At 36.0% G+C, this 72,089-nt stretch overlaps 5 protein-coding genes across 6 annotated transcripts; all 5 read right to left on the bottom strand.

The window, feature by feature from the left end:
• Window positions 1-20,577: 20,577 nt before the first annotated feature.
• On the bottom strand, window positions 20,578-21,984 carry LOC133831360 (thaumatin-like protein 1b). The gene is made up of 2 exons (XM_062261619.1): window positions 21,827-21,984; window positions 20,578-21,532 (listed from the first exon to the last, which is right to left on the bottom strand). The coding sequence occupies exons 1-2, from the start codon at window positions 21,879-21,881 to the stop codon at window positions 20,856-20,858; spliced, it is 732 nt and encodes a 243-aa protein (XP_062117603.1). The 5' UTR covers window positions 21,882-21,984; the 3' UTR covers window positions 20,578-20,855.
• A 16,271-nt stretch (window positions 21,985-38,255) lies between these two features.
• Window positions 38,256-39,038, bottom strand: LOC133829461 (sterol carrier protein 2-like). The gene is made up of 3 exons (XM_062259190.1): window positions 38,913-39,038; window positions 38,745-38,805; window positions 38,256-38,425 (listed from the first exon to the last, which is right to left on the bottom strand). The coding sequence occupies exons 1-3, from the start codon at window positions 39,036-39,038 to the stop codon at window positions 38,301-38,303; spliced, it is 312 nt and encodes a 103-aa protein (XP_062115174.1). The 3' UTR covers window positions 38,256-38,300.
• A 2,950-nt stretch (window positions 39,039-41,988) lies between these two features.
• Window positions 41,989-42,696, bottom strand: LOC133833026 (thaumatin-like protein 1b). Its single transcript, XM_062263290.1, has one exon. It carries the CDS (start codon window positions 42,694-42,696, stop codon window positions 41,989-41,991), a length of 708 nt encoding a protein of 235 aa, XP_062119274.1.
• Window positions 42,697-59,786: 17,090 nt separating this feature from the next.
• On the bottom strand, window positions 59,787-61,550 carry LOC133833025 (protein FAR1-RELATED SEQUENCE 5-like). Its single transcript, XM_062263289.1, has one exon. It carries the CDS (start codon window positions 61,548-61,550, stop codon window positions 59,787-59,789), a length of 1,764 nt encoding a protein of 587 aa, XP_062119273.1.
• Window positions 61,551-69,114: 7,564 nt separating this feature from the next.
• Window positions 69,115-70,996, bottom strand: LOC133829460 (uncharacterized). Of its 2 annotated transcripts, XM_062259189.1 has the most exons (4): window positions 70,793-70,996; window positions 70,536-70,683; window positions 69,618-69,676; window positions 69,115-69,377 (listed from the first exon to the last, which is right to left on the bottom strand). In XM_062259189.1, the coding sequence occupies exons 1-4, from the start codon at window positions 70,949-70,951 to the stop codon at window positions 69,273-69,275; spliced, it is 471 nt and encodes a 156-aa protein (XP_062115173.1). In that variant the 5' UTR covers window positions 70,952-70,996; the 3' UTR covers window positions 69,115-69,272. The 2 variants fall into 2 exon arrangements, with proteins under 2 accessions (XP_062115173.1, XP_062115172.1); XM_062259188.1 differs by having other exon boundaries at window positions 69,115-69,676.
• Between the last annotated feature and the right edge of the window lie 1,093 nt (window positions 70,997-72,089).

The raw sequence follows: 72,089 nt of genomic DNA, 5'->3' as shown, positions 1-72,089 counted from the left end.
CATATACAGAGGCACAAATTGATGAGTTGCGACAAGAATGGGCGACATATATGTTGCCGATAATCCAAAGTTACCGACCTCGTTGTTAGGTTTTTTTTAAAAAATTTTTAACTCTTTCTTCATACACAATGCAATATTTGTTCATTTTGAATATTTCTAACAAATATTGTATTTCTTGTATATATCTAACAAATATATTTTTTTCTTTCAATTTAATTGATTATTAAAATAATTTAAATTTAGATTAAAATAATTTAAATTTAGATTAAAATAATTTAAATTAATATTATTTCAATTTAATTGATTATTAAATTAATTTAAATTTAGATTAAAATAATTTCAATTTAAATTAATATTATTTCAATTTAATTAATTATTAAATCAAATTAAAATAATATTAATTATAAATTAATTTAATTTATTTTTTTTAAATGTGGGAGACTTTCAATGTCTCTCATTGGGAGACGTGGGAAGTGACTCACCTCTCCCAATGGGAGACGTGGGATGTCTCCTAGGGACTTCCCACGTCTCCCATTGGGAGAGGTGAGTCACTTCCCACGTCTCCCAATGGGAGAGGTGGAAAGTCAACGTTTGACTTTCCACCTCTCCCAGTGGGAGACGTGGGAAGTGAGGCACGTCTCCCCATGGGAGACGTGGGATATATACCTACAATGACCCTAGCAACAACGTCTCACTAAGTGGGAGACATTGTAGACTTCCAATGTCTCCCAAGTAAAGTCATAAAACCTCTATTTTGTTGTACTGTTGGCATATAATGAAAAAGATACTTGAGAAGTTAAGTGGTTATCAATCTTATAAGCCAATTAAAAAGGCCTTGAAAAAGTGTGTTTATAATTCTTTGACAAATGAAGAATTTGAGAAAACTTGGGGTCTTTTCATCAGTGATTTCAATTTGCAGGACAATGGTTGGTTAAATAGCTTATATGAAGAAAGTTGTCGTTTAGTTCCTGCATTTGTCAAAGATACATTTTGGGCTGGAATGTCAACTACTCAGCGTAGTGAAAGCATGAATGCATTTTGTTATACCCAGATTTCGAGCCATGGTAAATGTGACCTCGAAAGTTGGATTCGCAACAAATGGTCTCGTAAGGATTAGAGTATGCTCCAGGATTGTATATCGAACCTGCAAAGTACGGTATATGACCTCGCATATGGTGACCTCGAAACGATCGCGATCTCGAAAGGTAGCTCCAAGAACACACTCATCTTCAGGGACGACTTCGGATCAGGGGTCTCGAGCTCGATGTACGTACGATCTCGAGAGCCACGTGAACTCGGGAGATGTCATTAGCTCGGACGACGACGGGAAACCTGGGAAGCTAAAGCCTTAGAGATACGCGATAACCACCTTGAATATCTACAAGTATTATAAATATGAGATGTAATCCTCATTTATTAATGTAAATCCCCTAGAATCATGGGATATTATTTGGTCAGTTATGCGTTTCCTGGTCTTCAGGGACGTTTCCTTTTATATCTGATTATAGGCATTTAAAGCCATTTATTTTATTTACACAAAAAGAGTAACTACCCAAAATATGTGGGATAGTATTCTGCAGCCTTCTCTATAAATATATAAGCCATGCACCATTGTAAGGGACCGAAATTCTAATCCTTGAGAGAAAACTCTGAAGAATTCATGCTTAAGAATTTTCAGAGATAATCTTGAGATTAATAACAGAGACTCGTGGACTAGGCAGATTTAACTGCTGAACCACGTAAAAATCGTGTGTTTGATTTGTTTTATTTCATCTGGCCATTGTCATTCATTGTTTATGTGCTCTTCTTTCACTGTTTGACGAAAAACGGCGTCAACACATTTTTTGATGGATATGTTAACTCAAAGACAACACTTAAGGAATTCGTTGAGCAATATGATAGTGCTTTAAGAGACAAAATTGAGAAGGAGAATCAAGCTGATTTTCAATCTTTTAGCACTTTAATTCCTTGTGTGACTCATTTTGCAATAGAAAAGCAATTTTAGGCTGCCTACACTAATGCAAAGTTTAAAGAGTTCCAAAAAGAGTTGACTGGGAAGATTTATTGTGAGGTTTCTTGTGTTGATGAAAGTTCTGGATTATTTGATGTATGTGAGGTCTTATTCTTTGATGAAGGAAGCAAGGAAGTTCATTTGACAGTTCATTTCAACAAAGAAAATAATGAGGTTCAATGTTCTTGCCGACTGTTTGAATTTAAGGGAATTTTATGCAAGCACGCTATATCAATTCTCATTAGAATGGGAGTTTCGAATGTTCCAATGAAATACATTTTGTCACGATGGAGAAAGAATTTGAGAAGGTGTCATACAAAGATTAAACTTGCTTATGATGATTTACATAGCAATCCTGAAGCACAACGATATCACGAGTTCCAAAGGAAATTTGACAAAGCGGCTGATTGGGCTATTGTCTCTGATGAAAAGTTCGAATTGTTTTGGAATGTGATGCATGAATTTGAAATAAACTTAGCTAAAGATGAAGTTAATTGGGTAGTAGATTTGACCAAGTCTCAAATTTCTCATTCTAAGAATTCTCATGATGAAATGATTAGTGAGAGTAATGAACCTCGCTCTCCTATTGTTGTTCGAAGACATGGGCTTCCACCTACGAATAGGAAAGTTCCAATGGTTGAAAAACTAACAACTATGAAAAAGAAAGGGAGTAAAAGAATCAAAAAAGGAAGAAAGAATGTGAATGTAAGGATTCTAAGTTGTTGTATACTGTTTTATTCTAATATTGATTTTCATTTAAAAAAAATTATGTATGTATTTTATGTTTTTACAGGACACAAACAATGAGGAAGGGGGCATACATAATGAGAAATTTGTTGGTACATTAGACCAGATAAAATTAGCTGCTGCTTTTTTTTTAATGGATTATCTAAAAATTTGTATAATTTTTTCTATTTATCTTTTCAGATTAAGGAAGCACAAGCAAAAGTGTCCATGCCATATAATCAACCTAGAGAGCAAATTTTAGGTTTCCAACCTAATTTTCAAACCTTACCTATGTCCTACTTCCATTATCCACCACCATATAATTTGAATCCTTTTATCTATGCTAGTAGCATACACAATGCTCAAGGTAAAAATAAAACTGCTTGCAAGAATTATTAGTTTCATGTGTGTATATATGAATATATTTATATTGTTTATATCACTGTTAACTTATTAGCTTATTAGTTTTTTTGAATTTACAGCCAATGATTATGAAGAAATTCCATGATTATGAAGAAGTCCAATATGAAATATATAATTGTGAGTATAGTTTATTTTGGTTTATTGGGAAGTCACAAGTTCATTTGCAGTTTAGTTTGTTTTGGTTTATTGGGAAGTGTCTCTTTTGTAAACAGTTATGCTCTTTTGTTGTGAGAGGTATGAATGAAAGAATGCTGTAATGAAAATTGATAAACTGGTATTAGTTTTGAATTATTTATGAGAAAGTTTGTAAGTTTAGTTTGTTTTGGTTTATTGAGAAGTGTCTCTTTTGTAAACAGTTATGCCTTTTTGTTGTGAGAAGTATGAATATGCCCTTTCATATTCTTCCTCGTATAAATTCTTCTCCTACAAATTACATTCATAATTTATTTTATTTATTTTTATTTTAAAATAAAGGTAGAGTCATTTCCTTGCATTCCGGCAAGGGAGTAGAATGAAAGTTTAAAATATATTTTTTTAAATGTGGAAATTCCTCCCTTATGAATCCTATTCACAAGTAAAGCTCTATACTACGAGACATCCTAAAAGCTACTCATTGTCCGCACAAGGGGATGAGGATGTCACATGATGGTGAGGGAATTGAGCTAAGAGGGCCACCCTCGCTATGCGAGGGCCCTCGGCCGCTTGCCAATCTGAACGTCACCCTCGCTATACGAGGGTCCCAGGTTGGCCATCTGCGTGCGCCCCGTTCCATCAAGCATCGAGCCTCGCCTGCACTTAGGAGAAGAAAGCCAGCCTCGCTACGCGAGATACCCTCGCTATGCGAGGATGGAGGCCTTGTTGTGGCGTTCGTGCCCGAGCCTCGCCACACCTGCACTCGGGAGAAGAAGGTCAACCCCGCTACGTGAGACACCCTCGCTATGCGAGGGTGAGGCCTTGTTGTGGCGTCCGTGCTCTGAGCCTCGCCACGCCTGCACCCGGGGGGAAGAGGGGCAGCCTCGCTATGCGAGGGACAATCGCTATGCAAGGGTACTGCCCTGTTGCGCCGCCCGTGTCTTCAGCCTCGATTTCACGTGACCTGCGTAGACCAGCCTCGGCTCCTAGCGTATCGGCCACACATGACGCATACAAGATGAAGCCTCCTTGGCATTAGCATGAGGGGTACTTAGAGACACTTAGTGGGAATGCCAAGCCAGCATTAGGTACCAAACGTGTATTGATGAGGACAACCGGGTACAAGACACGCGTACTGACACGGGGCGTACGGTTGTGGAGAGAACAAAGGTACGGCCCCGTGACCTGCATCTGAGGAGTAGTGGCGGTACGGACCTGTACGAAGAGTAGTGGTACCACTTGGCCACCCCCAACCACACGCCAGAGCCGACAGTACTATGTCCTAGGCCACGACTCTGGCATCATCAGGGTAGACACCACTACGCCCTGAGCCACTACACTATCAGAGTACCTGTGTACGACCTTGTCTTCTGGGACTTGTCTGTATCCAGGGCCAATAGAGCCCCCCTATAAATAGGCCCCAACCCCTCAGGTTAAGGGGTTGGAAAACTGAGTGTATGAGGGGACATTTTAGAAATACATGATCTTTGTTCCATTGTTGCTCTGGTTTTTTCTATTGATTGAAGTTCTTTCCTCTTGATTCTAAGCTACCCTTACTATAAAAATCTTAGTTTTCTAACCTTTAATCGTTGACGAGATTTCACCGTCAACAGTTTGGCGCCGTTTGTGGGAACGTAAGCACCAAGCTACTGTTCTACCATTACTTCCGGCAAGAAGAAATGCCAAGACGTTCGAAGCGACTCAGGGAGCCACGAGAGGTGGAGGTCCACCTAAACGGAGTCCAGCTGAAGGCCTCCATGAAGGATCTATCTCCACCCCGAGACGTGGAGCCCCCAAGGGACCCTGAGGTTCACGAGAATGACAGGGAGGCCTCGTCACCGGCCATCTCGTCCGGTGATAATCCTCCAAGGACAACTACCGCACCACCAGGGAATGCCAACGAGTTCCCTCCTCCCAAACCACCGCAGGTACTGAACTCCGGCCGGCAGGATCCGGGCCCCTCGACGCGTAGACATGACAAACAACCCCGGGTCTATTCCGTGAGCTCGAGTTCTAAATCTCGTTTCTATGAAGAGGAGATTCGTGAGCTGCACCGTAAAAACCAAAGACTGGAGACCACCATGGAGAACATGCAGGAGGTGCTGAATGGCCTGTTGCAAGGTAAGTCGAACGTGACCCTGCCCAAGAGGAAAGAGAAGGGTCAGGAAACCACTGTCCCGGTAAACGACGGGAGGACCAGAAACTCCACCAGTAACACCCCCAGGGAGAAGCCACATGAGCATCCCGGACCATCGAGGCCACCTCAGGGGCCAAGGCAAGGGAACAATGTTGGCTCTCACAACGACATCGAGGTCACCTCAAAGAGGACGCCCTCAGGTCTCGAGAAGAGCTCAACAAGGGAGGGGCAGACAAGAGAACTACACCTCCTACTATCCCCCGAGACGACAAAGGAAAGGAAGGTGTCAAGCCCTCCATGTTGAGAGACTCCCTGAAGGAGAGGAGGCCAGGCCTCGATGCAGAGACGAGGAGCCTGCGAAGCAAGATTTTCATCGCACCCGGAGGACAAACCATCGAGGATGAGTTCGATCATGAATCGCCCTTCACTAAAGAGATTCAAGCCATCCGACTCCCAGCCAACTTCAAGGAGCCGCATATGACCCCTTATGAGAGGAGCACAGACCCCAAGTACCATCTGGACGCATTCAATGACTTGATGAAGTTAAGAGGGATCAGCAGCGGGGCTAGATGCCACTGTTTCGTGGTCACATTGAAAGGACTTGCGTACAAATGGTTCAAAAGACTTCACCCAGGATCCATCAGGTCTTGGAAGCAGCTTTCGGATGAGTTTCTCCGACAGCATCACGCCGTGTGTGATTATACAATGCCAGGCACCAGCCTCGCCAATGTAAAACAAGGAGAAAACGAAAGTCTGAAGGGTTACATCCACAGGTTTAACATGGAGGCAGCCAAAGTGGGGAGCTTGACCCGCAGGGAATTAAAAATGGCCATCACAGTCGGAGTGCGTCCAGGAAGCAAATTGTGGGATAACATGCTTAAGAGGGAAGTCACTGACCTAGATGACTTCTACGAGAGGGCGCAAAAGTATATTCGCGTGGAGGATGGCCATGCAAACTTAAAGGCAGGAAACAACGAGTCCCATGTAAAGTCGCCAGCCAATGAGGGGTCGAATAGAGCACACAAGTGCATACGTGTGGAAGAGGGCCATAACGACTCGCATGTTGAAGAAAGCGAACCTTCCTCCAGTCACCCTACTGCTAATACGTCTGAAGAGTCAATATAGAAGGGGACGTCATGCTAGAAGGGTCTCTGGCGAAGTTTAAAATTGGACGAGGACCATCTAGCCATATAAGTCTCGACATGAGGGGAGATCACCTCAAAAATTGCAAAAAGGGTCTCAAAGTAGACGCTCGCAAAAAGGGTCTCAACGTAGACGTTCGCAAAAAGGGTCTCAAAGTAGACGCTTGCAAAAAGGGTCTCAACGTAGACGCTCGCAAAAAAGGTCTCAAAGTATACGCTTGTAAAAAGGGTCTCAAAGAAGACGCTTGCAAAAAGGGTCTCAAAGAAGACGCTTGCTAAAATAGTACTATGCCTAATGACGAGAGGGACGCTTCTCGCAAAAAAATAATAAAAAGCGCGCACAAAGAATATAAAAGGACCTCAACAGCCCAACGGGTTAACGTGTCCTTACAAGTATAATCAAGGTGCACCAGAAAGATTATCGCCATCAGATCAGAGAAAAATATGTAATCCACGAACATCAGTAATAAGAGGGACTTACCAGAGCCCCTTAAGTTTGATAAAAAAAAAAAAAAAAAGAGGAGAAAAAGAGAAGAAGTGGCTTCAAGCCTTGGGGGTATTCATAGGGAAAGTCAATGCTCCCTAGCCATTGGATCTATCTCCCTATGAATGGAGGAGATCAAGAGTATGGGTAACCTTGGGATCTGCGATTGAGGATGATTGGTCCTTATGCAATCTTAGGAATTTTCATGGATCCCCCAAGTGTTAGGTGGCTGTTGTGTTTCTTTGGATACTATACAGAAACACAACTCCAAGCCTCACTTCGTATTTCTTCGAGTGACGTTGTGAAACTTTCCAAGGCTAAGTCCCCCAAGGTTGGCCGTACATGTCAGGCAAGAGAAATAGAAAGAGTCTACAAACACACTTAAAAGTGTACTTATAGACTCGGGGGGAAGTGTAAATGTGGAAATTCCTCCCTTATGAATCCTATTCACAAGTGAGGCTCTATACTACGAGACATCCTAAAAGCTACTCATTGTCAGCACAAGGGGATGAGGACATCACATGATGGTAAGGGAATTGAGCTAAGAGGGCCACTCTCGCTATGCGAGGGCCCTCAGCCGCTTGCCAATCTGAACGTCACCCTCGCTATGCGAAGGTCCCGGGTTGGCCATCTGCGTGCGCCCCGTTCCATCAAGCATTGATCCTCGCCTGCACTTAGGAGAAGAAAGCCAGCCTCGCTACGTGAGATACCCTCGCTATGCGAGGATGGAGGCCTTGTTGTGGCGTCCGTGCCCCGAGCCTCGCCACACCTGCACTCGGGAGAAGAAGGTCAACCCCGCTACGCGAGACACCCTCGCTATGCGAGGGTGAGGCCTTGTTGTGGCGTCCGTGCTCTGAGCCTCGCCACGCCTGCACCCAGGGGGAAGAGGGGCAGCCTCGCTATGCGAGGGTGCTGCCCTGTTGCGCTGCCCATGTCTTCAGCCTCGATTTCACGTGACCTGTGTAGACCAGCCTCGGCTCCTAGCGTATCGGCCACACATGACGCATACAAGATGAAGCCTCCTTGGCATTAGCATGAGGGGCACTTAGAGACACTTAGTGGGAATGCCAAGCCAGCATTGGGTACCAAACGTGTATTGATGAGGACAACCGGGTACAAGACACGCGTACTGACACAAGGCGTACGGTTGCGGAGAGAACAAAGGTACGGCCCCGTGACCTGCATCTGAGGAGTAGTGGCGGTACGGACCTGTACGAAGAGTAGTGGTACCACTTGGCCACCCCCAACCACACGCCAGAGCCGACAGTACTATGTCCTAGGCCACGACTCTGGCATCATCAGGGTAGACACCACTACGCCCTGAGCCACTACACTATCAGAGTACCTGTGTACGACCCTGTCTTCTGGGACTTGTCTGTATCTAGGGCCAATAGAGCCCCCCTATAAATAGGCCCCAACCCCTCAGGTTAAGGGGTTGGAAAACTGAGTGTATGAGGGGACATTTTAGAAATACATGATCTTTGTTCCATTGTTGCTCTGGTTTTTTCTATTGATTGAAGTTCTTTCCTCTTGATTCTAAGCTACCCTTACTATAAAAATCTTAGTTTTCTAACCTTTAATCGTTGACGAGATTTCACCGTCAACAATTTTTTTTAATAAAAAAACTATATATGAAGATAGAAGAAGAAATAGGGGTCAAACCATATATACACATATATAGACAGAGAAAGATCCGAACTTGTAGAAATAGAGGATAGCAATCAATCACCAAGTCTCTTTCCACTATTTCCACATCTTCTTCCTCTTAGCCACAAACCCAGAAAAAAAAGAGGGTTTTCGTTGCAACTAATCCTTAAATTCAGTTGTTTTTTTCTTTTTCTTTAACTTGAAAAATGAGAAAATTTGTAGATGATTATAACATATGAAGGTTTTGGAATATAGAATTGGAGCTAAAGAGAGACGGTAAAAGTAGGGAAAAAGAAGATGAAAGAAGAAAATAATTTTTTGTTTTTTATTTTTCATTTAAATCAAAGCCAAATAATAAAGAAATTGAAAAGTAGGTAATAAGTAGGCCAAGTATATAGTTGTATTATGCTTACTTATTACCTACAAATTACATTCATGATTTATTTTATTTATTTTTATTTTTAAATAAAAGTAGATTCATTTCTTTACATTCCAACCAGAGAATAGAATGAAAGTTCAAAATAATTATTTTATTTTATAAAAAAGTATATATGAAGACAGAAGAAGAAATAAGGGCCAAGCCATATATATATATATATATATAGAAAGAAAGATACGAACCTATATAAATAGACAATATCATTCAATCACCGAGCTTTTTCCACTATTTCCACATTTTTTTCCTCTTAGCTACCAAACCAGAAAAAAAAGAAGAAGAGGGTTTTCGTAAAAGAAAAAGACAGTAAAGGTAGTGAAGAAAAAGACAAAGTAAAGGTAGTGGATATATAACGTGACTAATATATATCCACCCCAGCAAACAATGGTAGCTATTATATATCCATGTTATATATAACGTTATATATATAATAGCTACCATTGTTTGCTGGGTGGATATATAACGTGACTAATATATATATAACGTGACTAATAAGCAAAAGATAAAGGAAGCTTTTGTGATATAAAAAATATTGCTTTATCTTCAAGAAAATCACTAATACATAAATATGTATGTATAAGATGAGCATGAACGTTCAAGCTAAATATGGCCACTCTTTTTTTATCTTTTGTATTTATTTATTTAGTTTTTGTATATATCATTTTAATTAGTATTTATTTTGTATAACTTAATTATTATGATTTTAACTACACTACAAAAAATGAGACTTTTGCCGGCGCAAATTTGCGCCGGCAAAAGTATGGTTTTGCGCCGGCAAAAACTATGGAGTTTTTGCCGACGCAATTTTGCGCCGGCAAAGAATTGCGTCGTATCTCCGTCGCTAATGTCACTTTTGCCGACGCAAATATAATGCGCCGGCAATGGACTTTTTTGGCGACGAAAAAATACGCCGGTGAAAATATAAATGCGCCGGTAAAAAAATCTGTCACGATATTGTGGAAAACACTTTTAGCGGCGCAATAATGCGCCGGCAATAGTTTAATTTTTTAGTGGCGCATTTTTGCGCCGGTAAAAGTGTATATGTGAAGGTAAGATTGATACTCTTTGCCGACGTAATTTTGCGCCGGTAAAAGTATTTTTAAAATAATAATTTTTATTAAATTATTAATATTATTTTCAATATATTAATATTAATTAATAATTTTCAATTTTAATATATTAATAATTATTTAATTTTTTAGTAATATTATTTAATTAGAAATAAAAATAAAATTAAAATTTTATAAATAAATAAACAAAAAATTACAACTATTAATATTTATTGTCTCCACCAAACATGAAAATATAAAAGTAATTTAGTAAAATAAATGTCTCATAAATTAAATTTTAAATAAATAGAAAAAAAGTTCTACAAATGAGTACTGGCCGCCTCATCATTCCCGCCCCCATCAGCATCATCGTCCTCGTCCGAATCCTGGTCTGGTAAGTCAACAGTAAAACCAGGAGCCAATTGACCAACCTGTTTCAACAAAGCACTGAGCAGGAGATCTTGACGCCGTTGACGACTCTCAAGTTTAGTCGTATGCTTCTTTAGGTTCTGATTTTCTAGCATAATGTCCTGATTTTGCTGCAAAATGGTGTCCACTTCAGGTGGCAATTGCCCGGACATTTGAGAAGTTGACGAAGATGCTGCCCTCTTTGCGCCAATTGCCTTCAACCTAGGCAACCCCCCAAACCCTTTCTTATAACGCGAGCGGGGTCCAAGGACATCCGTGACAATATCCATATCAGGCGGGAAATGACCGTCGACATTATCGCCGACACAAGAAGCAGCAGATGATGCAGGGGCCGTACTCTGCGATGCTCGACGTTCGGTCATCTCATTCTGCACAATAAAAAGCACGTATTTCGAATTCCAATATAACATTATTTGAAAACCTAACTTATAAATTTTTAATATAACAACATATAAAATATAATTTTATTATCTATCTGCCAACATCCTATCATTAATGACTGCAGACCAGTGATTGAAAAAGAATGTAATTAATTTTGTTCCCGTATCAGGGAGCAAGTGGGCTAAAGTAAATTTGGTCATGAAAATCCATTTCTGATTGAAAATCATGAAAATGTTGTTGATATATACGGTAGGTACATTTAATTCCATTAATGGGGAATTTACGTCTCCAAACATATACATCAACTACATTTGCATGTTTTTCAGTCAGAAATGGATTTTCATGACCAAATTTACTTTAGCCCGCAAGCTCCCTGATACGGGGACAACATTAGTTACATTCTTTTTTTTTATCTTAGTCCACAATCATTAATCATAAAAATATTGGCACATAGATTATAAAGATTTCATTGTTAAAAATTTAATTAATAATTAATAAATAATTACTAATTGACAACAACAATTAATAATTAATATTTATTAATTATTTACTAAACTTTTTTAAAGTTAAATGATCATAAATTAGTTAAGGTTATGCAACTTACATGTTTTGTCGCCGCTGCATCACTAATCCACTTATCCTTCTTCTTGTGCAGGTGCTCGAATGTGTCGATCATGCTCGGGAGCTGGCCAGTAGATGGGTCCATCTAAAAAAGCAAATTATTTAAACATTGTGACATTTATAATATTTTCGTAAATGTAAGGATATAAGTTATTATAATTTACGTGATCATAAACATGGGCAACGATGGATTTGGAACCGTGTCCTCCTGGTATGGTCATTTTAGCTCGAGCTTCTTTATTTTTCTTCGATATACGCTTCAAAAAGAAAACAGTACTCATTAATCTAAATTGTAATTTTATAATTAAAAATTAATGTAAAATGTACGGCATACCTGGTGAGAATCAGAAACCCAAAAATCACACAGAACTGCCCAATCAGAAGAAGTGATCGACACAAAAGGTTTTGACTTCGCTCTCTCATTGTCCACCTCTCCTCCAACATCTACCCAGTGTTTCTTCATCGTGTGGCGCCAATCAGTCAGATGTTTTTGCATTTGTCTTACCATGGCATCATTGATTACTGGATTGTCTTCTGGATAAATGAATTTTTCCTAAAATCACAATTAAAATTGGAATTTGTTAAAATATTTTGAAGATAGACAAAATATTTAATAATGAGTTATTAAAGGTTTAAAGAATGCTTACAGATAGTCTCTTTCGAATAACTTCGATATCAGCTGGTTTTACTTGTTCCCAAGCTAGTGTAGTTGGGGGTACGGTGCTACGCAAATAACGAGCCATAGAATTGTTGAACCACTTGCCGTACTTTTGAATAGCTTTTCCAGTTTCTTTGTCAAACTCTACTTTCAAATGAGTAACTTTTTTGATGGCCAGCTCCTTCTCGATATTGGCACCGTAATAAGCTCCCCTGCCTCTCTTGGAGCCACCACCTGTGTCATTACTTGTTTCGGCCATTCTACATTAAAATATTCATTAATTAACTAATTCAAATTATGTATGTCTATTGTTTTTTGTTATAAAATTAACATTTATTCATTATGGTATCTCCAAACCTACCCTATTCCGACCTAGTGGATCCCTTGGAGATAGTAAGAAGTCATGTACTTCTCCTCAGTTTTTTAAAATGTTTATCAAACATTTTAAAAAAATGAGGAGCAGTACATGAATACATTGTCTATCCCCAAGACATCCACTAGGTGCATCACTATTATTTTTTGTTATTGAATTAACATTTTATTACTTATTGTCTTTCCTAACCTACCCTATTCCGACCTAGTAGATCCCTTGGAGATAGTAAGCAGACATGTGCGACTACACACTTTTTCAAAATATTTCATCAAACATTTTGAAAAAATGAGTAGCAGTACATGAATACATTGTCTATCCCCAGGGCATCCACTAGGTGCATCACTATTATTTTTTGTTATTGAATTAACATTTTATTACTTATTGTCTTTCCCAACCTACCCTATTCCGACCTAATAGATCCCTTGGAGATAGTAAGCAGACATGTGCGACTACCCATTTTTTCAACATATTTCATCAAATATATTGAAAAAATGAGTAGCAGTACATGAATACATTGTCTATCCCCAAGGCATCCACTAGGTGCATCACTATTATTTTTTGTTATTGAATTAACATTTTATTACTTATTGTCTTTCCCAACCTACCCTATTCCGACCTAATAGATCCCTTGGAGATAGTAAGCAGACATGTGCGACTACCCATTTTTTCAACATATTTCATCAAATATATTGAAAAAATGAGTACCAGTACATGAATACATTGACTATCCCCAAAGCATCCAATAGGTGCATGTGTACCTATATCTGATACTATCATTAATTAATGATAATAAATAAACTTTTCATTGAATTAAATAAAAAGTTACATACACTTGTTTAAATTACATATCACTGTCCTCATCATCACTAACTACAACATCATTACGAACATCACTATCACTATCACTATCGGCTAGAACATTATCGTCATCCTCATCGTCTTCATACTCGACCAACGTGTCGTCTTCAAATTCAACTTCATCATCGACAACAAATTCATCTGAACCTTCGCCAACCAAATCATCAACGTTGTGCACTTCAGTGGCATTGACATCAACCCGATCATACTGAAGATTATCAAAAATTGGAAGTTCTACCCACAACTGAAATGAAGAAGAATTAACTTCTTGCAATATTGGTATATCATTTGTGGTCTCAGTATCATCAACATCGGAATTTGTGAAATCCCATACATTCCTTGGAATGTATTCATTAACGAGCCTCCAATCATCCCCATTTTTCACATCTCGAAGATAATACACCAACTTCGCTTGAGATGCGAGAACGAAAGGATCATCTTTATAACATTCTTCTTTCACATATACGCTCGTAAAATTGGATTCCACTTTAATTCTACTTGTATTGAACCATCTACACTTGAATAGGACAACACTGTAACCCATCAAGTAGGACAATTCAATTACTTCTTCCAAAACTCCATAGTAGTTCACTCCTTCCTCACTTGGCACCATTACACCGCAATTTTGTGTTTTAAGCTTCATATCACGACCACGAGTCACAAATTTCACACCATTCACTATCATCCCTGGATATGAATACACGGTGCCGCTTGATTTGTTTGCGAGAGCATACAATTCATTATTCACTTCAGTAGGTGTTGACTCATGCAAACCGTTCACCTATCAACATTAACATTGAAAGTTAGTTTTGGATTGACTAATTGGGGTTTCAGAAAAGAATTGACTAATATACATACTCTTTCTTTGAACCACTGAGGAAAATCAGTTTTTTGTTGAACTTCAAGATTCAAGCCCCCCCGTCTTCTTAATTCATCCATATGCTCACTACAAATGAACAAAAAAACTATGATTTTGGCATTTACTCGGTATATAAACCAAACATCATTATTGAAAAAATACTAGAAAACACACCTAAGGTACTCCTTAATTTTGGCACAATTGTTCAAGATATACCACTCAGCCTTTTGCTTTAACTGCGGATTGAGGAGCATATTTGATTTCTTACCAAATGGACGACCAACAGCCTTATAAATAGAATATTCCCGATTTGGTTGGGATTCAACGCGATCGTCATTCCTCTCAGGTCGATTGAATCGAGTCTCAACCCCCCGCAGGTACATTGAGCAAAAGGTTAAAGCCTCGTTCACCACGTAAGCTTCTGCGATTGAACCTTCGGGACGTGCACGATTTCTTACATATTGTTTATAAACTCCCATCGAACGTTCAATGGGATACATCCACCTAAAGTGCACGGGACCGCCAAGAATTGCCTCTTTCGGAAGGTGCAAAACCAAATGCACCATAATATCGAAAAATGCTGGAGGAAATATCATTTCCAACTTGCATAAAATGGTGATAATGTCTGTCTCCATCTTCTCAAGGTCTTTCACATTCAAAGTCCGTGCACAAAGTTTTTTGAAAAAACCGCACAACTCAATAATTGGCTTCCGAACTTCCGGAACCAAAAACGACCTAAGTGCGGCGGGCAACAACTGCTGAAACAACACGTGGCAATCATGTGATTTCAACCCAGTTATCTTGCCATCATTGACATTGACATTCTTCGAAAGGTTTGCAGCAAAACCGTCCGGGAATTCAACTGACTTCACAAATTCACAGAAAACTCGACGCTCCGGGACACTGAGGGTGTAACTGGCGTGCGGTTTCTTCCACTTGTTTCCCTCTTTGCGGAGGTGGAGTTTTTCCCTAATTTTCATGTCTGCTAGATCAAGTCTTGCCTTGTCAGTGTCTTTAGATTTTCCCTCTAAGTTCAACAAAGTTCCCAAGACACTGTCGCAAACATTCTTCTCAATGTGCATTACGTCCAAATTATGCCTCAACAATAACTCCTTCCAATAATCAAGCTCGAAAAATATGCTCTTCTTCGACCAATTAAGTTCAATCGGAGCCCTTTTGCGTTTCACACCACCAAATTCTTTGTGTTTCCCAGGATGTCTAATCAGAAAATTCTCTAATTGCTTCAAAACATCATCACCGGAGTAATGTTTCGGTGGTGGCCTGAGTTCCCTGTTACCGTCGAATAGTGCTCGTTTGCTCCTCCATTCATGATCCATATCAAGAAATCTCCTATGGCCAATGTATGCAATTTTACTTCTAATCCCTACAGAGGGAGTTTCTTCATTGCATGTGGGACACGCCTTGTACCCTTTTGTGCTCCACCCAGACATCATAGCATAAGCTGGGTAGTCGTTAATGGTCCACAAGACTGCTGCGCGCATATTGAACAATGTACTATTGTATGCATCTCTTGTCTCGACACCATTCATCCATAACTCCTTCAACTCGTCAACCAAAGGTCTCATATAGACATCGATATCTTTTCCAGGTGAAGAAGGACCTGGAATAAGAATAGACAACATTAATGACTGTGGTTTCATGCACTTCCACGGCGGCAAGTTGTATGGGACAAGTATTACAGGCCACATGCTGTAAGAGTTGCTCATGTTCCCAAAAGGATTGAAACCATCTGTAGCCAACCCAAGCCTAACATTTCGAGGTTCGGCTGCGAAAGATGGGTACAACTCATCAAGGTGCTTCCACGCCTTACTGTCAGCGGGGTGCCTCATCACACCATCTTCCCTTGGCCTTTTAGAATAGTGCCATCTCATATCCTCTGCAGTATATCTGGAACTGTACAGCCTTTTCAATCTCGGCGTCAACGGAAAGTACCGCATGACCTTATGGGCCACTTTCTTCCCGTTCCCACGATTATCTTGCCAGCGACACTCACCACAAACCGGACAGAATTCCAAATTCGCATTCTCCTTCCAAAACAGTGCACAGTCATGCTTGCAAGCATCGATGGACTCATATCCCAATCCAATACTCCGCAACTTTGCCTTCGCCTCATAGTTAGACTTAGGTAAAATTGTTCCGTCAGGCATAGCGTCGACTAACAATTCCAGCAAACCATCAAAGTAATGATTGCTGCACTTGTTAATTACTTTGAGATGCATCAGCTTCACCAAGAAGTTCAACGTGGAATACTTTCGGCAACCCGGGTACAGTTCACTTGACATCTCCTTAAATAAATTGTCATACTTGTCGCGATGTTGAGGATCATCTTGGGGAGGATCATTATAGTTTCCATGGGGAACGTCATCTTCAGCGTAAACATCCTCCAGGATATCCGCTATCTCATCTCTATCATGATCTCGTACCACAGCTGGTGGCGACGGCAGCGCCTCTCCATGGTAATGCCACACTTTGTAGGACTGTACGATGCCATTGTTGAATAAATGCATCGAAATTGCATTTATAGGCTGGAACTTAACATTCCCACATTTCTTGCACGGACAGCGAACCAAACCCCGATCGTTCAACTGATTTTTGGCGATATCGAAGAACTCCTTAACACCATTTCTATACTCCAGAGACCAACGATTCCTCGCACTCATCCAGCTTCTGTCGCTTGCCATCTTTAAGCGAAATAATTAAGAAAATATTAATAATTGTCTTAAAATAAGGGAAATGATAGTCAAAGTATTTCATGACTGTTTGTCTCCCTAATTATCACTAACTGATAATAATATCCTATCTCTGGCAAAAATAATTATTTATAGAGATATTTCCGGCTAAATTACTCAAACTTACAACTTACTAACACTTAAATGACACGTGACACCACATGATTGGTACACATTATTATTATTATTATTTTAAATAATTTTTCATAAAAAAAACATTTTATATTTTTTATTTTTTTAAAAAAATCCAATTTATTGTTTTCCAATTTAAAGGTAACAAAAAATAATTTTTTTTTTCATTTTTTACAAAAAAAAAATCAAATTTGCTGCTTTTAATCAATTATTTAGGATTAAGTAAAAAAAATATTTAATCTTAAATTATTGCTTAGATTTTAAACAAAATTACTTAATCTTTAATTGAAAACAAGTAGACAAAATGATAAATAGGAAGATTTTAATAATAATAAATTAAAAATTTTGAGGATATTAACAATATAAAATTAAATTTAAAAAAAAATGTATTTTTCATACTTAATCTTAAGTTGAAAAAAATTTTGAATTTTTTTTTAAAAAATGTAAATTTTATTTTTTTGTTAAATTAAAAAATATTTTAAGAATAATAACAAATTTTATCAATCATGTACTGCCACGTGTCCGTTGACTAGTCTACTTTAACATTTACTTATTTATTACTTTTAATTTAAAATTAATTTAATTATACATTAATCTCCATTTTGTAATTTTTTATTAAATTCTTTAATTTGTATTGGATTATTTACTTAATCAATAATAATTTTATTATATTTATATTTTATTAAATCATTTATATTTTTAACTTTTTCAATTACAAAACATCTAATATTAATGTTAAAATTAATTATTAATTATTAATTATTATGATTGGTAATTTTATTTTATTTAAATTATAGTTAAAAATTATTTTTTTGATGAATTTTTAATTATACTTAAATATTTATTTAATTAATTATTAAACTTTTATTAATTTTACTAACTCCAACAAAAATTGGGCAGCATAACGACTATATTTCAAACTATCCCAAAAATTTAAAAACCTACAAATTAAACACATATATAACCAGAATAGTCCCAGAGCAATATACAGAACATTCTCATAACATGCACAACATAAACCAAGATTAATAACATATATCAAATCTTTCTATATCAGTAACATCAAAACAATTTATTTAGTAAATATTTATAAACAAATAATATTTAATATAAAAAATATAATATATATATTTTTTAATATACATAATCTAATCTATTTTTTAATATACATATTAAGCATTAAAATTAAAAAAATATACATTCTCAAATCAAATTTTTTTTAATAAATACTAAAATTATATTTTCTTTTTCATTATTAATATCATTTTTTTAAAACTACACATTTATTTATTTTATAAACAGAAAAATATAATTATAATAACAAATATCACACACATACATTTATATTAATCAATTTCTACAAAAATTTAACATTAAATAAACATATATACACACCAATTTACAGAAATACATAAACATATATCCATATACAAACATATATACAGATATATAAAAAAAAAAAAAAAAAATTTAAGTATATATATATATATTCAGATATAACTAATATATATATATTCGGATATAACTAATATATATAAATATATACATATATATAAACTAATATATATAAATATATACATATATATATTCGGATATAACTAATATATATAAATATATACATATATATAAATATATACATATATATATTCGGATATAACTAATATATATAAATATATACATATATATATAATCATATATAAATATATATATATAAACCGAAATATATATAAACATATATAAATATATATATAAACTAACCTTTGCATTTGTTTCACCGAGAGAGTTACAACACACCTGTTCATAGGGAGAGAATAACAAAAAAAAAATACAATTACAAAACATAATATTGAGAAAAAAATCCAAAAATGTTAAAAAATTTCTCATTTTACTAACCTTGAGAGATGCTTCAATATATAACTTGAGCCACGGCGTGGGATTATGGGACACCGGTGGTCGGAGACTATCACAGAGGAGAGAGAGAGAGCTTTGCTTTCACAAACACAGAACAGAAATGGGGAAGAAGGAGGCTGCGGCTGAGATATATCGTTAAGACTTTTGCCGGCGCGTTTCGTTGCGCCGGCAAAAATCTAAAACTGCGCCGGCAAAAGTGTTTAAGTAAACCTTAAAGTAAAACGATGTCGTTTTAATTATCTCGACTTTTGCCGGCGCGTTTGTTCACTTTTGCCGGCGCAACGAAACGCGCCGGCAAAAGTAAGCCCACCTACTTTTTATTTCAAACGTGTAAAAATTTAAAAACACGTTGACTTTTGCCGGCGCGTTAGGTGAAATGCGCCGGCAAAAGTTTGTACGCTTATTTTGAAAAATCTGGCATTACTTTTGCCGGCGCAACCCCGACTTGCGCCGGCAAAAGTCATCTTTTCCGGCGTTAATTGCGCCGGCATAGGGTTTGATTTTCGCCGGCGCAATTCATGAATTGCGCCGGTGAAAGTGATTTTTGCCGGCGCAATTCCGAATTACGCCGGCAAAGAACTGGTTTCTTGTAGTGCTAGAAGAAATCGTGAGTGACTGGAATATGATATAATGGCATAGATAATTTGTTTGTATTCTTTTGCAATAAAATAGGAGCAAAGAAAAGAAAAAATGTTTTCTTCGAAAAAAAATAGAAGAAGGAAAAAAAATTGATTGTTTAATCTTAATATGTTACTTAAGATATTTAAAAAAAATAAGAAAATGTTATTTACGTGTATTCTTCTGCAAAAAAATAGGAGGAAGGAAAAGAAAGAACGTTTTCTTCTGCAAAAAAATAGGAGAAGGAAAAAAAATAATTATTTAATGTTAATGTGAATATGAAAAGTCAGATACTAATGGTAAATTTAATATTAATTTAGGAAAAAGAATTAAAAGCTCCGTTAACTCATTTTAACGTTATCAAGCAAGTTAATTATCTGTTAAATAAATAAATGATATGTCTTAAAATTATTGGTGAGACAGGGAGGAAACAGCAAATTGGGAACAGCTGATTTTTTTTCATGGCATAAAATTCCACCGGGTTATATAGCATTTCTCGCCACCTCGTAGGGTGCCCGGCACTGGTGCCGATTAGCAATACTCTTTTATAAAATATAATAACGAGGGATCTGAGACAAAAGGTAAATATTGACAATTAATTCATTGCTAAAAAAAGGGTTGGAGATTGGTTTCGTTAGTGCAGAGGTGACAGTGCTGTTGCTTGTTTTTGTGTGATTATGGATTTTCTTTAACAGAAAAATATATACATAGTTTTTTTTTTTTAAGCGTTTGCTATAAGATGTTTCAAGCCTAAGGTTTTTTTCATAGAATTTTTCTAAAATTATCTCATGTCTAAAAAATAATCGACAAGGAAAGAGAAATTTTTATTGATAATCCATAGTATATATTATATATGGCTTGATGACAAACAAGTACATACATGTCGATCGATATTGCATGCCAAGCTAGCATAAACAACATCATTATTAATTTATTCTTCTCTTCTCTGTAATATTTCTGTAAGATGTACCAGCATATAAATTAATACTGAAGTATGTATATAAGATTAATACATATGGCTTCTGTTTCTTTATTTTAATTTTTTGTATGTATAATATTTGATGGTGATGGATGGTGATCATGGGCAGAAAGTGATGAGATAGTTAGAACCGGTGCAGGTAAAAGTACTGGTCTTATCATCGTAAGCGTAGCTGTAAGCCTGAGGGCATTTCTGCTCGAAGAAGTTAGAGTAGTCAGTTGGAGGACATGTCTCTGGTTTATCAAAGGCTCCTCTACAGCAGTACCTGTCCTCATTAAACTTGGTGCAAGCGCTCAGGCACCCAACGACATCGTTTCCGGATTTATACTGGAGCTCAGCTAGGCATGCGTCGTTGATGTTGACTGGGCAGCTTGACTGCTGGCACTCGCCGCTACCGCCTTGGGGCGCAACAGAAGCGGGCACGTTGAACCCGTCCACGTTGCTCACGTCGTAGAAATCTTTTCCCCCGTCTCCTCCGATGGTCAGTTCGATCAGAGTGGCCGGCGGGGCTCCGCTTAAACCGTTGCACTCAACCCTACCGGAGCCACAGTCGCCGGTGGCGCACATGAACCTGCCGGATGCATCGGTGGAGCATCGATCTCGGCCCCAGAAGCGGCCGGTCCAAGTGCCCGCTGGGATGTCCACGGACTGGGTAGCTCCAGGTGCTAACTCGAAACCGGTGGTTGAGAGTTGAGGTTTCTGGTCGCCAGTTAAGGTTGCCGGCCAGATGGTTCTTTGACAGTTGTTTTTAATGGTGATTGTAGTCGCATTTGCTCCTGTACGTACGCATAAATTTATTGAATGTATATATAATAATCTTAGATAGATCATTTCGATAACGGATAGTTGAGCCTTAAGATATAGTATAACATAACTTCCATTAATATAAGGTTTAAAATTTCCCGACGATACTAACAATATGTACTTGTAGGGATTATATAACATAATCATCATTACTACGAATAGTACTCGTGCATTTATATTCTGGTAAAATGAATGAAGTGTTCAAGTTAAGAAGAACTAGTATATATTAAATATATATATATATATATAAATATAAATATTATTACCTGCAACAAAGATGAAAACTAAGGCGAGACTAACGAAGAGTATTTGGGAATTCATGGCGCTTGGCCGAACTCTTGACGAATTCTATACGTGATGATATAAGTGAGTGTGAGACTTGAGAACTAGAAAGACTACGCACGTACTACAATTTGTAATTGTTTGAATTGAGATGAGTACACGAAGGTGGTATTTATAGTCTTAACAAGCATTAAGTTAGGTATTTTAGTTTTGTTGTTTTGCATGTAATTGAATATTTGCGGGCCTAAGTGGCCTTCATTGACCAACCGACATCAATAGATCAATCTAGTCAAATATATTAATTAATTATAAATGACTAATCATTTATATAAATTCTAGATACAAACAACATTTTGTTTAATTTTATTTATAAAATTTATTAATTATTTTTATTAAATTTGTATTAATATCATATAAATTTCAAATAAATATCCTATTTTAATTAAATAATTTATTTATTTTTGTTTACGTTTATGTTTGTTCTAGTTTTTGAATTTGAGAGTGATAACAAGAGATTATATATTATATGTTTAATGTAATATTAAATATTGTACGTTTATTTTAAGTTTAAGTTTCTTGATAGTTTTTTTTAATAATTTGTTGTTAATTGCCAGTAGATTATATTATATGTTTAATATGATATTATTCTAATAAGTGAGTTTAAGTTTAATTAAATTTTATTTGAGTTATAAAACGTATGATTTTATTATTTTTAAATAATTATCATTGTTAAATATATCAAAAATATCATATTTTAATTTTTTTTATTATTTATTATTTTTAAATAATTATCATTGTAAAATATTTCAAAAATATCTTATTTTAATTTGTTTAATTATTTATTATTTTTAAATAATTATCATTGTAAAATATCTCAAAATTATCTTATTTTAATTTTTTTAATTATTTATTTTATTTTATTTAAGTTTAAGTGTTTATAAACTACCGTTAAATATAAGAATATTCTGTTAAATATAAGGATATTCCATTAAAGTTAACATTAAAAAAAATAAAAAACTGTTAAAACAAAAAAATTTCATTATCTACACACTTATTATATAGAATAGATATAAAAAATCTTATTTGTCAAAAAATATATATATTTATACATATAATATCTTCACTCTCTAAAATATAAAGTGTGATCAATAAAAATCGTACGTTCATACGCCTTATGATACTCCTGCATCAATTATATTTTTAATCTTATTATCTTTATGTATTAATTCAACTTTTTCTAATTTTGGTCAATGGTGAACCAATTTTACCTCACCTTGGGTAGAAATTTGTATTGATATATATTGAGAAATCTCCTCCATAATCTTAGGGTGAACTATAGGATATTCACACATATTGTCCTGATTACAGGGATTGTATAATATGCTCTTATTGCTTTCCCTTTCTACCACTACTCTATATGTATAAAGCCATGAGATTATATCAATACAACAAAAGTACAATACAAAAATATAATACTTTACATAATATCAAGAGCCAGCAATCTCTCACTAGAGTCTTAATTTTTTTTTTCTCGTAGCTGAATCCAATGTGTCTTCCTCTGACATACAACCAGTCAATGAGACTTCCTCTACCCTACAAATAGTTCCCCCTCTCACAAATCAAACTCTCAATGAAATTATAGTTATAGAAACATCCACTCAACTTCCCTTCAAATTCACCCCCACCAATTTCTCTTCCTGAAAACTCTAATTTGAAACTTTAATGCTAGGCTGTGATCTAGATGGGTACCTAGATGGCTCATTCCCTTGTCCATCACAGTTGATAAAAAAAGACGACAAAGATATCTCCAATCCAGAATATCGTAAGTGGATTCGTCAAGATGCTCTCATCCGACACACCATGTTTTCTTCCTCCACCTTTGATGTCCAGCCTTCTCTCAGTGGTATTGCAACAACAGCTGAAGCCTGGAAAAAACTCAACGGCACCTATGAAAATCGATCCCGAACTATGTATCTCACTCTTCGCGATGTCCTCACAAACATCAGTAAAAAGAAGGTAAATCTGTCTCTGAATATATGCAACTCATCAAAAGTGTTACTAATGATTTGGCTTTGATTGGCTGTCCATTTACTGAGGATGAGAATGTTCACCATGTCTTGAGGGGAATCAACCAGGATTTTAAAGAAATCAGTGTAGGAGTTCGAGCTCGATCTGAACCCATCTCCTTTGAAGAACTTTATGAAAAGCTTGGTGACCATTAAATGTATCTCAAACTTGAAGATGCCAAGAAAAATCCAAACTTGCTCACTGCACAATATACATAAAGAAACACCAATAATTTCAACAATGGAGGCAAAAAATTTAACAATCAACAAAATAATCAGCCAAATTAGTTCAACAAAAACTTTAATTCCGGAGGCCACATTCAACAACCATTTCGCCCTCAACACAACAACAACAACAACAACAACAATTCATATTCTCAAGGCACCCAAAACAATCGTCCGTGGTCAGAACACAACACTAATCGACCCTATCAATCTAAACCAATCTGTCTGATTTGTGACAAACCTGGACACATAGCCAAATTTTGCAGATCTCTTCCACAAGCTCACTTTATTTCCAACACAAAATCATCCTCGAATGAGCCAAGTTGGATTGTACGGGGCCCGCCGCTAATACTTTTGCGGATTAAAACCGCAACGTCTCCTTCTCTGAACTCCCACAAACCCATTTTTCCTCCTCCATCATCGTCTCCATTGTCTTCTTTGTCGTCTCCTCCACATCAGGTTCGTCACAGACTCGGCCTCTCAGTGGCAACGTGGGTAAAGGAAAAGGTGCATTCGGTGGCAACGTGGGCAAGGTCACAGACCCGTACGGCTTTGTCTGGCTCATTTCTTCTCCACCCAAGAAGCAGAGCACTGGGTATTCTACTGATTAGATATTTTACTATTCATATTTATTATTTTTTCTGGGGTTTTTGTTTTTGTTTTGTGGATTATAGAGAATGAAATTTTCTGGGTTTTTTTCTTGTTTGAGAATAGCTTTCGTTTCTGTTGAGAATGATGGGCCCTCTGTTGTTGCCTTTTCACTTTAGTATATATTACATAACAAGAAAAATAGAAGAACTCTTTGGGCTCTTTTTTTTTTTTTTTATCTTTTTTCCCACTAATCAAATTTGAAGATTTTTATTTAAATATTTGTTTATCATATTTGTCAGAGGAAAAATTATATTTGTTTATATCTGCGAGTTTAAAGCACAGCACATTAAAACATTTTTTTTAATCGAAGCATATTATGCACAGATGCAAGATCTTGCTTCCTAATTAACCACATTACCTTTGCCATTGTTTGTATCTTAGTTATTTGATCTTGGACTCAATAGGGAGTAGGGACAGTATGATACTCGATGTCACTGTCAGCCTTGTTGGTTTGCTTTATTTCTCTATTATTTTCTCGTAACATTAGAATTATTGTAGTTGATATTGGAATTGGGATGTTTTTAATTTGCTTTGTCAAAATTTAGTCTGAGTCCTAATTAAGAAGTGTTTAAATTGTGGGTTAGAATAGTATTATTCAGTACTGGCTGATTTTAGTCTTAAGTTCTTTAGTCTATTCCAATATAGAGTATAGAACTATATTGTGTAATTATTTTTTGTGGTTAATGAAGAAATAGCCTTTTTTTATACCTGATTTTGTGCCGTGGTATATCTAATTGCACCATTTGTTTTTGCTTGCTCTAAACAATATTGTATTGCTATTGCTATTTCAAGATCTCCTATACTTTTTATGTAATGATCATAGAATGTATCATATAATCATTCCTTCTAAAATTCAATAATTTTATGTGTTTTAATTTGAAATACCCGAGCCACCCTTGAAGAATAAATTTAGTGAGACCTTTGTTGTGACTTTTGTTTCATGATTCGTATCCATGATGTTATATTTGGTTCTTTCGGCTATCAGTATTTGGTTTAACTTTTATTTAATTTTTTTTTCATTTTCATATTAATTCTAATGTTTGTAATGGGTCTCAGGTAATCCATCGACGGTGAGCATCGACAGTTCTCTCCATCGACAGTGAACAAGGAAGGAGTTTTCTTTCATTACAATATGTTTTTTTTTTCCATTACAGTATTTTTTTTTCCATTATTTTTTGGTGTGTGATTTCTGGGTTTGCATATATTTATTACACATGAGTTGTTGTTTAATTTTGTTCTTTGAGTTGTTTTTCATGGCTGATTTATATTGTGTTTTTTTTTTCTTTTTTCTAAACTAATTAATTATTTTATTGCTATCTTTAATTGTTCCAAATTTTTGATAATCGGGTAAGTTACTTAATACTAAAATTAGTGATTGTCTAATTTTATAGAATGTTGAAAATTATTTGTTTATTTTTATTGTTATTATTAACTTTGGGTGACTAGAGTTTGAACATGGAATCAAGAAGACAGATATTTAAAAAAAAAATCACTTTATCATTAAAATGTTCAAAGACTTTTATTGACTTAACTGTACATTTTGATTTTTTTACTTTAGTAAACCATCTAATTTGGTATCTTAGCATAGTTTTAGCCCGAAACTTAGCAAACTAACTAACCAGGCTCTTGTATTAGGATATAACTAACCCGCCAAATCCTTCTAGGGTACCACCACCTTGCGAGTCAGGTTAAATATTGCATATCAAAATTATATTGTTAGATAAATATAACATCAATACTAATAATGATTATTGTTAATAAATTTTAAAGCCCCGCCGACGAGAAGAAAAGGTCGTGGCCTTGCTAGTAATAATGTTCTTGAAGAACGAAGGAAAAAAGTTGGGAAACCATTGGATCTAGAGCTTGATCCTGTGACCAACAAAGTGGTTGGGCAGGAGGATCAAGATTTTATTCGCATGTTGGGCACTCTAGTTACCATTTTGTGTCCGGGGCATTATTTGGATTTTGCTGATGTACCTCAACAGTTTAAGGATCAAGTGCTTGATCATATGAGGGTAAAAAAAATTACAAATCTTTTACTTTCATTATTTACAAAGTTATCTAATTTTTTTTTCTTAATGTAGTATTACTATAATATAGACGGTCATCCACAACGTGAGTCAGTTCTGGCAACTGTCAATAAGGAGATGGGCGAAAGATATTGCGAGAGAAAGAACAATAGACATAGACACTTTAAAAGTCATTATGTTGGACCAGAAGATTTGGAGAATGTCCTCTCTAAGCCACCTGACCATTGCACTAAGGAGGCTTGGCAGAATATTTGTGAAATGTTTTTGAGCGAAAGATTTTTGGCTCGTTCCGCTAAAAATCAAGCAAACAGAAAACAAATGAAGTATGTAACAACACAAGGCACAAAGTCGTTGGCAGCTAAGCGTCACCAATATGTAAGTGAAGATGTTAATTTAATTTTATAAAATAACACATTCTAAAACATTTTGTTTACATTTGTATAGGAGAACCCAGATGCGCATGTTGTTGATACTTGGAGGGATGCTCATATGAGAAAATCGACAAAATCTTTTGTCAATGAGGCAACTCAACAAGATTATGTAAGTGAATAATATTGTTTTCTTGTTTCTAATTTTTGTTTATAATGTTATCTTTATACAAGAAAAAATGGTGGCAGAGGTTCAGAGATCACAGCTTGAGAGGCAAAGTCAACAGCAGAGTGGGGCATCTCTAAATGTATCTGGCGTTGATTCGTCTCCAGTCGATCAATACAATATACTAAGTAAAGTACTTGGGGAGAGATCTGACTACCAAAGAGGAGTGGGTTATAGGGCGAAAGAGAAGGCAAGAAATACATCCTCTAGCTCTACAGATCAAAGTCAGTCCCAAGAAAATACTGCTGCTACGCCTAATGAAGATATGACTACTATGGCTCTAATGATGAAGGCAATTTGTGAGACGCTTCAGTCTGTGGTACCTGAGCAACCCAATAAACTGTATGACCCAAGGTTTGACAGTTTTCTGCAGAGGTATTTGCCACCACAATCCGAAGGTGGTTCGTCTTCTCAGAGTAACACTGCCAATCCTGACCTTCATACACCGCCACAACAGCAGTACCGGCCTCCTTCACAGCAACAGTACCAGCCTCCTTCACAGTATCCACCACAGCAGCTGTACCAGCCTCACCCACCATATTTTCCACATGTGTCGTCGCAACAACCTCCTCAGTATCAAAACCAATACATTTTTGGACGCTCTTCCCAGTCTCCTCCACTATATTTTAGCTTTACCGATTTTCCAGGAGGTTCGATGCAGCCTCCGCTACCTAATGTTAGATATGGGGAGGTTGGAGGTTCGTCGCAGCAACAATATGTGAGATATGGTGAGTTTGGGGGCGGATCGCAGCCACAGCCTCGAGATCAATTTGGGGACCTCACGGTCGGATGATCATCACAGGCACCATATATTCCTTCACCGCCACAGCCACAGCCACAGTCGTCACCCTCACCGCCACAGCCACTACCACAGCCATCGTCCTCACAGCCACACCAAAATGTTGAAGATGAGGACAATTTCAATACACTACAAGAAATTGCAGCATTAGCAGCGGGGGAATCCGCCGCTAATAAGGTCTAAATCCGCCGCTAATAAGTATTAGCGGCGGGACTACACCGCTAATAAGCCGCGCCTAAACATTTGTCGCTATTAATGATTATTAGCAGCGGACTGACACACCCACCGCTAATAATCATTTATTAGCGGCGGAGCCCGTCGCTAATACCTATGTCAGAGGCATTATTATTAGCCGCGGGGTCTGCCGCTAATACTGTTTTTATAAATTTTTTAAATTAATATTTATTAAATTTAATTATTTTTAAAAATAATTTATAATATACTTTAACAAAAATAAACATTTAATTAATTTAAACATAACTAACATTAAAATTAATATAAATAGTTTTAATATTTATCAACCTAGTAAACATCACTATAGTCATTAAAAATAAATAAAGTATTAATTCAGTCCAAATATATAAACTAGTAACTAAAGAAAGTCATTAAGATTAATATTGAAATTGTCCTCATCTTCAACATTTTGGTTTGGCTGTGAGGACGACGGCTGTGACGGTGGCAGTGGCGGTGGCTGTGGCGGTGAGGGTGACGGCCGTGGCTGTGGCGGTGAAGGAATATAAGGTTGTTGTGATGATCGTCCGAGCGTGAGGTCCCCAAACAGATCTCGAGGCTGTGGCTGTGGCTGCGACCCGCCTCCAACCTCTCAATATCTAACATTAGGTGGCGGAGGCTGCATCGATCCTCCTGGAAAATCGGTAAAACTAAAATATTGTGGAGGAGACTGGGAAGAGGGTCCAAAAGTGTATTGGTTTTGATACTGAGGAGGTTGTTGCGACGACACATGTGGCAGATACATTAGGTGAGGCTGGTACAGCTGCTGTGGCGGATACTGTGAAGGAGGCTGGAACTGCTGCTGTGAAGGAGGCTGATACTGCTGTGAAGGAGGCTGGTGCTGCTGTTGTGGCGGTGTATGAAGGTCAGGATTGGCAGTGTTACTCTGAGAAGACGAACCACCTTCGAATTGTGGTGGCAAATGCCTTTGTAGAAAACTGTCAAACATTGGGTCATGCAGTTTACTGGGATGCACAGTTGTCGAAGTCTCAAACGTCTCACGAATTGCCTTCATCATCAAAGCCATAACTCTCATATCTTCATTAGGCAAAGTAGCAGTATTTGCTTGGGACTGACTTTGATCTGTAGAGCTAGAGGATGTCTTTTTTGCCTTCCCTTTCGCCCTAGAACCCACTCCTCTTTGGTAGTCAGATCTCTTCCCGAGTACTTTACTTAGTATCTCGTATTGATCGACCGGGGAGGAATCAACGCCAGATACATTTAGAGATGCCTCACTCTGCTGTTGACTTTGCCTCTCAAGTTGTGTCCTCTGAACCTCTGCCGCCATTTTTTCCTGTATAAAGATAACATTATAAACAAAAATTAGAAACATTATAAACATTAGAAACAAGAAAACAATAGTATTCACTTACATAATCTTGTTGAGCTGCCTCATTGACAAAAGATTTTGTCGATTTTCTCATATGAGCATCCCTCCAAGTATCAACAACATGCGCATCCGGGTTCTCCTATACAAATGTAAACAAAATGTTTCAGAATGTGTTATTTTATAAAATTAAATTAACATCTTCACTTACATATTGGTGACGCTTAGATGCCAACGACTTTGTGCCTTGTGTTGTTACATACTTCATTTGTCTCCTGTTTGCTTGATTTTTAGTGGAACGAACCAAAAATCTTTCGCTCAAAAACATTTCACAAATAAGCTACCAAGCCTCCTTAGTGCAATGGTCAGGTGGCTTAGAGAGGACATTCTCCAAATCTTCTAGTCCAGCATAATGATTTTTGAAGTGTCTATGTCTATAGTTCTTTCTCTCGCGATATCTTTCCCCCATCTCCTTGTTGAGAGTTGCCAGAACTGACTCACGTTGTGGATGACCGTCTATATTATAGTAATACTGCATTAAGAAAAAAAAATATTAGATAACTTGTAAATAATGGAATTAAATAATGAAAAGTACAAGATTTGTAATTTTTTTACCCTCATACGATCAAGCACTTGATCCTTAAACTGTTGAGGTACATCAGCAAAATCCAAATAATGCCCCGGACACAAATTGGAAACTAGAGTGCCCAACATGCGAATAAAAGCTTGATCCTCCTGCCCAACCACTTTGTTGGTCACAGGATCAAGCTCTAGATCCAATGGTTTCCAAGCTTTTTTCCTTCGTTCTTCAAGAACATTATTACTAGCAGGGCCACGACCTTTTCTTCTCGTCGGTGGGGCTTTAAAAATTATTAATAATAATCAGTATTAGTATTGATGTTATATTTATCTAACAATATAATTTCTAAAAATAATTTTGATATGCAATATTTAACCTGACTCGCAAGATGTTGGTACCCTAAAAGGATCTGGCGGGTCTTGACCCCCACCATCTCCGCCGTGATAAGTAGCTATAGCAGCTGACATTATACTTCAGTTTAAAATTTATTAGTTAGTAATTAGCATTAAAATAGAAGTATATCACATTGAATTCATAATAATAATAATTACAAAAAAAAAACTTTATTTTATTTAAATATATAGTTCTGTTACACAAATAGAAAAAACTAAACAGAGTAATCACTATCATTTCCATCAGTAATCGGAGATACATTTTCATCTTCACAAAGCTCAAATATCTTATATTATAATTACAAAAAAAAAACTTCATTATATTTAAATACACAGTTTTGTTACACAAATAAAAAAAACTAAACAGAGTAATCACTATCATTTCCATCAGTAATCGGAGACACATTTTCATCTTCACAAAGCTCAACAACCAATTCATCTTCTGCATCTGCAACATCCTCATGTTCTGACATATCAGCTTCGTCGTCACCATCTTCATTAGCTCCAACATATGCAGCAGGTTGATCATATTGCATAATCAACTCTTCGAGGTCCACATTCAACACAAAATTTGATGAACTTGTTTCATGTACACCATCAATAACATCATTAACCTCATCAGAATTGTCCTTAATGTCCTAAATCTGTCGATGATTCACATCTTCTACAACTTTCCAATCACGACCTCTAAGTAAAGTATCGAGATAGAAAACTTGCTTAGCTTGAGTAGCAAGTATGTATGGATCATCTTTGTACCATTCACCATTGACGTTTATATTGGTGATATTATTTTCAATGACTGTTTTCTTCATTCTTGGATTTGTATTAAACCATTTGCACCGAAATAATGCTACTGAATATGCACCAGTGAATGAAAGTATCACTATTTCTTCAAGCGTGCCGTAATAATTAAAACCTTCTGTTCCGACAACAGACACTCCATTATTCTGTGTGGTGCGCTTTTTGTCTCGATCGTGTGCAATAAATCGAACACCATTGACTATACAACCTTGGTAAAAGGTTGACAAATGATCTGACCCAGATGCTAAAGCTAACAGTTCATCACCATTTTCCAAAGACCCAAGCTTGTGCAAGTCATATATCTAAATACATAGAATGATATTAGATTCACAAAATATATCATTAATAAAATCACTGTTCAAAGTTCAAAGTTCAAAGTTCAAAGCTACCTTTTTATGAAACCACGAATGAAAATTTTTCCTATGCAAACGATCATGATCACCATCTGGGTATTTTTGTTTAATCTCTTGTAGGTGTTCGCTGTTAATTAGAATAGTGTTACGATTCTTGATAACAAAAAAATGATAATAACCACACATGTTCTAAGTTATAAGAGAATAAACTTACTCTAAATAAGGCTCAATTTCAGGAGAATTCTCAAGTATGAACCACTCAGCTTTTTCACGAGTATTATGATCGAGAGTCTTCAAAGTTCCCTTTGTGAGTGGACGACATTGAGATTGGAAAACTGCAAGATTTCGTGGGATATAAGTTGCATCTTCATTTCGATCAAGACGGTTAAATCTTGTTTCAATGTCTTTGAAATACATTGAACAAAAGGTCAAAGCCTCATCTGCAACATAGCCTTCGACGATCGACCCTTCAGGACGAGCTTTATTTCCCACATAATTCTTTAATTTTTTCATGTACCTTTCAAAAGGATACATCCACCTGATAAATACCGGACCACTCAATATTGCTTCTCTTGGCAAATGTAATACCAAATGAATCATTATGTCAAAAAAAGCTGGAGGAAAAATCAACTCCATCTTGCACAATATCTGAATAAGATCATTTTGTGTTTCCTCCATATTTTTAACATTTAAAGTCCTTGAACATATTTTCCTGAAGAAATTGCACAATTCTGCAATAGTGGTCGATATAGATTTTGGAAGAAACTTGCGAACACCGAGAGAAAGTAATCGTTGCATTATCACATGACAATCGTGTGAATTCAACCCAAGAATACTTGTATCATTCTCAGACACTTTCTTCTTCAAATTTGAACAAAAGCCATCTGGAAATCTAACTCCTTTTATAAACTGAAAAAATTGTTGCCTCTGCGCTGGAGTTAACACATAAGGAGCGTGCGACTTCATCAGCTTCTCATTCTCATCTTCATAAATCCATAATGATTCTCTCACACCCATCTTTTTCAAATCATGTCTGGGATTAGTGGTGTCCTTAGATTTATCACTGTCTAAGATGGTGCCAAGGAGACTATCACACACATTCTTCTCAACATGCATGACATCTATATTGTGTTTTAATTTGTTTGTACACCAATACTCAAGCTCATAAAAAATACTTTTTTTCCTCCAATTACCTTCATCTACTCCTCTTTTACGTTTCACACCCCCAAACTGGACATGTTTTCCTGGAACTTGCGCTGCAAGAGCATTAACTTGTTCTAGTATATCCTTACAAGTAAACCGTCTCGGAGGACGTCTTCTCTCAACTTCTCCATCGAACTCTTTGTCTCTTCTCATTCGATGAGTACTTGGCAAGAATCTTCTGTGACCAACATAAGATGTCTTACTGATCACTCGGATGGAAGTTGTGTCCTCATTACACGTAGGACAAGCTTTGTATCCCTGACCACTCCATCCAGACAAACTACTGCGAGCTGGAAAATCGTTCACTGTCCACAAAAGGGCTGCCCGCATCTTGAACATCATGTTGGTCGTACTATCTCTTGTATCAACTCTGTTAACCCACAGATCCTTCAACTCATCCACCAATGGTCTCAGAAATACATCCATCTCCTTACTGGGTGATTTTGGCCCAGGAATAAGGAGGGTCAACATGAAATAATTGTCTTTCATGCACAACCAAGGTGGTAGATTATAGTTTGCCAACACCACAGGCCACATGCTGTATGCAAGGTTCATGTTGCCAAATGGATTAAATCCATCAGCAGCTAAGCCCAGACGAACATTTCTGGGATCCCTTGAAAAATCAGGATGCTTGGCATCAAAGTCCTTTCACGCAGAGCCGTCCACCGGGTGTCGCATCACCCCTTCATCTTTTGATTCCCCGGCGTGATGCCATATCATGTGTTTTGCTGTAATCCTTGAACTGTATAATCTTTTCAACCGAGGGGTCAACGGAAAGTAACACATCACCTTGTGTGGCACTTTTTTTCCTTTCGTCATTTCAGAAGTAATCCATCTACTACTTCCGCATACTATACATGTCTCTTTAGATGCATGCTCATTGTAAAATAAGCAGCAATCATACTGACACACATGAATGGACTCGTATCCCAACCCTAATTTTTTCAATCTCTTTTTCACCTCATAGTACGATCCGGGGATTTTGTTTTCCTTAGGAAATGCAAGCTTTAACAACTTCAGCAATTCATCAAATATGTTGTTAGGCATCTTCCCTCTAACTTTTAGATGCAATAACTTTGCTAAAACGTTCAGGGATGAAATCCAATCACATCCAGGATACAACTCCGTTTCAATCTCCTCAAATAACTCGTCATAATACTGACTCCCACCGGGATCCCTTTCTACTTCCTCAGTTGTCGGTAAAAGGAAGTCTTCCACAACGTGAATCATCTCATCGTCTTCATTCTCATCAACCACCTCATCAGCAACAATTTCTTCCACCTCACCATGAAAAATCCACTTATCATAAGCTTGATGAAAACCCTTATCGAATACGTGTGCCCGAACTACATCCAAAGATTCAAATCTATTATTATTGCATCTCACACACGGGCACCTAATTCTTCCATCCGAATCTTTATGTTCCTCCATCAGAATCTTTATGTTCCGACGCCATCCTCAAAAAAGCTTGCAGACCATTCCAATATTCTTGACCACCACGATTTCTCAATGTTGTCCAAGTCTTGTCAATCGCCATCTAAAGTGTTATAAGAGTGCGAGTTTTAGTAATGTGAATAGAAATGGATAACAAAGGAGATTTGTTATCATTTTTGAAATCTTATGCAATATTATAATATCTTATGCTATTTTATGATGTTTTATTAGATAATGTTATTTAATTAATTAAATTATTAAAAATTAATCAAAAAATAAATTATTATTTATATAATTATTTATTCTTAATTTTTTAAACTTTTATGAAATATAATTATCAATTTCTCTATTCATGTAATTTATAACTATTTAATATTAGATAATGTTATTCAATAAAAAAAATAAATTAAATTATTTAGTTAGATAATATTATATCAAACTTTTATTATTCAATTAATTAAATTAATAAAAAATAATAAAAAATAAATTATTATTTATTCATAATTTTTTAAAATTTTATTAAATATAATTATCAATTTCTATATTCATGTATTTAATATTAGATAATGTTATTCAATAAACAAATTAAATTAGATAATATTATATCAAACTTTTATTATTTAATTAATTAAATTAATAAAAATTAATCAAAAATAAATTATTATTTATTCTTAATTTTTTAAAATTTTATTAAATATAATTATCAATTTTTATATTCATGTAATTAATATTAGATAATGTTATTCAATAAACAAATTAAATTAAATTATTTAATTAGATAATATTATATCAAACTTTTATTATTTAATTAATTAAATTAATAAAAAATAATTAAAAATAAATTATTATTTAATCATAATTTTTTATAATTTTATTAAACTTTTATTATTTAATTAATTAAATTATTAAAAATTAATCAAAAATAAATTATTATTTATTCTTAATGTTTAAAATTTTTATTAAATATAATTATCAATTTCTATATTCATGTAATTAATATTAGATAATGTTACTCAATAAATAAATTAAATTAATTTATTTAGTGAGATAGTATTATATCAAACTTTTATTATTTAATGAATTAAATTAATAAAAAATAATTAAAAATAAATTATTATTTAATCATAATTTTTTATAATTTTATTAAATATAATTATCAATTTTTATATTCATGTAATTTATAACTATTTAATATTAGATAATGTTATTCAATAAACAAATTAAATTAAATTATTTAGTTAGATAATATTATATCAAACTTTTATTATTTAATTAATTAAATTAATTAAAAATATATTTTTTGTTTATTCATAATTAAAAGAGTCATTGCCATATATAAACAATAAAATACTGAAATGGAAAAATGGGCTGCATATATGATATAAAAATAATGGCAAGCATATATGATATAAAAAGTTAACAACATATATAAATAAATAAAATTGGCAAGTATACATGATATAACAATAGAAACTAATTCCCTATTGAAGTTGATTGTGTACCTGTTTGTGGCTGGCATAGCCGTGTGTAGAGAGTGGTTCGACGGAGTTCTAGACCAAAAGAAAAAAAATTGGTTACATATAACATAGAAAATTAGTACCGATTCCTCGCTTCACTCCCTTTTATCTTCTTCTCTAATACCTCTATGGCTCTCTCTTCCTACGCATCATTTTGTTCGTTCATATTCACACCCTCAGTTTCCCATCACAAAACAACAAATTCTGAAAACTCTAAGCTTATTAGGAATAGTTATGATGATCGCACACCACAACAATGGAGCAATATAAATACCCACAATCATAACACTTTGTTAAGTTCTACTCATCCCCTACAAAATTTTAAACCTTTATCTAAATACCCTTGCACTAATATTGATCATGTAAGTTTCTGGCGTGACTTTTTAATGTAATAATTCTTCTTCTTCTTTTTTTAAGTGTACGTATAAATTACTTGTCTTTTTATATATGCTTCCAATACTATATATATATATAACTACACTTGTGAAGAGGTGGTACCTGTTTGTGGCTGGCACAACCGTGTGTGGACAAATGATGGAAACGACCAAAGAGAGAGAGACTGGTTCGACGGGGTTCTAGACCAAAAGAAAAAAAATTGGTTGCATATAACAAAGAAAATTAAAGAAAAAAAACAAAATTAAATAACTACAATATAAATTGGATACTTACACTTGCTACTTCTCTATGTACCAAAGGGAATGATTGGAGAAGAAGAAATGGTGCGAATGGCAGTCGCAGAAGACGGAGAAATCGGAGAAGAAGAAAGGAGAACAGACGCGAAGAGGTGGTGCCAATTTGATTTGTATTCATAAGCATTAGCGGCGGGACCCGCCGCTATTAGTTTCTCCCGCCGCCATTAATATTATTAGCGACGGGGCCCGCCTCTAATAAAAGGTGATTACCTGCCGCTGATACTATTAGCGGCGGATAGTCCGCCTCTAATATAGGTGATTATCCGCTGCTAATAAATTTTCAAAAACTGTTCCCGGGCATTTATTTTGAAATATTAGCGGTGGAGGGTCCGCCGCTACTAGTGGTGCAGTCCGCCGCTAATATATTTTTTAATATTTTTTTAAATACTTCGTTATTATTAGCGGCGGACCCCTAAGTCCGCCGCTAATATACTGAACATTACAGGCGGACTTAGTCCGCCACTAATAATTACGCCGCTAATAGGCTTTATTCTTGTAGTGATATTAATCTTAATGATTTTATTTAGTTACTAGTTTATGTATTTAGACTGAATTAATACTGTATTTTTTTTTTAATGACAATAGCGATATTAGCTAGGTTGATAAATATTAAAACTATTCATAATAATTTTAATGTTAGTTATGTTTAAATTAATTAAATGCTTATTTTTGTTAAATTATATTATGAATTATTTTTATAAATAATTAAATTTAATAAATATTAATTTATTTCAAATATATTATAAAAAAATATTAGCGGCGGACCCCGCGGCTAATAAAATTGTATCTGACATATGTCTTAGCGGCGGGCTCCGCCGCTAATATCCGTCGCTAATATTATATTATTAGCAGCGGGTGTGTCAATCCGCCGCTAATAATGATTATTAGTGACAAACAATTGGGCGTGAGGTATTAGCGGCGGATGTCACCATTATTAGCAGCGGAGTCCCCCGCTAATAATTCCAAGTTGGAGACTTAGTACTCAAGAGGGTGTTCCTAAACACTAAGGACACTACAATAGGGGTACTAGGACCTAATTGGAAAAGGTCATACCTTGTGGAGGAGGTGATCCCACCAAGGACATACAAGATAGCTCGACTGAATGGAGAGCTAATAAAAAACTATTGGAATGGCAAACACCTCCGCCGGTACTATCAGTGAAGTTGTTCAGCATCGACACAAATTTTAATTTGCAAATGTATTGTTTTTTAATTATCTATGCAAAAACCATTGTGCTTACGACGAATGAATGGATTTAATTGCTTAAGTTTCGCTTAATTCTATAAATTTCTTTCAACAAGGGACCAATCACTTTAGACCTGTCAACCCCATCGGATCATGTTCGATTCTGGTCCTTGAGGGACCTATCGACCCATAAGATCCAAACAAGAGACTGGTCTGAGGACCAGTCGCCATTATGGATTATGTTCGATCTTGGTTCTTGAGGAACCTATCGACGCATAAGATCCAAATAAGAGACTAGTCCAAGGACATGTCGCCATTACGGATCATGTTCGATCCTGGTCCTTTAGGGACCTATCGACCCATATGATCTTAGAAAAATTACGAGGTGTAAACCAATCTCATGAAAGCAATCTGGGGATTCATCTTTCCAAATGAAATTTTGACAAAATCATCTTCCTTGAAGGAAAATGTGGCATCAGGCTTTTCTTCTCCTTCCAATGTTCCTTAAATTTGACCAAAACACACAAAAATGAGCATCTTCTTTTTTCTTACTAATAAGTTACTTCACAAATAGTGATCAAAACAAAACTAATGGCAAATGAGATTAAAAAAAGGTTTACTTTACAAATTAAACTATATATATATCATATGTTGTGTGGCCAAATAGTGAAACAAAAGCAAAACCTCCTCAACACAAGAGAAATTAAACAATTAAAAGGATTTTCTTAGAAAATATGAAACCAAGCAATTATACATTCTGATATAACTTATTCCCAAATCCAAAAAAAATAAAAAGTTAAAAAAGAAGAAAAAAGAACTAACCTTTGAAGACCTTCGCATTCTTCAGATTAATAGTATAACAGACCTCATTAATCCCAATTTTCTGTAAACCCAAAGCCATATTATAAAAAATTAGGTCACAAACCCAAATCAAAATTCCCCTTTTTTAGTTTATCAAAAAATAAAATAAAATAAAAATAAAGATAAGACCTTGGGTGCGAGATTGATCTGGCAAACGAGATTAAATTTCTTGCAAAGCTGTTTACCCTCTTCGGTTTCAAAGTGATGCTTCATCAAATTGAACAAAGTCTCTGCCTTGAACTGACTGGTCGCCATTTTCTTCACTCCGATCACAAATTGGGGAAGAAAGAGCCTGCAATTCCAGTGGAGAGAGTGCTCCTCTGGCGTGGTGTGCTCCAACAGCTCGTGCGATGGAGAGAGGGTAGAAAGACTCTGGGAGAGAGAGAGAGAGAGCGAGAGAAAGAACGCTGAGAAACAAATGTGAGAGGAAGAGGCAGAGGCGTCATTAGGGATTGGGTTTTGAGAGAATAGGGCTAGGTAGAAACCGTGGGTTTCCCTCCATTTTAACATTACCCAGCAATTTTTTTTTTGTTTCCCTCCCTTTTAAGTTTACCGCTTTCTTAGTTACCTATTATAATACTTTTCCAATTAGCTTATAATTATGTATTATAGAAAGTGGTATTTGGTGTAGTGGCCGCCGTCGTCGCCTGAGCCCCGCCGCCGCCAGCCTCCACTGTGCTTTGGGATTCAAAACCCACCAATTAATTTTTTAAAAATAAAAAATAAAATTTTTTAGGAATCGCAACTTGAGTCCTAAAAACCTTCAGTTTTTAAGGCTCTCATATAGATGACTCGCGAGACGCGAATCCTAAAAACGTTTTTTGGACTTGCAAAGCGAGCCCTAAAAAACCTTTTTTGTAGTAGTGTTTGTTATAATTTTTTTTCTTTTCTGGTGTAATTTTTGGCCTCATTTATTAATTGAGGCCAAAAATCAAAATTCACATCTATACACAATTCGGGCGTCGTGTTGAATTGTCACCTAAATGTAAATTGACACCAATAAAGGTTAATTTTGGCGACACTAGCATAGGTGTTAGTAGCGCAAATAATGTCTTAAACATTTCACTTCAGTTTATAATTGATACCAAATGTGCTTTTTGTAGTAGTGTCTACAAAACACTAAGTTAGAATCTCAGTCCTACATTAAAAGAACATTTTTCTTCTAATTTGTTATAGGGATAATTGTGGCATAAATTCTTGTTGTGCACAGTACAAAAATCGTTGCGTTTGTCACAGATTTTTAGTGCCGGTAAAGACACCTATTAGCGAAAAGGCCAAAATACCTTTTTCGGCACTCTTACGCGCGTGAAAGAGTTGCTGGGAAAAATTCGTAAGTAATAGTACTTTTGATGACGCTTATGCACAAGTGCTAGCAAAAGGTCCTATCCTAGCACTTTTACATGCTGCCAAAACTTGTGGCGCTAACATTTTACGATGGGGGATGGCATCATAGTGGACCTTTTCTAGCGCTTCTGTGACCTTTTCCAGGGCTTTTAAGCACCGATGAAAACTTTTTCTGTCGGCGAACTATGGTAGCATTGACATAATCTTTATTCCCAGCACGAAAAAAGTACTGGGAACGGGCATCAAGTGAAGGTTTTTGATTCATTACACTTTCATACCTAAACCTTTTTTTTTTTATAGGAAAACCACCAAACTATATGCTTTAGGTGTAGTTGTAGCCACCACCTCCATTAAGTACCCGTATAGTGCTAATTGGGATGACACTTGCCATACTTGTCATTTAAAAAAAACATATTAATTGATTTTAAATAATAAAAAACTAATTAAAATAATAAAATTAATTTTTTAATTACGCCTAAAATATCTTACAATAATTTAACAAAATTAAATACAAAACTTAACTAAAAATATTAATTATTTTAAAAAATAAACTAAAACTAAAATCCAAATTAAAATAAAACATTAATTTTTTTTCCATTTTTCTTTAATTTGTTTGAAGTCGAGATCCTACCTGCCCAAATTCCTTCTCGCATGAAGCCCAAATCATGTCTGCCCAGATCTGCCCCCAAGCTTGCCTCCAAGCTCCACCCAAGATCCAAGTTGTGACCTACCCGCTCCAGTACATAGTGATAGAGCCAAATTTTGGCAAAAAAAATGAGGCTTTTAATAAATTTAGAGTTTTAGTGAAGGCTTTTATGTTATTATTTTTAGTTATATTAAAATATTCAATTAAAATTTTATTAAAATTTAAAATAAAAAAACTTTGAAGTGGGGCTTGAGCCCTCACATTGGTCGTACTGTCTCCGTTTCTCGCAACTCATGGAAGAATAAGAAGAAGAATGGAGAAGAAAGAAGAAAAAGTGAGAATAAAGGGAAGAAGAATGAGACAAGGAGAATGGTGAGGAAGGTACAACGGTAGGAAGGAAAAAAAAGTTTAAAATTTTAATTTATTTATATTTAATTTTTTATTTTGGTTTATCCTTATTATTATATTATATTTTTATTAATTTTATTTATTTTTAATTAGTTTTTCTAAAATAATAATTTTTTTTTAAAAAAAATTACGTACTGAACCACTAATTATATGCTGACACTTCTTATCCTAATTAATCAACACTAGTTAAGAGTACTTAATGGAGCTAGTGGATACGGCTACACTGAAAACATAAAATTTGGTAGTTTTTCCTAAAAGAAAAAAATTTGGATATAAAGGTGTAATAAAATAAAAGCAACAAGTATTTATGCGGCAACTATCCTTTTTAATAATACATTGTGTGATCAAGATCATTGATTTTATTTCTAGTTTTGAGGACTGCTATTCAAAAGTTAATTGAATATTGTTGTGGAGCATTATATCGGGTGTCCACCATCATTTGATCGGGTATTCTTTGATTGGTTGAATCCACATATATTCTCGTTTAAAATAGTCAATATAACCCACAATTATAAAATATCAAAGGTCACCATATATTGCCCTATGTCAATACTATAATATATTAACCAGCAATAATTAATTATAGCTTCTCCTTACTCTTTATTATATATTAACCAGCAACAATACTAATAATTAATTTCGAAATCCATTAATTAATTGATGAAAAAAAACTCATATTATTCGTATAAGATATTATATATTGCTTGACAATGTAATCAAACATGCACGATCAACATTATTCATTCTTATCTTTAACAATATTTCTGTAATATATAAATCCTTTTTTTCTTATACAATAATAATCTCTCATGGGCAGAAAGTGATGAGATAGTTAGTAGGTCCACTGAAGCAAGTAAAGGTGCTGGTCTTGTCATCATAAGCGTAGCTGTAAGCTTCATGGCATTGATCCTTGAAGAATTTAGAAAATTCACTCGGAGGACATGTCTCTGGCTTATCATGAGCCCCTCTACAACAGTACTTGTCCTCGTTGAACTTGGTGCAAGCGCTCAGACACCCAACGACGTCGTTTCCAGATTTCACCTGGAGCTGAGCCAGGCAGGCGGAGTTGATGTTGGCCGGGCACGATGACTGCTTGCATTCACCTCTACCACCTTGTGGCACAACCGAGGCGGGAATGTTGAACCCGTCCACGCTGCTCACGTCGTAGAAATCTTGTCCTCCGCTTCCTTCGACGGTCAGTTCGATCAGAGTGGTCGGAGGGGCTCCGCCTGCACCGTTGCACTCCACCCTACCGGATCCACAGTCGCCGGAGGCGCACTTGAACCTGCCGGATGCGTCGGTTGAGCAACGATCTCGGCCCCAGAAACGGCCGGTCCAACGTCCCCCTGGGATGTCCACGGAACGGCTAGCGTCGGGTGCTAACTCGAAACCGGTTGTTGAGAGTTGAGGTTTCTGGTCGCCGGTTAGGGTTGCTGGCCAGATGGGTCTTTGGCAGCTGTTTTTCATGGTGATGGTAGTTGCATTTGCCCCTGTAATATTCATGCAATGCACCATTAAAATATATAGTTACGAAACTTGAAAATTACGTGTGGTCCGGTCAATTATATTATCTATATATCTTTATAGGCGAATTCTTCAATCCCTCACAGGACTCAGTCCTTCAGTGTGGGGTCCAGCTTTGTGCCATTTTTCAAAATTTTATAGGAGTCGGTCTTTTTGTCACATTTGTTTTTGACTTGCAATGACCGGTTTGGTGAACCGGTTAGAAAGTTGTTGGTGATGTGGGTATAAAAAGTAGGGGCAAAAAAGTAATTCCTTGTCCAAAAATATGTACAGTTGAGGAGTTGATCGTAAACTTAATATGAATTTGAGAGATATTTACGATTTTGGTAACGTAAGCATTGTGCTTCCGGCAAGTGATTTATATGTTATGTTGAGTGAGATGCACCAATAACCACGTAAGTAAAACTGATATATATTTTGTAGTGTTTGTAAGTTTTTTTAAAGTTTTTTCCCTGGACTTGATCGTAAACTTAAGGACTTGATTGTAAACTTAATATGAATTTGAGAGATATTTACGATTTTGGTAACGTAAGCATTGTGCTTCCGCCAAGTTATTTATATGTTATGTTGAGTGAGATGCACCAATAACCACGTAAGAAAAACTGATATATATTTTGTAGTGTTTTGTAAGTTGTTTTAAAGTTTTTTCCCTGGACTTGATCGTAAACTTAAGGACTTGATTGTAAACTTAATATGAATTTGAGAGATATTTACGATTTTGGTAACGTAAGCATTGTGCTTCCGCCAAGTTATTTATATGTTATGTTGAGTGAGACGCAACAATAACCACGTAAGTAAAACTGATATATATTTTGTAGTTGTTTTATAAGATTTTTTTAAAGTTTTTTCCCTGGACAAGTTTCATTTATTCAATATTGGGATGAATGAATTACTAACTAAATTAGGTATGGAAAAATGTTATTTAGATGGTTGATTAACTAGGAGAGTCAGTACTTGCTTGATTGATATATGTTTGACACTAACATGTTAATATCTTGCAACTAGTGTTTACATAAATTAAGTGTTAAAATATTCTTAATACAATATCATAAATTTAGTTGAAATATTCTTAATACACAGGTTTAAAGTGAAGATCGCATTGGTGGCTTAGTGGATGAGGAAATTATAATTTTCTTATCAATTGCATGAAAAATTGGTTCAACCAACTGAGAAGTGTCGATTGTATGAGTGAGTCGTATTGTGGTAAGTAGAACGTCCCCAACCACGCTTGTGTAATCTATGTTGTAGTAATAAAAAAACGTATACACTCATCTGGTTTAGTGTTAATAATTTTTCACCATTCGACCACACTTGCCTAATTCTTGTATCTAATTGTAACTGTTTTGGGATAAGTATGTATCCACTACCTTGTCTTGTTGCCGATAATATTTTGAAAGCCCTTATGCCAAGGAGGACTGAATATCTGTTGAGGCTAATGGTGAAGACATCTTCAATTTGTTGGGGTAAGTTAATAGCTTTAACAGTCGGACTTCTAGAGTCGAACAAGAACAACACTTGAGTAGTACATTATGTGGCGTTGACACCATTCATTGTTACCACCTTAATATTTCATAAAGTACAAATATGATTAAGTTTAAATATGATGAATGAAGCTATTTATTTTAAGAAGAAATTATGATCACGTATCTTTGAGACTAGGGTAAGAGATATTTATGACCAGTTTTCGCACTGTACTTGGTTGTCATTGAAATCTTTTACAGTGGCAAAGGCCCTGACATGCCTTCCCATTGATGGGAGATGGCTCATTTGAACTGGCTGAGGTTGGCCTATATCCCATAGTTGTAGTCTCTTGGTTGAATGTAGAATGACTCCTTCATTGCTACTCTAGGCAATTGGTGTTGAAAATAGAAGTGGTTGTAAGAGAAGTCCCACATCACAATTCATTTTAATAGTCCCATTTGTAAGATCAAACAATTTAATGAAACTATCTTCGTTGTTTCCATATAGCAGTAGATGATGACTTGGGACATGGCAGTGATATGCTTCATTATCTTGTTGTTCTTGTTCTTTAGTGCTTTTGTGTACATATATGATGAGAGGCATTGAAATAGATGGTATTCCCAGCTAGAAAATCCTCCAAAATTTGTGGAAACTGTTTGTGTACATTGTGACACGTTTATATCGATTTGAATATCCATTTGTTGTGATCGTAACTTGATTCCAAATTCCAGAGGGAAGAATTTTACTAGTGCAGTACCGTCTTGAAATAAGCTATATTTTGCAACATGAAAATGGTGAACAATTTATAAGTTAATCACATAATAAAACGATAATGAATTAACTTGGTAACGATCATTGTAAAAATGAGTAGAGTTCATTTGTATTAAAAATTTAGAAGTTCAATTAATCATTTCGATTAATTTACGAATTTAAGGACTTACGAAACATGTGAGAATATCGTATATACAACATTGTCCTTCGTCGAAAACAAAAATGACAAGGTTTCCATCTGCATTTGTAAGTTTTGAATATCTCCCTGATGGAAATGGGTGTCGTATTGCTTGTATATGACACTTTGCAAGAGAAACATGTAACAAATGTGTTGGGATCTTGTTTTTGTGTGGGTCGTAAGCACAATTCTCAGTTTTGGTATTGGCAACTATTTCAATATTTGTTGTTTCCAACTCTATGTCTTGTGGGTCCGCCATTTGGGAGGAGAGGTTGAGATTATAAACACCCTTCAAACTTTCAGTTAATGGAGTAAATGACGTAGGCAAACTACAAGCATATAATAAGGTTAATGTTAGTATTTTAATTTTTTATATTATACTCATTAAGTAGTTAGTGAGCAAGCTAAATGAGCAAACTATTGAAATTTTTCTACACAAGCCTTCACAATTTTTAAAAATTTCTTGACAGTTTGTTTCTTGCCCACTTGAGGAAGTGAAGTAGTCCAGTTTAACTTATCAATAAGTTTGAGATAAATGTGGGCTACCAAAGTCAGGCCCACTTGCAAAGTGAAGAACCATTGGAGTTAAAAGATTGAATTCCATTTTCAAACATCAAATTTGGTGAGGTATAGAAAATAATAGGTAACGTTACTTGTGGACATTCATAATTAAACTGAGCTGGGTGTTTAATTTTATGATTGACTATAGAAAAATTTCTTGAGTACTTTGCGAAGTTATGAAAAGATGTTGTGCATAATAAAACATGAAAAATGGTGTATGAACTAGTTACTTGCCGTGCATAGAAAGCAACATCAATTGATCCACCACTTTTGACCTGTTTGTCACAGATCAACATAAACTTTTGACAACTTGTACTTGTACTGAAGAGAGGAATCTGTTATGGAATTTGTTATTTCTTGGTGAAGATGAAGGAGAAGCACATACGATGCTATGCGTGTGAACGAACTCCATCCCATTGTAGATGAAAATTTATTGAAGTATTTTCATATTTGATATAGAAGGCAACAATTGGCGAGGAAAGTAAATGTATATTTATTGCTTGACCGTGTTATAGGTGGGTGATGCATGTACCGTTGTTTTTTGGGAAACTGAGTGATAGGTTAAATTCGTAAACACTTAACAGGTTAACTTGTGGGTACAAATTAGCGAATTTCCAGGAATATCGGTCCAGCCCAGCTAAAAATGGACCTACAGTCATAGATCAATTTAGGAAGAGAAGTAGTACAATAGATTAGGGTAGCTGATTTGTGATAAGACTAATCATTACTATGTTAATACCAAATAAGGTTTAATTTTTGTGTTGTTTGACTGAAGAGAATAAGTACTACAATAATTAGTTGATCCTCTGATATGGTAAATTTGAGGATCATAATTACGTTAAGGTTTGATCATCTCAGATATGTATTATAAATGCATCACTATAAGAGATGGAATGAGTGAATTGCCAAGTAAATTACGATTTTTGAGGCCTTTAAAACCAATTTTTTTTTTTAAATTGTCAAATACATATATTAGGAAGATACGTTAGCGGGTAAGAGCTGATAAGTAATTTGAAAGTTGTAGTGCGTAACTCATAACTCTTACCCCGTAATAAAAACTGCTACTTTATAATTGTTCAAACTATTCTATTTTATTACGTGCAAATGTTTTATTTGTGTGATTTAGGATGATTGAATCACCAACTATATTATTTAAAGGAGAATATTTTATATATTCTGGTTATATTATAACTCGTTACATGTCTTTGTTCTCCTGCGATTGATATCTCAAATCGAATTAATTAATCTATGAAATTAGTTGGCCAACATTAACTGGAAATGATTGAAAATTTCAGTCATGATTTTTTTGATAAGACAAAAGAAATTCCTAAAAGAGACGGTGACGTATAAAAACAAATGTTACGAAGAGATTGCTTTTCAAATTGATGAAAAAAATGTAAGTTAAACCATGTCATGAAATGCATTAACAACACAACATAGTAACTGACATTCATAATAGCCGAATTGGTTCATTGCGTACATGGTTATAAAACAACTTCAAAATAGCTTATTGAAATAAAACTACCAACCTAATTGTTTCATTCCTTATCCAACAAAACTATAATAGAGGACTGCAATAAGCACAACACCACAATGAACAAAATACATTTCGGTTCCAGTCATTGATGCCTTACTAGTTAGGACTAGAGGGAGGTGGTGGAGAAGAAGACTTGCGTTCGACTAGGTTGGGATTTCCCTTTTGCTCCCCGTGACAACATTGGCAACACCATCGACTCCTAATTTCGTCCACGTCGTTTCGCAGATTAAACAACATGCTAAATGTTAGATTTTGGAAGGTGTTCCTGCTCATGTACATCTCTTGGTGGGACACCTCAGAGTCTGAAGACGAGAATGAGATTGTTTTCCCATGTTGTTTCGTCCTTCGAGCAGACGAACCTTCGGGTAGAACAACCAGTTTTTTGCGAGGTCGGCCTTCGAAAACCAAAATTAATAGTTACGATTTGCAAATTATTCAAATCAGAGGAAGTTCTAAAGGTAATGTAAAAAAACGTAGTAAATAATATAATCATGAACTTGAGTGGATAACCTCGCCTTCGTCGTGGCTGACTTTTCGAAGCATCCCCTTTGACAAGGTCATCTTGTAAACTTTGTGGAGGAGGCACGTATTTGTCTGGTTGTCGCTTGAGAGTGTTCTTGTTTTTACTAGGATGGCCGACCCTTGTCGGTGGAGATGGCTCAAGAGATCCATGGGGTGTGTCTTGCGTCGTTAATGGGGGGCGGCTAGCCAAGCATTTGAACCTCATGTTTTTAGGAATGGGAAGCAGTTAGGTTTGTGATGGGGAATATGTGAATGGTAAGGGTTTACATATGATTTACTGAAATGAAGAGATGATGTTGGGAAAGAGAAACTGAATAGTGACCTCCAAAACTACACAGTAGGCTAATCATGGCTACTATGTGGACCTGGTTGGATACTAACACACGGAAGACACATTCAGAATCCTAGTTGAATGATTCTGTTTATTTTTCTTGCACCAAAATTGATTTTATAATGCCACAGTGTGTAAAATATGTAGTCCATTTTTTGGTTAATGGGCTAGACTTATTTTGAATGGGTCGAAATCTTTGCTGGAGATGTCAGTTTTTAATTAAATTCTTGCAAAATACCACATTCTACAATATTGAAAGGAAAAAATTATAAATTACGGGACCGACAATTATTTAAAAAAATAAATTGCCTATTTATTACATTTTTAAATAGTAAGTGTCTAATAAATTACAATGCAAGTTATTGTGACATTTTCAACATTTTTAATTATATTTCAAAGTAAATGTGAAGATATAATTTTGTGAAAAGAAAAGTTATAAACATAGTATAAAACTCTTTGTTGATATTACATTAATTGAATAAGATATTCTAATTGAAGACATGGTAAATGAAATGATTTCCGTGTTGGATTAGCTTATACAGGATTTTTATTTATTTTCATGTATATCTAATATTAAATAAATTAATACATAATAGCCTAAAACATGTTTATAAAATTGAATTGAAAGATAAACAAAGAATAGAATACTTACAGTATACCCAGGGGAATTAAAGAGTCATTCCTTTAGTTTCTCTAACTCTTGTATCCTCTCTGTCACAAAGTATTATCAAGAAACTGAACCGATTTTTTATTTTCTTCACAATCTTCCACTGTATCCTTAGAACCACCTAGACTAGTGTGGGCAATTCTGAACACATGCGATAAATATAAAGAGAAGAAGAGAAAATAACAAAGAGGCTTAGAAAATGACTCGTGTTTAGAGAGAATCTAAATCTATCAGAAAATCAGAGTTGTGACTTATGTTTTGACTTCTTTCTAAGCACTCCTTTTATAGACTCAATTAGGTCAGTTAATTTAATTAGAAAATCAATAAAATAATAGCCATTTTAAAGCCCTAGGTAGAAATTATCATGGGCTTTAGGCCTGTGAAAATTTTCATTTGATTATAAGCACATTGGACTTAAAATCAAGGCCTGTATTATTTTCTATCGATTTAATTAATTAAATAATTTTTTAAATCGTTTATCAAATTAATTATTTATAATTTCAACCTTGATTTAAACTTATTTATTAATTTAGATACAAATTTATCTTAATTAATAAAGCTTCCATAATTTCTATTTTTTTCTCAAAATTACACAACTCTGTGAAACTATCCAAAATTGACCTGGTCAACTTTGATAATTAAATCAATTAATTGAGACTATGTAGATGATTTTATCCAAGGTACAATGGGGACCATGGGCCTATGAAATAAAGCTCCAATAAGTTATCATAAATCTAACAAATAAATTTACTAACTTATTAATTCCTTGTGACTCCACTATAGACTCGGAATTGCACTCTTGAATTCATAGAACGCTCTATAACAAATATATATATATGCTATTAATTATCCATTGTTACAACCGTAATTGTCACTCAATCCTCTATAGACGGTCTACAATGAGATATGACTAAAATACCATTTTACCTCTCATTGTATTTTATCCTTAAAACACTTAGTTCCTTGTAAATGATATTTCAGTAAACTAATTTAATTACTGAAATGAGATCTCTATCATTTAACACCTTGAATCAAACTAAAAGGAAACCATCGTTTGACTTCTTCATCAGAAGCTATAGATGTTCATATCTATGATTAACACTCCCACTCAATTATACTACCGAGTTCCCAAGATGTAAGTATGGGCTAGTCCTTAGGGTAAGCTAGTAACGAACAAGTCAAAGAACTCAAATAATACAATCAGTTATAATACTAACCACTCAGAATTTAGATTGAATTGACCTATGGTCAACTATATCATATGACTAGAATATATAATAACAGTATGTTTACTTATCTTATCAACTGTCAATATCGGTCCAGTCCGATGTAACAAATACATCCGATCTTATCTACTTTGGTATAATGTTCTGGAAAGAACATAACACTGTAATGTGTAAGTAGATCATATCGTAGATTGGCAAGTCAGTGTAAATCCTGTGCACTGACTAATCTTAGGACTAACTTATTTTGAAAGGGCATCCTGGAATAGAAGCCAAGACCATCGCATTGGCGTGTTGCATACTCCTAGATCGCTCCATCCGATGCCTCCCGGGATGCAATGAAGAGGTCGTGGTTCCCAAGTCCGAGATTAGACCGGGACGACTATGGATGAACACGCGTCCTGGTAAACGAACCGGAACCCTGGTAAATGAAGAGGGATGTTGGTAAACGGACGTGGACCCGGTGTCAAAGTTGGGTGTGATAAAGTGTCCCCGATACTGACATCACCCCAAGAAGTGTGTATCTATGTCCCCATAGATAACCTGCAGAAGAGGTTACATCAAGAATGTACGGTGTCGGTTCAGAACTCCACTGCCACTACTCTGACAGATCCTGTCCCCTGAATCTCCCTCTAGAAAACAGGCAAACAGAGGTCGTCAACAAGATGTTGAAGGGAACAATGAAGAAAAAGCTTCAAGCCTGCAAAAGTAAGTGGCCAGAGGAGTTGCCCTGTGTACCTCTTCATCGTCCAAGGGTTCCACATCAGTTTTCTCCTTGGCATCAAACTCGGCTCTTTTCGTGGTGGGGTTGGGGTAAAGCAGGAGGTTCGTGTTCTTGTCATGGAGCCAAGCCATATAGATGGCCTCGTCGAAGGTAGCCTCCAGCAAGGCGTCCGCTTGTGTAACGCCCTAGTTACCCCAGAACAGTTACGGTGAATCAGAAATTTGACTCGCTACCCGAGTCATTTGGTTAAAAACGTGCTTGTAAGTGTTATTAACAGACTAAGGTGGAAAACAATAAAAAGGAAAGGATATATTTTATTAAATACATAAAACTGTTCATGGGCCCATAAAAAAATTTACAAGTTATTTACAACTCAAAAAGGTCATTACTGTTTCAAATTTACAACCCGCCGACCTAAGCGGCAAAAATATGGTAAACCCCCTAGTTCCTCTAAGAACTCCTTGGCCGTGGTGGTGAACCAAAACAGGGCAAACCAGAGAATTCAAGGTATAGAAACGTACCCAAAGATCAGCTTATGATGCTCTTCAATGGAGGAACACTGTCCCAAACTCATGAGGCTTACTTCCCAAGATTGAATCCTCAAGAATGGCTCAAAAATTTCAAAGGAAACTGGAGGAGAAAAAGATATGGGAAGGCTCTTAAAGATGCTCTATTTTTCTACCTCTTTCATAGCCTAAAATGGTTTATATCAATCCTATGGGTGAAAAGATAATTATACCCCTAGGTCAAATAAAGGTTTGTAAAGGCTCCCAAGGGAAAAATTAGTATTCCCCACCCATTTGGTTAATCATAATTAACGCTCTCCAATTCCTGCTATTCTCGATAATCTTAAACACCAATAATGAATATCCTGTTATCCTTTAATTCCCGGTAACGCTCTTGTTATCCCCATTTCCTGTCGTGGCCCCGGGACGATGGTCCAGGCCCATGGTCTGGGCGATTGGATATGGGCCCAGCCCAGGCCCGCTTAGCACGGGAGTAACCAAGGACAACTGCCCAAGTGTGGTTCCGGACCTGGATGGTGTCCAGGAAGATGATCCATGAGTTGCCCGGGAGACGTATGGCCAGTTGGGGATACGGTTGCGGTATACGCAAAATGATCCCGGAGTCTGGTAAACGGTCCGGGCCAGTGGTAAACGAAGAGGGATAGAGGTAAACGAACCCGGGTCATGTCCTCCAGGTTGGCAGGAAAAGGCATCCATGATCCTAAAGCCGCCCCACGACGCGTGGGAGCTGTCCCCACTTTTCACCTGCGGAAAAGGCCACCTAGGATTGCACGCCACTGGTTCAGACCTGCACTGGCAGTGCACTGACCGATCTTGTCTCCTGAATCTGCCTCGTAACTCGGAATGTCCAAACCAAAAGCCCTATTTTGTCGGGCGGAGCATAGGCTTTGAGCTGCCCCAGTGGGCTTCAGTCTCTCTTAATCTTTTGTATTTTTATCCTTTGTATTGGGCTTCCATTATAGAAGCCTAGGTTATTTATCCTTGATGGGCCCGGGCCATACCCGGTCGAAGGCCTGTGCTCCTGTGAGCCTATAAATACAGATGGCAGAGCTCTGCAGAAGGGATCTCTCTTCGACTTGTATACAGTTACTCTGTCAAAACATAGAGAGAAACTCCATTGTAAAAGAGTTTCAAAGTTCTAATACAACTGACTCGTGGAGTAAGGCTCGTTAACGCCCCAACCACGTAAAAATCCTATTTTTATCTTCTAAATTCCATATCATTAGTCTTACCTAATATTCATTAATATAGTTTCTGAAAATCTCGGTAAATAGCTCTAATCATTAAAATCACCCTGAGACTCATCCCGAGGCCCGAACTTAAACCTGTTATGACTAGACCGCTAATTAATATTCTATGATTGTTTCATGCCGAATAGCTCGAACAAACCCACAATATAATGTGGTCTCAACACTATATCACCGACATGCTTACAAATAGACAATTATACTCTCAACGAGCCAAAATAACCAAAATATCATAATAATTAAATGTGGACAGACATGCATGCGTATAACATCATATTATAATATAATTGACATAAACATTCATATTATCATTTAATGGCATAATTAAATAGTTATGGCCCTCCCGACCTACTAATCCAGCCATTAAACCACATTACGGATTTTGGGGCATTACAGCTTGTTCTTTCCCTTGACGGGTGTAACGCCCTGGATAGCCAAGACCGCTACACTGTGTACTTATAAAGGTGAAAAACTTGCTAATGAAGTCATTATTTTAAAAATGTGCCACTAAACATGTAAGAGCTAGGGTTAAAAAGGTTTTGGTCTTAAAAGACTCATTTCATATATTTAAACTATTATAAACATGGGATCCCATAAGAAAACAGAGTTAAAATGAGTTTACAGACTCCCAAAAGTACATGAGTAACCACTAGGCATATTAAGGAAAAATAGACAATCTTTAGGTCTCGCGTCCCTGCCTAAACCTCAACCGTGGTGGCCGGGCACCTGACTATGTACATTCTGCTCGCTGAGCTCTCCAATCAAGGCTGATCTAACTTGCCCTTGCCTTTACCTGCACCATGTAGCACCCCTGAGCCAAGGCCCAGCAAGAAAACATCTTATACAACTCAATCAATGATAACACACAATTAACTCATTAAGCATGTATTTCCCATCAGACAATCCACAATAGATATTCAGCACATACATTCAGATTCAAGATACAATCTATCACATATTACACCCATATCACATAATATTCAAGGTCGATGACTTAGGCTGCACCCTCTGTTTAACCCACTGACTCCGGCCCGCTTAAACCGAGCTCAGTGCATAATAAGCTGTCCTCGGCTACCAGTGACCGAGCTGCGCCCTGTGCGCTAGTGAAACCCTTGGCACATACGATGGCCGTTGGTTCACTAAATGGCTTGCATAGCATAATACCATCTTTTCAAGCATTTACAATAGGGAGCCCTTAGTCCCGTCACATCTATCCAACCAGGTGCAGTTTTCTTACCTTTAGTCTGTACAATTATTGATTACGAGCAACGCCCCTGAAGCATGATCTGTTCCCGAGCCTAAGCCTTTATTACCTAGTCACAACCAAAGAATAGGGTTCCATTAATACTCAGATATAGGTTTCCAGTTACAAAACTAACTCCCGGGAAACCAAATTCCACCAAGCACGGTGGTGAAACCAATCCCGAGCATACTAAACCATTCCCCCGTGCCTAAAACCCTCAAAAACTCATGTGTGCAACCATGGGCTGCGGCCCTTGAAGCTTAGCCGCGACTCTAGCCTCAAAACAGAACCAAGCCCATCTTGAACAAGACATGCGTCGCGGCCCTTGCCTTGGGCGCCGCGGCGCCCTCCCATGGCCGAGCCTCCTTGGCCTTTTTCATCCTAGGGCCGCAGCGCTCTAGAACAGAGTCGCGGCCCTCCCCTTCGTGCCCAGAAAACCCATCATTTCTAAGCTTGAAGCCTCATCTTAAACCATCCCAAAGCTCCCCAACTCATAACCAATTAATCCCAACTCCTTTAGCATGACTTAAACAACATAATTCCACAGAAAACACAGCCTTACACAGACTAATCTCCTCTTTTCAATTTATGAAACTCAAGAGCTATAAACACTCAAACTAGCCATTCAAATCCAATTTAAAACTTCTAAACCATGAGTTGAAACTTACCTCTTCTGATGAACCACTTCACCAAGCCAAAGCCAAGCTAAGTCCCCAAGTTTCCTCCTCAATTCTGCCTTAAGACATCAAAACCATGTTTGCTTCAACACTTAACCAAAACCCAGAATTCTAACCACAGAGAAGAAGATTAAGAGCTTACCTTAACCCTGTTTTAGTTCTCGATTTACTCTTGAGCTAAGCCTCCAAATCACCCCCTTCAATCCTCCAAACTCCAGCTGAATTCTAGCAAATTCTCTTTAAGTTTCTGTGTTTCTTCCCCTTGTTTTCCTTGAGAGAGAATAGAGAGGTAAGGCTGAGAAAATAAGGTCGGTTTATATTTTCTAAAGGCTTCCTTATGTCTATCTTACTCGTTAAGTTAATCCCGAGGCTCGGGGTGCCGGAACCGTCCCCGAGGTGAAAATGGTAAAATCCCCCAATATTCCCGCCTAGACATCCTAACCTCAAATATATCTCCATATATTTACTTTCATGACCCGATAATCCAAATCGTTACCCGCTATCTAAAAATACCTTCGACTTATCCAAAGTCATATCTTAAGTCCCGTTGTGACTTTTCCCGCTATCTGACCCTAGGATCGTCTCGAGTCGTGCTCTGCGAACCTATCCACATAATAATGTGGTTCTCACATATACCACATATTTATTTCATATTACATTACCACATAATACCATCAATTATCATATAAACATTACTAAACATATAATTACTCATTTAAATCACAATTATTCCATTAATGTCGTCCTGGCACACTAAGCAAAGCCCTTAAGCCTTATTAGCGATTTTGGGTCGTTACAATGGGTCTCCCCATGCATCTTCACCTCCAGCTGAAGCAGCTCATCTAATGTCTGAACATAGGTCTCCACAGTCTTCAATGGCTTAAACATATTGTAGGGGTAAAAAGACTAAATTGCCCCTAGCTCATTTAAAGTTTTGTAAAGGCTCCCATGGGTAAAACCATCATTTCCCATGCGTTTTGTTAATCATAATTAACACTCTCAACTTCCCATTATTGTAGATATTCTCAAATACGAATAATTCATATCCCGTTACCCATTAATCCCCGGCAACGCTGTAATCACCAAATTACCCGGAGACTCACCCCAAGCTCCGAACTTAATCCCGTTATGACCAACATGCATGAATATACATAATTACGCCATCAGCTGGCCAAATTACGAAACTGCCCCTATGATGAAATGTGGACCCACATGCATGCATTTAACATCATATTATAATATAATTCACATAAACATGCCCTTCATCTATTTTTAACTACATAAGACCACGAAGTAATCAACCTTTTCTACCGTTTCATTTTTACTCGACTTCTCTTTAATAAGTTGCATCAGAATAACGGGGACTTCTCTTTAATATGTTTAAATACTAATGTATTAAATAATTATGATACATTAGTGTTTCAGTGAAACTCCACATCATTTTTGGAAAACAATCTCCGCATTTTGCAGCTATGTTCATAACTACAAAATTAAATTTTTAATGCTGTATAACTGTATTCTATAATTTGTTTCACCATAATTTAAAAAAAAGATATCTTTCATATGTGGTATTAATATATATTTATAAAATTCTAATGATTTCATAAAATTTTGGTAGCACAACTGGGAAGGTGCTATCTGAGTTGTTACACGAGGAAGGGGGTTCCACCTGGTGCATTGTTACATTTATGCTCTTTAATTAAACGTAAGTTCAACTTTTTTTGCTCAACTAGCTTTCACCCCTCCATTGAAATTCAAATCAACTCTCTTGCATTGATTTTTCCTATATATATACAATAAATTTTTGCAAATTAAGTTCACACCACACTCAAAAGATTAGTTGAACATCTTCCCTCTAGTATTTTAAGTAAATACTAAACACAATATCAACTGTTTTCAATTTCAATCCAAAACAAGAGGATGCTGAAAGATATGAAAATAGGTAACATTACACATATTTTGATTTCTAATTATAACAAAAGGGTTCGCACAACATGATCCTTTATACTAATACATTGTACACATACACTCATGTTTACTTGATAGAACCATATGGCCACATCGGCAACCATGGTTACTGAAAAAGAGTGACTACATAAACCAAATATCCATTATATATAGAACTACTACATTAGCTTGTTAAGTTCAAGTTAATTTTCTCCGCAATAGACAACATCCTCCAACTCTTGGAAACACAAAACCATAGTGTCTAGTGCATCTTGCATAGCACCGATGGTTAAGCTGCTTAAACCTTTCTTCTCAATCTTAGCTCGGAGTAACTGAGCTGTCGTCATACCCTTGTCAAACTTCCCAATCTGTTCCTTAATAAAACATTCAATGTCAGTGGGTTTTGGATACTCTAATTTGGCGACGTCAGGTTTCTTAACAACCGGGTACGGGGATATGGTTGTTAATTTTATGCCTACAACCACCTGGGAGGATCGAAAGTAAACTGGAGGAGTTAAATCCATTGCGATGGTGTTGCAGCCTGAATCCATCGTTTGTATGGCTCCAACGTCAGTGTCTGCGTCCGCATCCAAAATTATGTCACGTTTGTTCAACTCTGAATCGTTGGCTGAGGTGGCCATCATCTTTTCGAAATATTACCCTTAATGTCTCTGTTCGCCAAAACAGAAGTCCAATGCACATATGTGTTTATACCAGTGTTGGATTTATATAATGGAAATTTATTATGGTTTCCACTAGTTTTGTCTTATTATATTACATGTACATTAGTGTATCTGTGCATTGAGAACCCATATATCCCACAATACCCGCCAAGCATTGAATGATTGACCGACTACCAACAGTATTTTGAAATTGACTACACCGTCGTGGGATCCACCCATTTTTTGGAGTATTCATACACGTTATGGCTTCTTTGACTCAAATACTACCCACCCTCACCACACCTTCATGTCATATCCAAATTTTATTTTAATATCCATAGTGGGGCCAATTCTGTGGATGCATTGTTTATTTGCTCATAACACGACCCTACATTGTTACTTGCATTTATTTCAAATGTCACTGCTGCAGGAATGTACTATAAGAAATGATAGTGTGGCCTCGTATTGGTCCCACTTAAAATTTGTGTCATAACGCCTATGGCACTTAGGCATACCTACACCTCTCAATGACTTCTAGAGTACACCATCCATGTCCTATGCTCTTGTTTGGACTATGTTATTAGTGTGCATATGTATGGAACACTATAAACTCCCATTTATTTACGACCAACCATCTACTATGGATTCTGGCTCCTCATTCAACTCATGCAATCGAGAGGTTTTCCCCGAGGTCGCCCATCAAGAAAACATCCGCCCGGAACTGGAAGAGTTCACGCACTGTAGAATAAAAACCCTCCCCCCACACCCTTTAGAGTACATTAATGATCTAAAGGATAAATTGGAGGAGAAGAAGTTCTTGATTTGGCAAATCAATTTTGAAAAAGGTATGTTGGAGGAACGTAACAAGTCAATGGAAGCGAAGATATTGGAGTTGGAGGCCGAAATTGTTGAACGGTGCAACGAATTAGAAGGATTGAGAAGGATTGCTTCCAAGGACGACTACCAAAGGTTGTCCGAAGTAGTGGACGAACTTAAGTCTGAGGCATTGACTAGATACCAACAATATCTAGATGAAAAAGTGCACAATAGGGTCGGCGTCCGTTTGCAAAAGGAAGATATAAGAGGATGAACAACTCCATTGTTAGTAACTTCAAAACTTTATGATACTATCCTTGTCTAAGTTAGTCTAAGTGGGCGTTGCATTGCATTAGTTTCACCGAGTAAGAATGGTTTGTTAGTTTATAAGTGTTGTTCAATTAGGTTTGGGTTGTTAGTTTCTTGAGGTGGCGTATGTCACAATGACTTGTTTGTCAAATTATTTGACTAAACTTTCATAATATGCATTTGTAGTACTTATGATAATTAATAACTTATAATGGAATTATGTTCACTAGTATTACTCTAAATGAATGTGAGAGTTACACTTGAGGAGACTTAGTGGGACAGCCTTCCCATCATGAAAAAATTGTTAGAGTACCACATGACAGTGCACCTATCTAGAGAGTAGGTTCATCTAGTCTAAGTAAAGTTGGTTGTTGCCATACTCAAACAACACCTCCCATCCCCCAATTACGACCATATCTATATGCAGGTACAACTTTTTTTTTATGAACCCCTGCCAATTGAAGGATTCACAACTACATTGTTATAAAGTGTTGTTCTACAGATCGATCATACATGGATCTTGTTTTTTACATTTTCCCAGTTACATACAACATCCTCCCCTTATTGACTACATAAACCAAATATATGCCTTCCGGTGATACAAATGAGGAGTTACAAAAATTGAATCCATTTCTTGGTATATTTAATTATCCTTCGAAATTGGGTTATAATATAAATTGGAAAGGAAAGCACTAATGCTTTTTGTAATGACCCACTACCCTACACTTACATATAAAAACATCATAACTTTATTTAAAACTAAAAAGCAAATGTTAAACTACATAAAATTTAAAGTAGGATATGGGATCCCATTGTTTTTAAAATAAAAACACATCATAACTTTAACTAAATGGGTTACAAAATAAAGTGCGGAAAATACATATAAAGCATAATTTTTAAAATACTAAGAAGCGACTTCATCATCGAACCGAAACACTCAATCCACCGATTCCATCCTGCCTCAATACACAACCCCTAAGCTGCCAAGAACCTTTCCGCCACCAAAGCTATTTTTCTGGACATATAAACATAAAGGAATGAGTCTAATGCTCAGGAAGGAAAATCTAACAACATAAATCATATACATAAATTTATATCATAGGCTAAAAACATACCATAACATGTACTATAAGCATATCATATATGTCATATATACTATAATGGTCGTTACTACTTGGGGCTTGTAAAGTAAACAAGTCATATTAATCAAACCTAGGTTAAAATTAATATTATAAAACTATAGGTTAAACTTAGAAAATGTACAAGTGTTACCACGAGTGTCCAGCTAAATCCAAAACTGAACCAAAATCCACAGTCATAAAAATACTACAACTATTACTATTGGTGCTACTATCTAACTAGCTAAGTAAAGTTCTTGGACTCTACACTTTTTAAATAATTACCATTATAATGATTAAATAAGCTCTTTAATATGAAATAATACTCCATGAGTTCATAATAATCGAAATATTCAAAATTTTAATTATTTCATTTCTTCAGCTTTAAGAAGTACGATATGAAATCATGGGTGAAGTTCATAACCTAATAAAGCTTATTAACACAAACAACAAAGTAATTTAAAACGTATATATTCTACTCACCCATGCGTTGCAAAACTATGACTGCCGGCTATCGTACTTTCATTTAGAGGAATATCGCCACTCGCAGAAATGTTATTTTACCATGGTGTAGATGTGTCATTATTGCCATCGTCATTGCTTTCTCCAGGCTGGATGAAGCCACAACATACACTTGCTTCTGTGGATGGAAACTTAGAAAATGGTTGAAATTGTTGAGTCATTTGAATTTGAGGTTGAACTTTGCAAGTTGCCCTGTTGTGCCCTAACTCGTTGCAGTTTCTGCATCTTCTCTTGTTAGCCACCTTGTCATCATGCTCCTTCTCCTTTCCTTTTGACTTTTTATTAGGTTCCCTCCCCTTAGTCCGAATTAAAGCTGGATCTCGGATCACTCTGTTAGATGGGTGGGAGTGGTTCTCATTTTGCTCAATGTTTGCGTCACCGGATTGATTACAAAATTGGAAGCACATTGACTTAAATTTCTCCTCCAACCGAGACATCTCATTCATGGCCTCTTCGTAAGTGTCGCTTTGCTTGGTCGCAAAGTATCCCATTGCATTGAATCGTGATGTTAATGATCCCCATCTTGTACATACCAACACATCAGCGGGCACCCTAGAATGGGGGAAACCATTCAATTCAACCGAGCTCTTAGCATCCTTCCTCCATCTAGCCTTAAACAGAAAGTCTGGACTGCAAGGTATGTTCAAGTGCTTCATAACAGCGAATATATGACGACATGGAATTCCATCGGACTCGAACAACAAACATGTACAATTGATGTGTCCATGGTCAGTGTCGTAGTTCACTTGACTCCGTACTAGTCCTTTTGGGAAACGTGTCAAGTAGTACGACCGACTGTTAACTGTTACATCTGCAGAGTCAACTGAGTATGAAAGAGCACTATTGATTTGCTCTGCCACCTTTTCGTACATGGTCCTGGTAAGAATGGAGACAACTTGTTGGTAGTACTGGTGGAGGACGTTTGTTGGTATACTGGGCGAAGTGTGGTTACTGATGAAATCATCCTCCCTTTTGGTGTGGCGAATGTTCTGTATGGCTGCATCAACTTGGCCGACAAGATCCCTAAGCTTAAGTTTGCTCGTTAGGAAGTGCGATAGGTAGGAATTGATTGACTCGGACCTTTGGGTGGTTGTAAGACCCGCGAAGAAGTTTCCCCGAAGGAAATACTCAGCCCAACTTTTATGGTTGGTGTAAGTTGTTTTTGCCCAGCGACTTTCTTGAAGATGGAATTCTGAGACCATATTATTCCATGTATCCTCAAACTGTTCCTCGGTACAATATTGATAAAGGAGCTCGTTGAATTTTTCCTTGAAAAGTGGGTGAGGTGCATTGCTGGTTAAGTTGGCCTGAAGATGCCACGCACACAAACGGTGGACTGATTGCGGCATGACTACCTTTATTGCGTTTGCCATAGCGTGGTCTCCGTTGGTGACAATAACATGCGGTGCCTTGTTTTTCATGCACTCTAAGAATTCTTGTAAAACCCATATGTATGTCTCCTCCGTCTCATCGTATAACAATGCAACTGCAAAAACAATTGTTCTGAAATGATGGTTCACCCCGACGAAGATTAGTAATGGTTTGTTGTATGCATTTTTCCTATATGTCGTGTCAAAAGCCATGATTTCGCCGAACAAATTGTAATCTCTACGACAATTTCCATCGGCCCAGAACAGGTCTGCCAATCTGAAGTCCTTGTCAATTGTGTGTGTTTCATAGAAATCAGGGTCACGCAAACCGAGACATTCTAGGTAACCGAGTGCACCTTCAGCGTCTGTTTCCCCTTCTTCTGCTTCCTGTCGTCTTTGGCGACCAATCCAATTATAAAGATCCTTTTTCATGAATGGAAGATACTCACGTCCTCCCCTTTCTCGTGCTAGATGATTTAATATATGGCAAGTGCGTATGCCCGATCGCCTCATTGATATGACCTGTGCACCTATACATTCTGGTATAGCTCGGTTGGATCACAGGAAATGTAGCTCTGTCTTTGCAGCTAGGTCATGATTATGAATTGGGTTAAAGTCTTTCGCCACCCATGTGTTATCCGACCTATCCAAGTTTACTCGGAGTACTGCGAGACAACCTGTCCTGGTAATGGCTCTGGGTGTTTTCTTTCGGTTAGTTAGGTTTTTCCACTTCTCTCTTCTGAAGCCCTGTTTCGAGCAAATCCATTTTCTTTGCCACTCTGAGTTATCGGCCTTCTCGCGGCGAACATCTTCTTTTCGAACACTAAACCCCATCCATTGGGAGTACGTGTAATAAAAATCTTCCCATTATTGAAGGGTATTAAGGTGTTGATGTACGATGTCTTCTTTTGATAGTTCTTATGGATCTTTATTGAAAAATTTAACTTGGCCCGGTATTGTACAAATGTTACTTTCCATATTTTCCGTGTTTTCTCGATCTTAAATCCCTGAATACACTACAACTTGGTAAGTGCCGAGGAAAGTAGAAAAAATATTTCAGTAATATGAAAGTCGTGATTTAATAGATTTCGGGGCGTTAAATATTGAAATTTAGGATATCTCCCCTCTACTGTTTTTTAAAATTTGTGAGATGTTGTTGTTAAAAACTTAATTTTTTTTAGTAAAAGGACTTTTATTAAATTAATCTTCGACTTGCCAAAACGTGATATAATATATTTCAATTTCTATATTCAAATTCTTAATTAGGGTTCATTTAAATTAGGCAAAATTGAAAATTTTATATCTGTGATCTTAAAATGTACATCGGCCAGGTAACTTATATTGGTCAGTGTTACTTCTTGGGTAAAATGTTGGTGTTTCCCTCCTACACTTTTCACTTTTCAGTTTACGTGGGAAATAAAAAGAGCAAAACTACGGATAATGTTCACATCTTCTACTTCCTATGGGCCTGCTTGGTAAAAAAATTATTTTTTAAATTTATTAAACACAAAAATATAAATATTAATTTATTTTTGTTTCTTTATTTTTAACAAATAGAAAGATGATCGGTAACTATTTTTGTTTGTTGTTTTTAAAAAAAAAAAATAGTAAACACGTTTGCTAACTTTTATATATATATATATATATATATTTTTAACAATACGATGTGTTGATTTGAATAATGGAAGAAAAAAACAAGAAAAATTAAAAACTATTTAAACGAATTTTGAAAGTAAAATAATAATTTTTTCAAAATTTAATAAATTTTAATTAAAATTTAATAAATTAAAAAAGGGTTACCAAACATAATTTTTGTTTAATTGTCACATTTTTAATTAATTAAATAAAAAACTATTTTTTTAAGTGTTAACAAATGACACCTATGTATAAAGAGGATGGGTGACTACAGCATGAATGCATGTGAATTATTACTGGGTTCTTTTTTTCAGGTTAGCAACTGTATATTTGGTCTTATGTACAAGGCTTATACATATTCTTATTTCTTATGTCATATGGGTTTCTATTACACTATATGCAATAAAAAATTGGGAGATAAATTACCAATTTTTTGGTGCCCAAGGTGATCTTTCTGATTTCGTAATAAATTAACCATATGAAATCTTATACATAAATGATCATAGTTTACAAAAAATGTAAATCAGAGTGTAAATACTTTGGGTGTGTAATTTTTATGCTATATTACTTTGGACTTTCATCAAACTAATGTTTCTGTACGAAGTAAGATTAATTTAAAAGGTGAATGACATCAAGTACATAACATACAGATAGCCTTAACAAGGATATATCACCTACTACAAAGCATTGCAACTATCTTACTAATAAAAGGTACTTGGATTACCCAAAATAGTGTTTTAGGTAAATTTAGTACCTAATACGAGTGCGTACGTAATATAAAAAACAATAATGCATTTGCAAGACACTTGATGACATGAAATTTAACATAGTGAGGTCATAATGCAACTGGATCTTATAACCAAAAGCATCATAATGTGAAATATCAGTCAAGCACTATGATCTCCGTCCTAATTCCTGAGTCGTTAGCTTCGACACACAACTCACTGCTAATGGTCTCTTGGTGCTTAACCATAGTTCCTAGATGATCTATAATCTGGTGCTGTTGGAAAAGGAAAGACTTAATGTCCATTGAATTAACCCTTAAAGTTGAAGCTTTCTTAGCAGCAAGGTTTTTGAAAGTTGAAAGCTTCTCAATCTTAAGATCTTTTTTCATACAATTTTTGCACTTACCACGGAAACCAGGCTTAGTCTTTGGTTTCTTACTACCATTATCACTCAGCGACATCGTCGCTGACCTGTTAACCGAGGAAGGAGCGGAGTGGGTTGTCATTTCAGTGTTCTTAGTGGACGGTGGTGTTGGGGGAGTGGACTCAACATGGAAAGGAATTGGGAATTGATGGGTTGGTGATTCAGGCTCTTTTTTAACTATGACCTCCTTTGGGAATAGATTGACGCATAAGTTAGAAGATGCCATGTTTTTTTAATGGTTCAGTGCAAAAAACTAGGGTACAAGGCGAGGGATTGGGGGTGGCGGGTTTCACTAACCGAGAGTGTTATATATACTGGGAGGCTGGGGTTGTTAATTCTCAAAACTGCTTCCCGCCAAAAAAAATTTTGGTTAAGGATGCTATATTCAACCTTAACGATAATGTGTAACAGTGAAACAAAAGCCTTAACAAAACGATGGTTTCGTGATTACAAATGAAAGTGGGTTACATCTTCCATGTTTCAAGCAAATTAAATGAACAGTAAGGGTCAGTGGTACCTTTAAGTTATTGTGGCCCATTGCTATCTGAACACTTGCATCCCTTCTTACTCTTCCACCTGCTCAATTACGGGTAGCTAAATCAAAGGACACAATATTCCCCTGACAATCCGCCCCAAAGAAGATCCTATACAACTTTATTAATAGGCAAATTAATTAAGGCAATATCTTTCATTTTATTCTGAAATGGCGGGATCGATTATAGAAAATGTACATATAACATGGGAATGGATTTATTGATTTTATTAAAGCTGGTATACCTTAATAAGGAGTGTTAGTTGAACATTACGAGTGGTGCAGAAAATAATGAAGCCATGAGTGAAAATTGTCACCTAAAAACAAATGAACACTACAAATCATATAGAGTAAGTTTATCTTCTCGTAAATTTGTTTAGATGAGCATGACATAAAAATTACCTCTTTCAGTAGCTCATAAACTATATACTAACAAGTAAACATTGGTTGACTTTGTGACTTTCTATGATACTAGATGTAGATCTTTCCATCCAAGGGCGAAGAGAGGCACAACATCAGTTTGGTTCACAAAAAACATGTGAATGGCTCATATATATATATTGCTATTGAATGAGCCATTTAATGTGATGGTTCTGGTTTGTTTTCGCAACTGTGCCTTACATTAATTATCGTTCTCCTTACACCTGGTGGTAAATGGTGTGTCATTTCATCCATACATTAAATGAACAAACATTCATGTTATTCCATAATTATAATTTGTTAATTAATAAACGCTCAAACAAGCAATAGAAGGTGACATCACCGTAAATGCATTAAAAATATGGGGTGGTAGATGTAAAAAGAAATTTACTCATTTGGTTCTTTTATTTTATTTTTTTGCAAAATATCGTTATGGTATTCTGTTTGCAATAATACTCATATGATGCCCGTATTTTGAAAACATAAATATTTGGTATCCTAATTGATAAAATTTTGCCATTATCACCAAATTGTCAGCAGTTATTTATAATTTGTAGCTCGTATGATTGCGAGTAATTTGATTAAATTGGTAAAAATTTATTAATTACATTTTAGTTTATGGTACCAAATATGTACCTTTTTAAAATACAGGGTACCAAATATGTCAGATTGTACCAAATGAACATTATTTGTACCAAGATGATACTCTAGAAAAATACATGTTAGCAAATGGTTACTTACCCGATGTAAAACGAATTAATATATTACAAAGGTTAAGTGTAGTGATTGACTTACATGAATCGTCTTTGTTGGGTTGAAATGGAAATGGTGACAATTGTTGGGGCTCTTACATGACAAATATAGATTTTTATTCTTGAATGTGTAAATGGTAGTACATAGTTTTTTTTAATGGTAGATGCCATCTAGTAATGAACCTTCATTTAGAATCCATAGGAATTGAGAAACACTAGGAGTAACCGGCCATAAAGGGTATTAGTCGATGTTACACAATACATACGAAGTAAGCTGGAGAAGACTTGTTAAAACTAAAACCATAACATTTAATATATACATAGAGGATAATTTGCATTACACATGCAAGGGCCCCTTACACATTGATAAAAAAGCCTTAATCATAGTAGGGGGTACACAAAAGAGAAGAGTTTCCAAAAGTACGATCCAAAAGACCGTTTTACAGCAAAGTGACTTGTAAAGCCATTAAAACTTGAAAAGATACATATTCAGTAATTCCATTTATAGTAAGTGTAGACCAAACTGAGTAGATATAACTAAATAGATATCTATTGATTAGGTGGCTTCTAAGTTTGGACGTATAGTGGGTACATGTTGATATAGCCACTCCGGAGCTCATCGATCGCGGCTGCCACAAATTCCATTTCCTTTCTCCAGGCCATCTCTGTTGCAACCGACTTCTCTTTCAGCTCTAATACCACCATCTTGATGGAGTGTAGGTCAGACTTAAGGAGAGTGTTCTGTATGTTGGACGCATTGTATCTCCTCTCCCATTCGTTCCGCTCGGTGGCCAGCCTGATGTTGTCATCAACAATTCGGTTAATGTATTGCATTTGCTCAAGATGATTGTCATTAAACGACGGGAAGTTAACGATGTTATTCATTGGCAAAGGTGTGGAGTCCATTTTAGAGAGAAAGAGAGGATATCCAAGTATACAGGTAGGGTGGTGGAGATTGAATTGAGGTCAACACGATCCCTACACACATATATATACATATAGAGAACGCATTCCTCTGTAAATGGTGGAGTTGTTAATGCACTGTCACTTATCAAAAATAGGGTTGCACATCAGTCAAAATTACATAAAGTATGCCATTATTAGAAACATAAGGAAACAATCACGTATTACGTGAGAAGAATTAGAATTTGCATTTCAGCACGTCATGGTCACGTGAGTTGCGAGTGCTATTACGTGGGAAGTTATTTGGAGCACAGTACATGAGAAAAATAAGAAAGGAGACGGAATTGACTTCCATTTTCACGTTTTTTTTTCATGTATATCAGAAACCTTTTATTAGTGGGCCATACTTAATATCAACTTATAATTCATAGATTATTTTCAATTTAAAATAAAATCTCCGTATATATGAGGGCCATACTGTCATGTTTTAGTATCGTGTAAATAGAATGTACAGGAGTAATATTGGATCCACACACAAGTACAAATCATTATATAGGGCCCCACACGTTTGACTATCTATTTTTGTTTTTGATTTTAGCTTGTTTCCAAAGGTTGCGTGCAAAATTTTACTATGGATCACATTTGGTGGTCATGGGCCCACGTTATATCACTTTCATCAGGCTTTCATTAGCTTGTACCGATCAACATAAACCGAAAATACAGGATAGTGGGTTGTCATTTACACTATACTCTACCATTATCTCTCTTGATATACTGCGGTGGGACTATATTGAGTTATTGAAACTAAATTTTTGAAAGGGCACTCGGTCATGGATTCAAATTCTTCAATCAATTCCTGCAATTTAGAGTTTCTCCATGACCTCCCACCACGACAACCAGACCCCCCAGATTGGAAACAATTTAGTTTCTATAAAATAACAACACTCCCAGCAGATCTGGTCGATTACATTAATGATCTCCTGACTACATTAGGGGAGAAGGAGTACAACATTTCAAATATTGATAGGGAAAAACGTGTTTTGGAGGAACGAAACATAATAATGAAGGAGAAGATACTGCGGCTAGAGGCAGAGCTTGCCGAGAAGTCAAATAATTTACAAGAAATGACACGGGATGCTTCGTACTCGAAGGACGAGTGGATGGAAGATTATGAACGGCTTTCCGAAGTAGTGCTGCAACTTAAAACAGAGTCAATTACTAGGTACCAAGAATACCTAGATGAGAGATTGAATAATATTGTGGGCCGTGAACTCTCCAATTTGAGGTGGAAGAGGATGGCCAGTACCTGAGTTAGTAGCTTAATCTATTACTTGTTATGTTCATTATTTCCTTAAAGTAAATGTTAGTTACCATTTTTAATCTTTCGTTGCCTCTGTTATTTCCAAAGTTGCTGACATTTTTTTAAAATGTTTGTTTGTAAGTTGGCCTTCTAAATTATATTTAATTAAATTTTATTTTCCTTTGTTATTTATGGACTCATCACACTTTTTTTTACATTAACTTTGAAAATATTTTACTTTCAGTAGCGAAATGAAATTGAGTGTATCTGTTTACTAGTATATTGATAGGACAAGACAATTTCGGGAGCCCATAATGTGAACTGTTCTTCACATTACCCCATAAGAAGGAAAGGTGAGTCTATTTTTAGGGTGGGTGGATGTAGTATTATTAAGCTCATGCTCTTCTAAGATATGTCAGAATAAAAGAAGCAAATATTGTAATAATGGCCAATATCTTGTAGGAAGGCTATGCTTTACCTGTTCCGTGTTTACTAAAAAAGTTGACTTCAATGGTTTTGTATATCATGTTACCTCATACACATGACCTCAATGATGGTGGTCTTTAAAAAATAATTTTTTTGTAATTTATTTTTTGTGCTATTCATTGAAATTGAGCGTCGGCCGTATAAACCCAAAAATCCATATTTTAACTGCATCTTCACCAACTTTTAAAGATCATCACTTGTCCCACATTTGGGTATTATAGTTTTTATGTAATTCAGCTTTTCTCGTGGCGCATACACCATTTACAGAAATGGCCAGGAATACCCATTTGACACATTGATTAAACATGTGTACCCTTTTTTAAATAAATCTTAATTTTTGAAGAGACAATTCAAAAACTACCCTCATTACTAACTTGATAAAGAAAGAAAAACATGTTGTTTATCATTTAATCACAAAGTTCACAAACTAGTTAGTCTTTAATCATCAGATTTAACAAATTTGTAAACAATGAGTTTACTATTTCAGAAATTTTCCAACCGAAATCGTAAAACAAAAAATACATGAACAAGGTATTAAGTATTTTTTCAAGTAAATTGTTAAAATTAAGATTAACCGTCAAGCTTTTAGTTTAACACAATTGTATCGACAAATATTGGTTTCTTGTAAACTGTAAACAATGAGTTTACTCTTTATTTTTTTTTCAATAACACTGTAAACAATACGTTTACATTTCAAAGAAAATAGAGATTCACAATATTTAAGGAAAAAATAATTAGTCAATGAATGTATCTGTGTTCTGCTACGGAAGAAGATGTATAAAATTCAAAATTAATACATTCAATAAATTAATGATTCATTCAAGTAATCCCCTTTTTAGTAAACAATTTCAATATTTACATGATACAATTTGATTTTCTGAAAGAAACAGTAGTATAACATAAGCAACGAATGTCATTAATTTTAGTTGACAACCATACTCATGAACTTGAAGCACTCATTATGTTGCCAGAGCCTATTAACCGTTAACGTATATCATGGAAGAACGTTCCAAATTTCCTTGTTGAAGTACTTCCTCCTTATTCACTCTCCTAATGTCAGATTCTCTTAGTAATCTCTGGTTCTGTAATAATAAAAAAATTTATAAACTAAAAAAAAAAAAGAGCCAAATTATTTTGTAGCTAACTTAAATCTCTGCTATGTACAAGTCAACCCACCTGTTTCCCCAAGAATTATGTAATATTACAAAAACATCAGTACAACATACAGAAGGATATATACCATAAACCATATTTAATATGGTTGCACTAGTGCATTTAAGTAAAATTACAAGCAAGGTATTTTTTGGAATGTTGGAGCCTACCTTTACCTCCACAACAATTTCAAATTCCCAGCAAGTAGTCCTCAAAGCAAGTGGATGCACTACACATTCAACATATATGTAAATTAGTTCCATTATTGGTACGAAATAAGGAAAAAAACATGAATTGGAGTAATTATACAAACCAAACAATTAGAAATATGAACAATGAAGACTAGGAATCAGGTTGTATCAATTACCACTTTAATTTTGGAGATTGCATCTGCAAAAGCTAGTTTCCTGAACTTTTTACATTTAAGCCAGGCTATTTTCGTGGTCCTCATCGATTTCGGGTGTTAAAATCTATACAATTGATCTAGTCTAATGTATAGAAACCTCTTAGCAAATTGAGCGTGTTCGCAATTCAGTTAAAGTAGTGAGAGAGTGCAAATGAATGTACTGAGCTCCTATTAAGTGTTTGCACTAACGTAATATATGTGATACGCTACGTAAGAAAAGTGCAAGTTCACATAAAACGAGAAATAGAGTGTGAAAATTGACAATTCAAGTACATGACCATCTTTCCAGCAAATATAAAGGACAGGATTATGTTTTGCATATTTGAGCAGTACACATAACACAGGTCTGGTTTTTACTAATATGGTTGATGGATACTCGCATTATATGTCCCAATAATGCCTTCCTATTTAAGAGTGAATAATCAAAAAATAAACCACATAACACACATTAATGTGAGAAGCATGCATACCCAACTATTGTATAGTCACAAAGAAATTAATAGTGTAATAGCTAATTGGTCTAAACATGGCATGGTAGTATGAAGACAAAATATGTAAATACAAGTTTAGTTCATTGACTTCCTCTTTTTTCTCATTCCACGCTTCGACCAGTGTTGCTGTCTAGATTTTTTTGTTGAAAGCGTTGGAGGCGAAGCATCACGTCTTGGGGGAAAACACTTACCTTCTTTTAAGGTTGATGATTCACCACCTTTGCTTGAACAAACTCCATAATAAGCGGTTGCATCATGCATCACATCCCAAAATAGGCCATTGGATTCCGATAAGACAATATCAATTGCAAATCGGAATCTCTCATTATGGTCGACTATCTGCAAAGTAGAAGCAGGCAAGCATACATTTAAGATAGTAACGCGGTATTCTAAACACAGTGCATAGGTTGTTTAACCAAAAATAAAAATATAAGGTCAAGACACCTACATAGGTCGAGGGAGGAGATTTTCCGGATGCAATGTACTCCATAAACCTCATGACAAAAATACCACAATCATGTCCATTGTCCTGTTGCGGGAGTTTTCCGGCAGGCACTATATTGAAAACTTCAAAAACAGGTCGGCCAGAATGCACATCATCCATCATCCTCAACAGCAACTTATCAAGCTTCTTCAACTGTAATAAGAATTAAATAGTACATATACTTTATCCATTATTTAACATCAATAATATTAAATTGACAAGACACGCGTACCAGTGTGCTAAGCATATGTATCCTATGCCTTTTTGCGCGTGCAGTGGACATGGAGTCCCAATACGATGCAGAGGAACTCTTAATGTCCAATACAGCCAGTATCCAGTGATTGTATTCGATGTCCTTCATAGGCACTAGGATCTAAGTTAACTCATACCCAAAAACAGATGATTAGATAAGTGAATTATTCAAAGAAAATAAATAACTTGCATAAGGAAGGCTTGGAATACCTTTTCGGCAATATTTAGAACCAAAGTAACATCGACAGGTACACCAAGAAAACCAAAATCCCCCGTCTCCCAAAAGTTCCGAGCATGAACACTTTCCTATTATTAGATTAATAGAGAATGAGCAACTACTAACTACGTTATCAATGTTCAACTGAGGCAATCAAACATACGTTACAACTTACCAAATTGGGATGAAAGGTGGGAAAAATTAGAGTTCTCATATCCTCCATTTTTTCACACTTCTCTTTATGTCTAAATCGTAGTACATGAGCAAAAGCATCAATAATCTGCAAAACATAATTAAGTATAAAGCCATTTATCCAAACCCACCTTATTCAACAAATGTAAGGCGTAACCCTTCATAAGATATTTTGGGCATCCTAATAAAAGTGAACTATGTACAAATTGGGTACTTACCTTCATGTCCACATGAGCTTCAGGCCTAAGGCTCCTAAAGTACCAACGTTGCAACTTTGCCATTGGATTTACTACCAACACCTCATTGAAAATTACGGGGTTGAAAAATGTAAAAAAAGTAAACCTAACAACATAAATATTTTCAATGCAGAAATTGTGTCAGACATAAAAAATGGTTGATTTAAGATGGGAAAGTATCACATACCTCAAAGACAAACTGAAGTCAAAAATGAAAAGTGCGATTTCAAAACTCGCCAGGGGCAAGGGCCTCCGCAATTTGAATGCTCCAATTTGGTAGTAATTGCTTTCATTGTATGTGTGAATCATATTCTGAAACAAGTTGTCCAATTTGCAGAGCTCCTTCTCTCTCCTTAGAGTGGGA

Source organism: Humulus lupulus, chromosome 4 (genome assembly GCF_963169125.1).
Source record: "Humulus lupulus chromosome 4, drHumLupu1.1, whole genome shotgun sequence".
Taxonomy (NCBI): Eukaryota; Viridiplantae; Streptophyta; class Magnoliopsida; order Rosales; family Cannabaceae; genus Humulus; species Humulus lupulus.
The sequence above is the reverse complement of the archived record's forward strand: the minus strand, read 5'-3'. Positions and strand labels throughout refer to the sequence as shown.

Coding starts and splice junctions, on each gene's coding strand:
- LOC133831360 (XM_062261619.1), bottom strand. CDS start 21,881: ATGAATTCCCAAATACTCTTCGTTAGTCTCGCCTTAGTTTTCATCTTT. Junction 21,533..21,826: donor AGTTTTCATCTTTGTTGCAG/GTAATAATATTT, acceptor GCGTACGTACAG/GAGCAAATGCGACTACAATC.
- LOC133829461 (XM_062259190.1), bottom strand. CDS start 39,038: ATGGCGACCAGTCAGTTCAAGGCAGAGACTTTGTTCAATTTGATGAAG. Junction 38,806..38,912: donor AGATCAATCTCGCACCCAAG/GTCTTATCTTTA, acceptor TTGGGTTTACAG/AAAATTGGGATTAATGAGGT. Junction 38,426..38,744: donor GAATGCGAAGGTCTTCAAAG/GTTAGTTCTTTT, acceptor GTCAAATTTAAG/GAACATTGGAAGGAGAAGAA.
- LOC133833026 (XM_062263290.1), bottom strand. CDS start 42,696: ATGGTGCATTGCATGAATATTACAGGGGCAAATGCAACTACCATCACC.
- LOC133833025 (XM_062263289.1), bottom strand. CDS start 61,550: ATGAAAAAGGATCTTTATAATTGGATTGGTCGCCAAAGACGACAGGAA.
- LOC133829460 (XM_062259188.1), bottom strand. CDS start 70,951: ATGATGGATGATGTGCATTCTGGCCGACCTGTTTTTGAAGTTTTCAAT. Junction 70,684..70,792: donor AATCTCCTCCCTCGACCTAT/GTAGGTGTCTTG, acceptor TCTACTTTGCAG/ATAGTCGACCATAATGAGAG. Junction 69,677..70,535: donor ATCATCAACCTTAAAAGAAG/GTAAGTGTTTTC, acceptor TTGAATGTGTAG/TGCATCCACTTGCTTTGAGG.